Here is a 72,089-nt window from a genome sequence, read left to right on the forward strand (position 1 = left end):
GCTACTGTAAGTCAGCTGTCCATGATAAAGGGAGGACATTTAAATCTGTAAGTTGGAATCTCTTCACCCTTATTACCAAGCAGATAAACCACACTAGGAGTTTTGGTTTACTTTTCAAAATCACCTTCTACCTAGGTTCCGGAGGACCCAGTTGAAGCCAGGGTTCTCCCTGAATCACGTAATAATAAAAGCACCGAGGAGTCACGCACTTCTGCTGTACCTGGGAGACTGCCGGTTCTCTCCATGGCGAAACCTCTGTGCTGTGACGCCTTGAACTGGACTCGAATGCACTTTTTGACGACCAGTTCCTAAGCCAACTAGGCATCTCGTCTTGAAGACTAAAGGGAGCACCGTCCTATTGTCGCTGCGCGTGTCATTAGACCCTCTCACAAAAAAGACAAGCATACAAACGTGAAAGTCGTAACTCATTTATTGAATGAATAGTATATGCAAGGATACCAATAAAAGGAAACTAATACTACAAACTACCATTTTGAAAATAAAGCCAATATAACAGGAACAAAATATACATAACATGAGAGGAATGTTTGATTTTGACCCATAATGCATTCCTTATCTTTACAACGAACCTAAATGCCTGTTAGAACAAAACTGCATACCTTGGTCTAACCTTTAGTGCTTTTCAAAAAAGCAACAACATTCTAGAACACTTTTCTTTTTCTTTGAGATATTTAAGATTCACACATTTGTTCAAGTACATAGATTCTGATTCAACAGTAGATCTACATAGCTTGTTACTCTCTTAATATCTTGAGTAGCGTGTACTCCTGAGCAAGTACTATCTGAAATTCTAAAATTGCTGATCTTTGAAATAAAATCTATTTCAGCTGTGGGTTTTTAATAAATTGAGATGAAAGTAAAATTCACACCCCACCCCGCCCCCGCCCCCCAGGAACAAAGAGCTCTTATTAAAGTATAGAAACTCAAGTCTATCTTTCTACGCTAAAGAACATTTCTTACTAACAGTTCTGGTAAGGCAATAAATGCTCCAGAATAATCTTCAATATACGCTTGCAAAGATTACACTGTTGAATATCAATAACGAAAACAGAACAAAAAAGAAGAGGGGGAATAAAAAGGAAAGAAAGAAAAGACGCTCCGAAATTTCAAGCTAAAATATGCATAAAAGACAGTCATGGCAGTATTTTTGGAAACGATGTACATGTTATATACTTATCAAATAATGTCATGCTTATTAAAACTACAGTTAAGGACTTAAGAGATGAACAGTAAATACACTGCTGAGGTCCATTTTCCTAAATATTCATACCACAATGTAATTACTACCCAGAAGATGATGACGCTACTTGGGAACATAAGTACTGTACAATTTTTACATTGTAAGGCACTTTTTACTCAGCATGTGACGAAAACATGGATGGAGAATCAAAGTATTGGAGGTTTACAACCAAAGGTGATTTTTCATGTGACTTCAGTTTACATTTCAACTTTGAATGAAAGACCGTTTAGCCAATCACACCACAGTGAGAAAAATAGGTAGCCAGCCACTTAATTCTAGCCAACCAAAAGGTAAAGTGCTATTCTGGTTGCTAGTGGCAGAGAAAGGGGTGAAGAATTGACCCAATACAAATTGACACACTTGATTACATAACAAATCCATCGACTAACAACTACAGTATGTGAAGTCTATGATAGGATCATTGGCTGGCCACTATTACCCCGGCACCTTCCATTTTTCCTAAAAACATAATTACAGTAGTTGTCCGAAAATGAAGGTGCCCTACTGTTCCACGGGTAAGTCTATGGCACACAATGTAAAAATGATCAAGACACAGTGATTCGAAGATTTTAAAATAACAGGTTTCAAGCTGTTGTAAGGAAATAAAGTACAGATCCTTTGGAAAAAGTCACATAGCTTGGTAAACAAACATCTAGATCTGTCGTTGCACTTCAAGTCATGGTGAATTTTGAAAATTCATCACATACACACACACACACAAAAAACTCAATGGCATATTTAGAGCAAAAAGAGAAAAACATACAGGGCAACCCCACTAAAGCTAGTTTCCTTCTAAAAATAATAAAAGATGGTTAAAATAAAGCAATCATTGAGTCCCTTGATTGAAGTGAATGTGTGAATAACACACTTGACAAATGTGACCTTAAGGGACTAGCAGTTAAAAAAAATCAGTCATTAAGCACAGTGTAATTTTCCACCTGTTACATTTTAAAAACGCTTCTCCATAAGCTGCAGAATATCATGATGTACAGTCAAGTTAACATATTATTTCTTATTTGCTAATTTGCTTTAATGTGGTAGGTTAACGAAGAATTCAGAAATCAGAGTCCCTACCCTTGGTACTGAGGTGCTATGGTAATATTAGGCAGACCACAACTAAAGTTTTTTGGTTTTGCCATAAAGAAATACATAAATGTGCTTCAGCAGGTAAGTGTGAAAATCCTTTCTAAACAGCTGCGTTCTTAGGCTTCGATAAACAACTCTGATGATCAAGAAAACACCACCGAGCCCTACCAGGAAAAAACAAAACACGTAGGGCACCGAAAGCCTAGTCAACAGATAAGCAAAGCAATGCATGAAACCATGAGAAGTATTAAATAATTTTTAAAAAATAGTGGTCACAAAATGAAAAATAAATACTGTTTTATGCAGACTGTTTTTTTTTTTTTTATTCCAACAGCGGCTGAGACCTCCTCGTGTACTTTGGGCCAATATATGAAGTGTTCCACACCACACGGCACCTGAGAGAAACCAGTTTCAGACATGGCGGCTGAAGTCCTTCGTGAGTGGTAACCCTTTCAATTTTAAAAAGAGGTTTAATTTGCTGCTGCCAAATCTTAGTTTAAACTTGAAAGGATCCAATCATTTTGCTAGAAGCTCTTTGTAGGACATGATAAGAGAAGAGGTTTACTGTCAAGGGAATTTTGGCGTTAAGCACCGGAGCTCACAACTTAACATCGCCAGTCGCCCGAGTGCATGCTGGTCAGTGAGAACAACTTTAACAGGAACGAAATGAAAAGCTTTAGCACACTTCTTGGAAGAGATTTTTACCATGTGCTGTCAAAGCCAAGAGAAAAAGAAGGTTCTCTTCATTTCTAGCCTCCGTGACTTGAGTGTGAAAAAAAAGAAAATCACAAATTCCCATGTGTTGCCACCAGAGGCGTGTTACTATAAAGTGAAATTTGCTTATGCTTTCCCTTGAGTATGAGTCCACTAAACAAACTTAGACACTCTAAACAGTAGAACTTTTGTTCAGTCCAGAAATATAGCTTACTTCATTTCAATGTCTGCTTTAACTGTTGACACTATACACAGGGTTAATAGTGTTTCGATTGCTTCCCAGAAACTGCAAACTACAGCTAGTAATATCAACATGTCAAATTCTGCCATCTAGTGAAGGCTCATAAAACAAACAAGACGTTTTTAGGCAGTTCAATGAAGGATCTAAGAGTTGGGCAGTAAAAAGTGACAAACCCTTTTTGATTTTAGAAAACAGTGAAAAAAGAATAGTAGTTATGGATGTCTTATTCATTCCCAGTTTTCTAACTCTGTCCCATGAACCTGTTTAAAAGATGATAAAAAATTGTAAAATATGATGTTTGAGGGGAACACAATAAATATCAAGTTACTGAGGAGCAAGAACATCTTACTGGTTCGACATTACAGCTATGCTGATTGATAAAGCGGATCGCTTGTTTTTATTGTTACAAAATCAGCTAGTTAAAAAAAAAACTATGCAAGCCTACACAATCCTTTAGCATTCTAGTAACATGCTGAACTAAACATAATAGCATTAAAAAATCATACTGCATATACCATTACTCCAACAACGTTACTTATCAGCGAGTACTGTATCCCGACAACAGATCCGACACACGTAACGTTCATACCTAGTTTCCATTAAGTTGCTGCTGAGTTAGTTGCTGCTGGTCAATTTCTACTTTTCCCCGGCTTTTACTCTCTCGTTCCTCATCTTCTTCGTCTCTCTCATCATTCCCACTATGATTTTTACAGTACAGTCTACAATGAGGAAAGATAAAAATCTCAAAATGTTTTCTCGCTGTTGATGAGAATATATTTATGCCATTAGTAAATGAGGTCGGTGCCCACTTAAAATAGCTATGCTTTTTAAGAATGCTACAATTAGTTACATGTCGTCCATTTCTATCTGAATGATAGGAAAGCACACTATTAGTGAGATCATAAAAAGTTCATCTGAAATAAAACCTGTGGTTTAGGATAAAAGTTGTCGTGTATGCCCAAAGATATATAGACATTTCCTCATTTTACGCATTGAGATTAAAAATAAAGCTTCCAGCCTACTTGAACATATAAACTTGCAGGTATGTAGACGAATAGTCCAATTCTACGTTTCAGATACAGAATTCAAAAGCACATTTTAGGACATAATATAAACTCTATAGATACTGCTGCTTTCTGCTCGTATTACATGAAACACTTTTATTCAAACTCCCCACAATGTCATTTCATCATTAGTGTCCTGGCCCTTCATGAGCCCCCTAACAATTTGGCTCGGTCTCTATTTTCATTCATTCATTTATTTGGCTCGGTCTGTCTTGATCTAGACTGGCTCCTCCCAACTTCTTTGTTCCCCATGACACTGACTTTTGGGGAAAAGTTAGACCAGCTACCTTTTCAACTGTACCATTCTGGATTTGTCTAACTGTGGGACTGTTTCATTTGGTTCTCTCTTACCCCATATTTCCTATAAACTGGAAATAAGGTCTAAGGGTTTGGTTAACTCTAGGTTCAACTTTTCCTTGTGAGTCCAGGATATTTGATAGGGGACCCTGCACACTTCAGGAGGCATGTTAATTTCAGAATGCCCCACTATTAGTGACGTTGTTGGATCATTTGGTTAAAGTGGTGGTGATAGCCAGACTTTTCCATTGTACAAGTAGGTTTTCCCCCTTTAAAATCAGCAAATAACCTCTGAAGTGGTTTGACGTCTGGCTATTCTGACAACCTTTTATGTGGGTATATACACTGTTTATTTGGCATTCATTGTTTTTAATAAAAAAAAGCAATGCGTGTTATTTAGGACAAGGGTGTAGGTAGGCCAATTAATGTATACATACCACTATGTGTTTTATAGTTAACCACCCCACCATAATCAATGGGTGAGCTGACATCAGCTCAGTTTCAGGTCAATTATATATACCATGACAAGATGGAACAATGCTTTAAAAATGTTCAGTGGGTGCCCTCTTGTGGTCAGCAGTAGGTAAGACACTCATATACGAATTCTGACACAAATGACCTAAAACTAGGTTTAACATGAAGAGTTTCTAACGTGTGAGTAGAATAAAAGGTAGGGAGGGGGGTGGGGAGCAACAATAACAACCGACTTCCAACCTAGTTTTGCTTATTTTTTAATTTTTAAAACATTTTCAATGATTTCCAAAGAACTATGGAGAATCTGTATTCTTCAAATGCTACATGTTGGCAATCACTTAAAAATAAACCAACAGGGGCACCTGGGTGGCTCAGTGGGTTAAAGCCTCTGCCTTCGGCTCAGGTCATGATCCCAGGGTCCTGGGATCGAGCCCCACATCGGGCTCTCTGCTCAGCGGGGATCCTGCTTCCTCCTCTCTCTCTGCCTGTCTCTCTACCTACTTGTGATCTCTATCTGTCAAATGAATAAATAAAAAAATCTTTAAAAAAAAAATAAACCAACAGCCTGAGTTCAAATATCAGGAGTGAATTCCTTTATAGTGTACCTATAAAGTGTCTTCCTCCAAAGTATAACCTGAATTAAGCCTTTAAGCCAACTTATAAATTACACGGTAGAGGAACAAGGTGAATGGCATCATGAAAAGACAAAAAAATAAATCTAGAATGTGGGCCTTTCACAGGACGACTTATCAGGGTTCTGCAACAATAGGGGGGAAGGCAGGATGGAGTGGGGATTGCTCTATTTTGAGAGACTTACGAGACATACTCATTAAATGCAGTGTAGGGGCCTTGTATGTATTGAGATTTGAACAAATCGGGTCTGGAAAGGCATTTCCAAGACAACTGGGGAAATGTGAACGTGGACTTGGGAGATGACACTAAGAACTTCCTGCCAGTTTTAAAAGTGTGGTAATGGCATAGTGATACTGATGTATGTAGGGATACACTGACAAGAGGTGTGGGATTCTGCTTCAGCGGAAAGGAAAAACAGTAGATGAGAGCAAGTGTGGCAATAACTCGGGAGCTGCTGAGATGGGGAGTGGCTACAGTATCCTATTACTGTATACTTTTGAAAAATTTCAGTAAGAGCCCTTAGTTGTTAAAACAGATTTTAATCTTTTTATAGCATCAGTTTTCACTCCCATGGGCCCGTTACGCGTCCTTTGCCAATCTAGACACCAAGACCACAGGTGACATCCTGTCAAACAAGATCCCTGTCACATAATTTACTTTTTTATGGTGGGGGACTCACTTTTTAAACATACATATTTTAAAAATTTTAGTAATACAGCAGAGACAATAAAACAGGATAAGCAGAAAAACTATGTATGGAATCTTCCCTCACCTTCTTAAGGAACAAATACATTTAATCTAATGAATAGATTAATGTAATAATTTAATGAATATATTCAGGATCCAGAAGGAGCCAGTAAAGAAGGAAAGCCACATGCAGGAGGGGGAAGCCACTTCATTCGGAAGTATTTCTCCTTGCATTTCCTACTTGTGCGTTCTTCTACCCCCAAACTACTTGCACACGGACTCATTTGAACTCAAGAGTCTCTATGAACAGAAGCTGGAATCCGCACCATAAGCAGATTTTAGAAATAAATTTCAATGTGAAAAAATAAAGAGTAATTCAAATCACTGTGGATGCTGGTGTAAATATTTTCTTTAGAGACGGTCACTGTGACGTGGTTTCTTAATAGCTAAAGATTAAAAACCATCAATGTCTAAAAAAGGAACTGATTACACTGATAGACCCGTACAATGGAATACTATGCAACCATTAAAATGGTGATATAAAACTGTTTAATGTCACAGAAAAATGTCTCAGATATAGCAAGTGGAAGACAGATTACAAAAGCGTATATAAGATCTTTTTATGAATAAATGCGCATACACAATCACATACATGTCTAGAAAATATCCTGGAAGATTTAAAATTCTCTCTGCTGGTAGAACTGAAGTTCACATTAGGCCTTTTCCCCTTATCTTTATTTTCCACTTTTTTTTCCCCCAAAGTGAAAATGGGTAAATATTACAGTATGTAAGTGGGGCTGAAATTTAAATACAAGAATTTTCCACATATCTGATCTTAGATGTTTAGCACAGGCCTGTTTTTAAATCTTAATGCTACTTTAAATAACGGACTGCTTATAAAAATATTCAGCCACTGAACTATATAAATATAAAACTGCTGAACAGTAAGTTGTATAAATTGCTTCTCTCCCATCCCCATGCAGTGGATGAGGTAACAACTGTTAAAGTACATTTGCGAACACAGACACGTATCTTGTGCACGCGTGTTTTCTATGCGCCAGAACAGGGTCTCACACAACTCGGTTGTTTGGAAGCAACCCCAGAACACCTCTCCGTGACTCTCCACGTGGATCTACTTCCGTCTTTCATTGCTGCATAGTATTCCATTAAATGCGCCTACTAAAACTTGAGTCTCTGGATAGACATTGTTTTGGGCTTGATTTTTGCCGTTGTGGGTTAAAAATTCCTTTCCCATTTCACCTTCGGTTAACTCTAGCTGTTATTCCCTTGGCAACTGCGCCGAAACTGGCATGGCGCGTCCGCTTCTTTACTAAGCCGCCCCCCCCTTCCAGCAGGTAGATGGAAGCTGGCTCAGAATTCTATTCTGATGAGCCGGCTCTCTGGCCCTGTGTGGTGTGACCTGAAAATGCCCTATGCCTAGCCGACTGTCCCGTAACAGGTGCTGGCTCAATGGGGTAAGCAGCTTTTAAGGCGGGGGGGGGAGGGGGCGGGAAGGATCCCCTGTGGCCCCACCCAGCGTGAATCCAAACTGACTGGGCCTGCGCTGTACCGCAAGCGCGCCCTCGAGGCCGCAGATGCTGCCCTGCCGGCCAGCGGCACTTCCTGTCTCTATCCCCAAGCTGACTGATGCCATCTGCGCTAATCGCACCAATCCCAGCACAGGTGCGTCAACAGGGTGCCCTAGTGGGTAGTGCGGCTATCCTTCACGGGGCAACGGAACTGCCTGCACATACATCTTTGTGCTGTTTTCTGCTTCCCTGGCAGAAATCCCTACCACGCATACCATGCATACGCAAAATACATTATTTTGTTAAAGGCGGTGGTCTCCAATGCTGAACTGCTCTCCTAAATTGTAAGTTAAATTCACCATCAAATGCAAATGCCAGGTCTCCAGAACCTGGTCGACAGGTGAATCCTACTCATCTTTGCCCATCAGATAGGCAAAAACTAGAAAGATATTGTTTAATTTGCATTTCTTTCATTACTAAGGGTGAGTGGCTTTTCACATGCTTATAACCCACGGCTAGTTCTCCTATAAACTGCCTTTTCACGTTCTTCACCCATTTTATCCCCCCTAAACTGGGCTCTTTTTCTTAAGGATCTGGAGTTCTCTTTAGCCTAATTTTAATGTAGTCAAAAATTCCAAGTTTCCTAACACGTTTAGAAAGGTCATCTGTACTCAAGAGATTCTAGAAAATTTCTCCTACATTTTCTGTTTTACTTCGGGTTAGATTTTTAGCCCATCGAGGAGGTATTCCTGGGGTACAGTCTGAGGTAAGGATTCAAACTGTTTCCTAAATGGAGCCAACTATATAAGCTGTACAGAGATCAGATACTGAATAATCAATCCATCCTGTCTCCACAGATCTAGAACCACCGAAATTACCCAACAAAGACATGGATCTGTTTCCTGTGATCTTTGTCACTGTGCCAGTACCAGTTTTTTAATTACTGGGTGAGTACCTACTTTCCCCTCTCCCCTTGGTAGCACTGAAGCAGATTTGGGGAGCATTGTGCCCACCAGGGGTGCACTTCCCAGCCCCCGCTGGATAGGTGACTGAATTCCAGCTAATGAGATGCTGAGCAGAAGTGTGTGTGGAACCTCCTGGAAGGAGGATTAAAAACCCGTCAGCTGGAGGAACTGCCACTTTGTCCTTCCGCTTTCCTTTGCTCCCACTTCCTCCTACTGCCTACGGAAGGACACCCCAGGGATGAGAGAGCAGGAAGATGGTAATCCGGGTCTCTGATGACACAGAGAAGAGGCTAACACATTGGACTGCACTCCTTGGGACATCTTGCAGGGGAGAAACAAATTTCTATCTTGTTTAAGCCTCTAGTTCTTCCCTGTTCATAAGGTAACTTAATCATTACCAGTAGAAAATAATAACCCACTCACTCTTCTAGATAAAACCATCGACATTTTATATTTCATCAAAATTGTACTCGATGTATAGATTAATTTGAGAAGAATAGGTGTCTTTCAGTGTTGAGGAACTTTTCATCAGGGAACATAATACATTTTACTATCCACTTGGGTCCCGTGTAAAACACTGTGTTTTGTTTGTTTTTTTTAAAGGTTCAACTTTGGTGTGCGAATGTCTGTGGGGAAGGAGTAGAGGGTGACATTTTTCCTTGCTATTTTCTAACTAGTTGTTACTGGAGCTGTTTTTAAAACTTCATCTCATAGTCAGCAACCTTACTGAGCTCTTATTTAGTAAATTGAGTTGGTCCCTTTGGATTTTCTTGGTAGACAATGACATCAATAACAAATATTGACAATTTTATTTTGCTCCTTCATGGTATTTATTAGACATTTTTCTTCCTTCTCTTGTTGCAGCGGCTTAACCCTCCAGAAGAACGCTGAAAAGTAACATTGGTAGTTGGCACCCTTCTCTGGTTCCTGATCTGAATGGAAGTGTATTGGTATAGTGGCTCTCAATTATGGATGAACTTGAGAATAACCTGGAGAGTCATCGAAAAACATGGTTTGGGCCTCAATCCACGGAGTTTAAAATCTCCGGGGCCCAGGCACGAACATTTTTAAAGAGGGCCCTATCCACCCTCAGGTGGTTCGAGGCTCAGCCCTGGTTAAGAACCACTGTCCCTTTAACACTTCGCTGTTGTCTTCTCATAAATGCTCTATTAGGACCCCCCGCTTCCCACGGGGACCCTTGGTACTGCACTTTAAAGTTCAGAAATGGGTCTTGAATGCTATGAAATGCCTTTTCACCATCCACCAGGAAGGTGATAGGATTTTTCTTTCTCTGTTAATGGCAATGGATCACATTAATAGATTTCCTAATTCTGAATAGTCTTCAAATTGTTAGAAGACAGCACTGCATTTGATGTTCTAACATTTTATTAGGACTTTGGTATATTATTTATAACAGTGAGACTGGTCTATAGCTTTCTTATTTGCTTTTGTTTTAAATGCTATCTTTGTCAGGTTTGGTCTCCCAGTTATGCAAAGTTTTAAGGAATGAACCAAGTCTTTCATCTCTGCTATGCGCTCGACCTCTTTAAATAGTATTGGAATTCTCTGTTCCTTAAAGGCTTGATAGAACTCACTTGAAAAACAGCTCTGCCTTTATTATTAAACAGAGTTTGGCAAATTTTATAATACAGCCCTCGCACCTCATCCAGTTACCCAAATGCATGGCGGCTGTCTGTATAAACTACTTTGTATACGGGGCAGTAGGGTGTTTACTCATTGGCCTACTACATCCTGGGAATGTAAGGAAGTGCTTTACAACTCGCAAAGGCAAGTCGGAAAATCCACGGATCCCCACCAACTTCTTGTCATTCAAGCAAACAAATGGAACCATTATAGATGCGCACTGATATGAAAGACCCGGAAAACAGAAGGTAACATGTCATCCCAAATCTCCAAACCTTGTGCCTTCATCACAGGCGTAAGAGTGTCTCTGACCTTCTGTCTTCACAAATGCACCCGCTTCTAAGCTACCACGAACCCTCACCTGGACCCTGAGCAGGAGCCTCCCAACTCACCTTCCCATCTGCACCCTTGCTTCTGTCCCACCTTCGGGTCTTGCGCGTGCTGTTCCTTCTGCCTAGGACACTGTCCCAATGCCCACCCTGACCTTCACCCAAGAAGATCAAGCTCTTCAGCTCAAGCTCTATTTCCTTAAGGACATTCCTAAACACTCTGCAGTACAGACTATGAGTCAGGTCCTCCTTGCTGGCTGCTCTCGTAGTGCTTTGTAATGGATCCTTTCCAGCACTTAAGTAGATTGTAATTGTAGATTTATTTATGTGCTCATTTAATTAATATGTCTCTCCCACTAGACTACAGGCTTCAAGGGAACATAGTCTGTGCCTCTACTGATCACTCTATTTTTTTTAAAAGATTTTATTTATTCATTTGACAGAGACACAAAGAGAGTGAGTGAGAGAGGGAACACAAGCAGGGGGAGCGGGAGGAGAAGCAGGCTCCCTGCTGAGCAGGGAGCCTGATGCGGGGCTCGTGCGGGGCTCGATCCCAGAATGGTGGGATCCTGACCTGAGCCGAAGGCAGACGCTGAACTGTCTGAGCCACCCAGGCGCCCCCACTGATCACTCTTGTATGCCCAGCTCCCAGCACAAAACCTGGCATTTGGTAAGCATGAAGCATACTGGCCGAATGAATGCGAATCCAGGGATGTGTAGTCAGAGGAAGACGCCAATCGTAGTACTTGTTTCTTTATATATAAGAGTCCTAAGTATTCTACGCTTGGCTAAATACCACCTAGGAATCATGACCAAGTAAACTAATGCCATCTATTTAAGGGCAATTACTTACTGACAAGTTTAGGCAAATGGACAATTGTTGTTCTCTTACTTGTAAATTCCTCGTGACATATTTTCAATGTATTTAGCTTTGTCTTGTACTCCACAGTGGTAATGGTAAGTCTTAACACAGGCTTTTATTTCACATCCAATAGTAGCACCGGGCTGACTGCAAAGTGTACATTTCTGTTTAAGGGAAGAGAAAGAATGATCATAAGCAGTATTTCAAAGTTTTTGCAACCTTATTTATTCTATTTTAGCCATATTTCAGCCACACATTCTAGTTTACAAAGAAAACAGCCAGTTTTCTATGGAAAAACAGTACAGTGAACTTACTGTTTAGCAGATCTGTTAAATCATGCCGCAAGTTAAACCATACTTCGATAGACTTTCTGATATTAAGTCACTCCCTGATGCTTCCATTATTTACCTATACTAACCTTCGAAGATCTGACATCCAAACATAAACAAGACACTCCTCAATACCGCCAAACACCAAAGAATTAGATTCTGTTACTTTAGTGGTTGGCTTCTTCTGCTCCCTGGGACCAGTTCCTTTCCTGTGATGACTGAAGAATGAGAAGACAGGAAAGCAATTCCCCACCAAGAGGGATTGCTACCAAGTAGGTAAAAGGGCAGAGGGAGACTGAAGGGGCTGAAATCTTTTCAAGACATCGCGTCTTGGCCTCATTCAGCCAGGCTTGCCTCAAGAATGTTCTGAGATTCAAAGGTGGTTGTTGACAAAAGAGTTTCACAGTCAAGTAAGTTTGAGGAATGCTAGTTTTAAACAGACTGCTTGACTGCAGAACTTCTCACAGCCTTTCTGCAAGAAGGAGGGTACAGTAAATAGTTTCCAAATTACTGAACTCCAGATGCCCTTATATTTTTGGACGGGTGGGGGGGCATCTTGACGGACTACTTTCCTTTGGAGCACACTTGGGAAAGTGCTAGTTTGGTGTTTACATGAACATTCAACTGGGCAGAGGTGAATGAGTTGACCAGGAGGATTGACTGTTACACTAGTCACCTACTTGGACCGCAGCTGTATGACATGACAACACTGCTTGGTATGGTAAGCTGAAGAGATTTTTCCCTTATTTTTTTTAGTATCCTACATTCTGATTTAAAGGAGTTTCATTTTTACAAGAGTAATTGAAGTATCAGAACGGAAACTGGATTTAAGTGGAACAGATCACATCAACGATCTTCACACCTTCAGAAATGCAGCTCCACAAAGAAAGGGGCATCTCTAAGGGATTCAGATAAAGCTCACCAACATGGCAAACCACTAGATGAGACACTGAAGGGGAACTTCACAACAGAGGGGGGAGGGAGTAGACTCACCTCCTGAATCCAAGGATCAGACATTACGACTAGTCTGATGTAATAAAATACAGATGACAGAGTCCTACCTGTAGGTATTCTTACCCCCAAAAATCTTGACACTGAATCTAATCAAGCCTTTACATCTAACTTCCACTTTAAAAGAAAATCTGGTGGATAGAGGGACAAGTTAAATGGCATCATGAATAAGCAGACAGACAGATAAAACATATGGGACATGGGATATTGCCTACAGGACAAATCATTCATTTTCTTCAACAAGACAATGGCATACGACGAAACAAAAACAGACACAACAAAGACAAGGAGAGAGGGAAATGCCCTGGGTTGTCACATCAAGGATACAGAACCACCAAATGCAATGAATGGGTGATCCTCCTCTGGATACTGAGTCACATGAATTGACTTTAAAAAGGTACTTTTGAGACAATTGGGGAGATACAAATACGAACTGGGTATTAAATAACACTGAGAACTCAATGTTAATTCATAAGGTGTAATGACATTGTGGTTAGGTAAGAAAATGTCCAACTTTGAGGAGATACATACTGAAATAATGTAGAGGTGAAATGATAGGAAGTCTCAGCTCTGCTTTAAAACACTTCAAGCAACAAGAATAAAAGGCAGAGATGAAGCAAGTGCCGCAAGTTCTTGATAACTGATGGGTCAAGGTGATGGACAGACGTGTGTTACTAGTCTTTCTAATTTTGAGATGTTTGAAAATTTTCACAATAAAAAAATTTTTAAATTCAGGTCATCTCTAGAGACAGTTGAGGTCTTAAAAGATTTATCATTCCATTGACATTTTATAATATTTATCAACTGTAAAGGAGTAAGTAATCAATAAAGATGCCAATATTTCTTAAAGCTATTTATTAGTAATTCAGTATGTTTAAAAACATGAGACTTAGGCACAGTTTATAAAGAAAACTTTAAAGCTATGGTAAACATTTTAAGAGACATAACTGTGTATGTGAACTTTAACTAAACAGAAGGCTCTGAAAAAAATCTTTTCCTTTTATTTGAAAAAAAAAGAAAGAAAAAAAAAATAAAGAACAACATGGGGAAGTTCCCAATGATCTATTAGGATTATGGAACTGTTCTTTAAGCAAGCTGAAATAATATTAACATTTTAAACTTAGTAAGGTGTGTCACATTCACATCTTCATTTATTTTATTAAAAGACTCTCAGATACCCTGAAATATAAATCTCAGTGTAATTCTCTTAGGTACTGAAGTTACATAGAAAGAGGAGTAAGTTCCAGAAACATCAGCATCCTTTATTGTATTACAAATAAGTCAAATATATACTTGCTTTAACATATGAACTACTTTAGATTAGCTGTTTTAATGACTGGATAAATTTGAGATGTGTTCTAAATTTAAAGCAGAAAGTCAGAAGAGTAACGTTGCATAGCATAAATATAAAACCACAGACCATTCTTTTTCCTCGCTTAATCTCCTGAAGTACAGTTTTAATATCAAAATCTCCAAATTCTGCTCTTGATGTTGTTGTGAGCTGGACTGTGCCAGAAGAAAATAACTAGGAAAGAAAAATGCAGAAACATTTAATGTTCAGAACCCTTGTGAGAAAAAGATTAAACAATGGAATAACAAATGTGTTCTACTACTTCAATATCCTGAGAAAGAGAACTTTTCTTTAAAAATCAAGTATCAACTCCAGTATTTTTAACACATTCAGATGTCTGATTAAAATATAATCCAAAATAAGGACAACAGGTGCAGTCGGTTAAGCGTCCGGCTCTTGGTTTCAGCTCAGGCCATGATCTCTGGATCATGGGATCGAGCCCTGTGTGGGGCTCCGCACTTGGTGGGGAGTCTGCTTCTCTCCCTGTCTCTCTGCCCCTTCGCATGCATGTGTTCTCTCTCCCTCTCTCTCTCTCTCTCTCTCCCTCTAATAAATAAATCTTTAATTTAAAAAAAGGAAAATAAAACAAAACTAATGTTGCCAGTGTGGACCCAAGATTAAATATTTCATTCAACAATGCAGATTTTAACAGTGTTACCCAGTCGTCTCCATCGTTTTATGTTTCCACAGAGTTTTAAAAAATAGTTTAAACTGGCAAATTTCAGCCACAGATGTAGATCAAAATTACCTGGGGATATATTTTTTAGACTAGACAGTTCTGGGATATACTCCAGGGGTGTGTATTTCGGAAAAAGCTCCCCAGGCAAGTCTGATACACATCTCTGGTCAAGAACCCCGGATATTAATAAATACAATTTTAAAAACCTAACCATAAATGGGATGAATAACTGAATCCAATCAAATTCAAAAATGTTTATGTATCCTGTAAGTCAGACCCGGATCTAAGGACGCAAAGATCAAGCACAGTTCCTCTCTTCAAGGAATTAAAAGTCTGTTATGGGAGAGGATCATAAATGACTGCAGGGCAATGTGTGAGGGACAATGACACAGACATGAACTGGGCTACAGGGCAGGCCGACCGTGTATCTTCCATCACAAGTTTATAAAGCGCAAAGTTGTACAGTCACAAAATAGTTAACTGTCATTATCTAGAATATGGGAACTCTAATTAGGACTCCTTTAGATCTTACTAAATCATAAAGGCTATATTTTTAAAACCTAAGAACTATGAGGATATGGAACTACAGGATATACTATTCCTAATTCTATACCACTTACGCTGGAGAGAAAAGTGCCCTATTTGGTTACTAGCTAAATGCCTTTCCAAAAAACCTGGGTTTAAAAGCACATGAAAGAACCATGCTTACCATGCACTTATAATGTGCAGCTGCCTTCTTGGCATTAAATATATGCAGCTTTCCTCTTGCTTCGTTTTCTTCCTCTCCTACATGACAAAATCCACATTTAGGTCTGGTGTCACTAGGGCTGCTTCTATGTGGAGACCGATCTCTCTGCAAATGCAAAAGAAAAAAAAAAGAAAAAACTTAAAAATATATTATCAGCACCTTCAAGCTTCGTTAACAATTCAAATGATGAGCTTTACCTATACACACGGTTTAAACGAAATAATCGTGGTACAACAAAAAGAATCCCACATTTTTCTACTTACGTAGGAACTACTTTCCATTTCATCTGTTCCATGGGAGGATGTGGACCTGGTATCTTCCGACAGCCCTTTAAAATTAGTTTTTCGTGGCCTTCCTTTGCGACTTTTCTTTTTACTTTTAGGTGATGAGGGCTCCAATTCATGTTCGTTAAAACTTTCTTCTAAGTCAGCTGCTCAAAAATGAACAAAAACTTGACACGGACTCATCTTAAAATGAACATTTGTTCATGGGTCCTTAGAATATGCATTTCTCCTTAGAATGAAATCCCCTCCAGAGATGAAGGGAAATGGTCTGTGGTATGCTCGCTATAGCAACCTTAATGTTTCATATAAATGTAACAAAAATTGAATATAAAAACATAGTTTTATTATAATCACTGTCATTATTCCTTTTGAATTTATAATTCTATAAAAATGAGTTTTGGAATCTTGACTGTGCACATAAGTCAGTAAACATTTTCAGACTCTAATAAAGTCAATTCTCAGAACTAGCACTTGTACTGTTTTTTTTTTTTTTTTTACCATAGGTTTCAAAGCGTTTTCCCTCACACTGTTGGTGAAATCAGAACACTTAAAAGAAAATAAACTTACTCTAACTTGGAAAACTAAATGAAAATAAAGCAGGTGTATCTGTGCTGTCCGGTAATAGCAGCCATGAGCAAATGGTGGCTTTTTACAATTTCTGTTGCTTATAATTAAACAAAACCAAACCCGCAGTTTCTCACTCACACTGACCACATTTCAAGTGCTTATTACCAGTCACATGAGGCAAGCTGCGCCTGTACCAGACATCACAGATAGAGAATGTTTCTATCATCACAAAAATAGTTCTACCAGACATCGCAGTTCGAGCATAGCTCCTTGAATTATCATGAAAATCAGATGATCATATTCAACGAGGAGGTCTTGTACAAATGAACTAACTACTGATCAAGTAATTAGACAAATGTTAAGTATAAAAGGCATTTCTAACATAAATGGTTAAAAAAAAGCTGTGTTGCAAGTTAGTTGTATACTTTAAGAGATTAAACAAAATGTATGTAGAAATTTTACAACTACATTTCCCAGCAATTTGAAAATAATTTCTACCATTAACGGAAGGGTGTTTCATTCAGTTATTCACTATAAACATTTATTGAGGCCCTACTGTACCTAAGACAATGTATTTAGTGTAAAAAGGTATAAAAACCAAACATTCACTTGTCTTTTAGAGTCCAACTAAAAGTTTTAGGCACAGTTCTAATGCCTCCATTGTTTTTTTCTTTTAACGTAAGTCTTCAATTCTAGGGACTAATTTCTCAATGAGAAAGCATATCAACTTCGAATCATAGATGCTAATATGTTTCCTAATAAATACTACAATGGTTTTTAATTTTTTATTGTTTTAGAAATAAAAGCATAGTCATTATGACAAGAAAGGGGTAATTTAATTACTGTATCTGAATACATAAAACTCAAGGAACCGAAAGCATCGGACTGTGAAATAGTTAATAAAAATTTATATCAATGCCACTTCACATAACTGCAGTAGGGTTTGAAGGAGGAAAAAAGGGGAAAAGGTAGAAGTGGATAGCATTTTATAGGCAACAAGGCAAATTTATATGGCTAATTCCCTGTGAAGACAGAGAAGTCAAAAATACCTTCTGATCTTAACATTATAGCAAATTTCCTATCAGAACACATCACAGACTTTAAACATTCAAACTGACAGCTTCTAAGAAACAGAATTTCATTAGGACTGTCAGAATTACTTGCAGTTGCCCCAAATTTAAAAATTCTTTAAAATAAAAAATAAGCAAATGTTTCAATCATTCTGATACATGTTATACTGTACATGTGATACACATAATATTCTGTTACAATGAAAACAAATAATCACTAACACGGTAACACTGCATTCTTAAACACCGTTAAAGAAATTACTTAACTGATTCCATTATCAGGCCAACATGACTAGTATTCCAAATGGCTTTCCTTTTTTTTTTTTTTTTTTTTTTTTTGGTCCTAAATGTGGAAAATTTGGGTTTAAATTTTTTGGGGACTTTTTTTTTTTTTTCAAGATTTTATTTATTTATTTGACAGAGAGAGATCACAAGTAGGCAGAGAGGTAGGCAGAGTTGGGGGGGGGTAGCAGGCTCCCTGTGAGCAGAGAGCCTGATGCAGGACTCGATCCCAGAACCCCGAGATCATGACCTGAGCCGAAGGCAGAGGCCCAACCCACTGAGCCACCCAGGCACCGTTTTAGGGGACTTTAACAGCAATAGTAAAAATCGTAAAAGACTGACAAATTTAACTATATTAAATTTTCAAACTTACATAGCAAAGAAAGTGTTAAAATTAAAAGGCAAACAATAAACGAGAAAAACCTGCTGTAATTGTGAAAAAGGATCACTATCCTTACGATATAAGCTCGTAAGAGATTAACACCCCAACTGAAAAAATGGACCAAACATATGATCAAATAATTCACAGAAAATAAGTAGTTAAACATAGTTCTATAGAACATTTGACTTCTCTGGATTCAAAGTGTAAATTAAGTGATATGTCATTTTCACCTATCAAAATAGCAGACTTATAAAAAGTATGAATAAACAAAAAATGAGTTAGAAATAAAAATCCAGAAGAAGCCCCACAGAAATACTGAGCTACACCATGCTTCTGGACGAACAGGATCAACATCAGGATGTCAGCTCTCACTAACCTAATTAATGCAACTCTGATAAAATGGCTGATCCCACCGTTTTCTCAAAGAGTAAATATATAATACACAAGAATTTTTTTTGAAATCTCAAGATATACTATAAAGAAACAGTAGTTAAAATCTTGGCACAGGAAGAGACCTATATCAGCAAGAGAGAAAGCAAGGTTGAAAATAGACCCATAAGCATATGGGAATTCAGAGTATAATGGTAGCATTTCAAATAAGTGGGGAGAAGACACGATGGCATAATTGGCTATCCACTTTTTAAACACCGACACTCCTTTCCTTATACCATATGAGAAAAATCTCATCATAAAATAACCAACTATAAATATAACAGAGAAGAAAATGGAGGAGAGTAATTTTTATAATCTTGGGTCAAGACACCTAAGAAGTCATAAAGGAAAGGACTGAGATCTGACTAAACATTAGAAACCTTCGCATGGGGGCACCTGGGTGGCTCAGTTGGTTGGGTGGCTGTCTCTTACTTCGGGTCAAGTCATGATCTCACGGTCCTGGGATGGGGCCCCGCATGGGGCTCTGCACTCAGCAGGGACTCTGCTTCTGGATTCTCTCCCTTTCCTCTCCCTTTGCCCACCACCCCCCCACTTACGCGCGCTCTCTCGCTCTCTCTCTCAAATAAATAATAGATCTGTAAACAAAACAAAACAAAAACAAACCAAAAAAAAAAAAAACAAAACCAAACCTTTGCATGGCACAAGGCACCATAACAGAAACAGAAAACAAATGATAAACTGGGAAATCATTCCCATTTAGTGATGGAGAATTAATACCCCCATTACAGAAATCACTCACTCACAAATCTATTTCAAAAGGACAAACCCAGAAAGAAAAATGCACAAAGGACAGAAACTGGCAATTCACAGAAAAAATATAAATGACTGAAAAAAACTTGAACAGTAAGGCCAACCTTACTAGTGATAAGAGAAATGGAAATTAAACGAGATAACAGGATTTGCAAAAATTAAAGACTGATAAGGTCCAGCACAGAGGCAGGAAATACACTGTTGGTGGGAACGTAACCCACCTGGGTGTGATAGTCCTTTCCCCAAAGTTAAATGCAAACCCCTTTTTAAAACTTTATCCTATAGAATCACTCCTATAGGTAAGTAAGCATATATGTACAAGGAAGATCAATGCAATGCAGTCTCATTTGTTTTAGTGAAACAAATAGATGTAAATGATTTTATTTGATAGAGAAATCCTTACATAAACTATGGTTCTATTTATTCTATGGGAAAAAGAATGAGGTCAACTGACAGGAAAAAAGACAAAATTGCTTCAATGGAAAAAAAGCAAAAAGAATGCGGTCAATCTGTAACCACCAATAGGGAAGGAGGTCTGTGATAAATCACAGAATTAAAAAAGCAAGAAGCATCATAGTTATGTACATCAACTATGATGCCACCGTATTTATCAGTAAGTGTGCGCAGACACTATCTACACAGGTTTGTATGGAGGTAAACAAGGCTCTGGGGAGATACCCACCAAACTTGCTACCAATTACTCCTCAAGAAAGTGACTTCAGGGCAAGGGGAGGGCTTACTGATCTGCTTTAATTTAGTATTATTGTACTATTTTAATATGAAACAATGGACAATGAACTACTAACATAACTGAAAGAACTTCCATCATCCGATGCGGTGAAAGGAGGGTAAACTCATCCACCACTGATGGGAGTACAAGCTAGCACAACCTTCCAGAAAGTAACACGGCGACAGGCCTCAGGAACCTTAAGAAGACTGAACCCTTCAACCTAGTGACTGGACTTTGGGAAATTTACCCAAAAAAAAAAAATCACTGAAAATGCACATGGAAAAAGGAGCATGAGGCTAGTCACAGCGCCTTTGTTTAAATTTTTCACGGTTACAACAGGTCCACCCCCATTTCAAAAGTGTGAAAATGTTTTAACATTGAATTTTGTTTCCTTCTTCAGTAATAATTATAAAGGAACTCTGCATAAAAATGGTAAAAATCTCCCTTTCCACCTTCTAATTCTGCCTGCTTGGCACTCCCAGTGGCGCCGTGGCTTTCTTGCCACCCCTCCCCTTCTCCCTCCCTCAAGTAACCCCCCTTAACTGCTTTTCTTCTCAACCTCAAGGGTTGAGAGCCTCGTTTTGGATCCTTGATCTGCCAGACTGCGTGTCCTCTTGCCTCAGAGCCACCTCACAGGGCCCAAGAATGAACCGGATGAGTCCGTCCGTGTAAAGAAGTGAGTTCAAGAACAGCGCCTGGCTGGTGAGACCCTCTCCGTATCTGTTAGCTACTGTCTTCCCTGTGTGTGCAAATGCGTTTTTTAAAAGGAGACACGAACAAATGGCATCCTAAGTATCCTATTCTGCATCTTGCCCTTTTCTGTGTTATCTCTAAATTGGAAAGAGCCCAAATCTAAGAGCTCACATTTCAGCTTCTGGAGTTCTGACTGTGCCACATGTGCTCTGCAAATTATACACGCGATCGTGCTGGAGCCTCACCACCTGCCCGCGAGGTTCTATCTGCCACCATCCGGATCCCTCATTTTTACAGATAAGGAAAAGTTCGGAAAGGTTAGATAACTTTAGCCAGGGTCACAAAGCTGGGAAGTGGCAGAGCTGGGACAAATCTATGCCAGTGAGTTCCGACACGCTTCTGAAGTGGTAATATCCACTGTCACAGAAGTACACCATTTCAGGTGCTCCAGAAGTTAGAAAGAGGACGGTTTTAATCTGCTTCTGTCTGCAGAGCAAGGCTCTGGAAGGGTACTTAGGAAATGGCCAGCAGTGGTTGCGTTTAGCAAAGGAATCTGGGAACAGATAGAAGGGTAAGGATGGGGGGAAAGCTCGCAAACAGTGGATACTCTTGGCATATTGTTGACTCTTGTACAACGTGCGTATACCTTTTCAAACAAATGAAAGCAACAAAAAACCAAAACCTTACCCTTATGTTCACAGCTTCAACTCCTACAAATCCAGGCTGGTAAGGGAGGTGACAAAACAAGGCTGTGCTCCTTCCTGGGCCACCAAGCATTCCCATCCACTTGCTGTGAGCACAGCTCCTAAACATCTCTGTCACCTCAGAAAGGCCAGGCTCCTGTCTGTTACCCTTCTGACTGTCACTAGGAGGCACAGCAGTGACCAACTGACCAGGGCCCCAACTCTCCTCCACCTAGTCCTGTCAAGCCCGACCTGTTCCTTTACCAATTCTTCCTAATCAGTATTTTTCCCGTCTTCTAACCTCCTGGTTTTAGCTCCATTGCCTTTCCTCCCCCAAAGTCTCACATCAGGTAGAAAGGACCCCTGGATAGAAAGTCTGAAGACAGCCACCTACCAGGTCTTAAAACTTGGTAAAGTTAGTTAATGCTCACGAGGTGAAGTCTCCCGGTGTATCAAATGGAACTAATGCTCACACTTTCCTGAAAAGGATGCCTTAAGAAAATGTGAAAAATGCTTTGTAAACTAGAAAATTCTATTCAGATGTTAGTTATTCTTGTCCTACCTTGTGTAGCCTGTAAGCTCTTTGTCAAAGGGCTTATTTTCTAAATTGCCCAATGTGCCCACAGCCAGGAGGCGCTCAATAAATGTGTGTTGAAATTATTTTGAAAACAAGAGCAAAATGACGAGCATTAAGGCTGGGGGGCAAGCGTCACCACCTCTGCTTTGCATCTATAGGGCTGCGACCACAGGAGGCCTGGAGGTCACTTGCCGTGCCTTCACCCATGGAAACGTGATGTGCTTTTGCTCGGCTTCAACTCTGCTTTCTGCTTTGTCGGTAAAGTTGGGAGATAAATGATTTTATGCATATTCATATACAGATGCATATATAAACACATAACATACATCAAAAATAGTAATTCTTAATCATGTGTGCTAAAATGAAATAGGTCCGGAATTTCAGTCCCAATTATCCAGAGGAAGTAGGTGATGGGCGCAGGTGAAAGCTAGGTGATGGGGCTTTTTCTCAAACATACTTTTGTGCATGTCTGAAACTTCTGATAATGAGCTTGTAGAGCGTGCTGAGCGAAAGATAAGCGTACAGTGCCTAGCACAGCACTCTGCACGGGGGTAGTCAACAACGCTGGTGAATCGAAGAAAAAATAGGGAGTCAGTTCTAGCAGAGGGCACAATGTGGATACATCACTAAAATTTTCCAAGTTAAATCCCAAATACAGTGTAAATTCTATTACCTTCCAAGGAAGAACGCATGAACGTGGTACTTACTGAGCCCCTGACTATGTCCCCGGCACACTGCTAAGGCCCTTACACACGTTATTTCATTTAATCCTTATGATAGTTCTTCCAGGTAGGGTTTTTTTTTTTTTCCAATTTTACAAATGCAGTATCTAAGGCTCCAAGAGATACTAAATCACTTGCCCAAGACCATGTGACTAATAAGTAGCAGAGCTAAGATTCAAATATAGATCTGATTTCAGAGCCCATATTCAACCAGTATACAAAACTGCCTTTCTAGCACTTCCTAAATCTACTCAATGCTACAAAGCCTAAAAGGTTTTTTTTTTTTTTAAAGATTTTATTTATTTGACAGATCACAAGTAGGCAGAGAGGCAGGCAGAGAAAGAGGGGGAAGCAGGCTCCCCGCAGAGCAGAGAGCCCGATGCGGGGCTCGATCCCAGGAACTTGGGATCATGACCTGAGCCGAAGGCAGAGGCTTTAACCCACTGAGCCACCCAGGCGCCCCAAAGCCTAAAAGGTTTTTAAAGACATTGGTATCATAGTAAAACCTCCCTAAACTTCCATTTGATACAAGTAATGAAGACTGGAAGGTGCAGCACATTCCAGAGAAAACAAACGAAAAGAAAATACTAAGAGAATATTCAAGCAGGCAAAGGCTTCAAATCTACATGGATAACAACACACAATATACTTCTAATGTAACTATGATGACTCTAGTTCTTGAAAAACAAATTGAGTTAAATGATTTGACAATCTAAACAGTTCCAAACTGGAGGCACCTGGGTGGCTCAGTAGGTTGGGCCTCTGCCTTCAGCTCAGGTCATGATCCCAGGGTCCTGGGGTCAAGCCTTGCATTAGGCTCTCTGCTCGGCAAGGAGCCTGCTTCCCCCCACCCTACCTCTGCCTGCCTCTCTGCCTGCTTGTGATCTCTCTGTCAAATAAATAAAATCTGTAAAAAAATTTGTAAAAGCAATAAATAAAATCTGTAAAAAAAAAAATTTCCAAACTGTCCGTTAAAGATGAGCTCTTCCAAGGTTAGGCACAAAAGAGTCCCTTACATTGTCTTATGGCCACTGCAAGTAATTACGGCACTTATCACTACGCTATTTTTTTATTTGAGATTTTTATTATTTATTTATTTGACAGAGATCACAAGTAGGCAGAGAGGCAGGGAGAGAGAGAGGGGGAAGCAGGCTCCCCGCTGAGCAGAGAGCCTGATGCCGGGCTAGATCCCAGGATCCTGGGATCATGACCCGAGCCGAAGGCAGAGGCTTTAACCCACTGAGCCACCCAGGCGCCCCACCACTAAGCTATTTTTAAGTAATTTCAGACTTATAAAAATTGACAGAAACAATTCCTTTATACCCTTCACCCAAATGTTAACAACTTACCACATCGGCTTTATCATTCATATACTATTTTCTGAGGGTTTAAGATGCAAGCATGATGCCCCTTTACCTCTAAGTACTTCCATGTGTCACCACTGTATTTTAATCAGCTCGTCACATATCTGTCACTAAATGATGTCCCCCCAAAAAACCCCAAACCCTGTTTTATTAATTCATCTTGGGCTACTAACATCCAGTAGGAGAGCAATCACAGGCGACAGAAAGGTCACCCCAAAATAAGTGATGCATTACATACCATGCTTTGTTTCAAGCCAAAGGAAAGAGATCACAGACATCTCTTGAGTGTCCATCCTGAGCACAACATTCTGTACTGGGTAGTTCAACAAAAATAATAAGCCACAAGTTTGGCTACCTATGATGTCAAGAACCCAAACTGAGCTGAGATTCTGTTTGTGATCACGACTTTAACAATCTACACATTCTTGCTGCAAGGAGCTAGCTCAGCCTCTACTCTGCTTCCTATCTCACCACAGATGACTTTGCTCCATGTAAATTATTAAACAGAAAAGCTTTAACCCCTTAATGAAAAGGGTTTTAGAAGAACCACAAGAGGTAATCACAGTTCCTTGGAGGTACTCAAACGTTTACTGATGCCAAGCTGTCATGTTTAACTACTTCTACAATTCAGAAACTAGCAGCAGTTACAAGCTAGAACTACATGCTATTGCTAATGTTTGACATTTTTAAAATACTGCTTTAGAATTTAATTCTGGCTTTTCCTATCCAATTTTAATGTATAAATTCCTATTCTTTTAAAGATTTTTTTACTTATTTGACAGAAAGAGAACATGTTGGGGGAAGGGGCAGAAGGAGAAGCAGACTCCCCTCTGAGCAGGGTGCCTGATGTGGGGATGTGGGGAGGGATGTGGGGCTCAATCCCAGGACCCTGGGATCATGACCTGAGTGGAAGGAAGATGCCCAACAAACTGAGCCACCCAGTTGCCCCAATGTATAAATTCCTATTAAGACTAGGAGGGTACTACACAGTTTTTTAAGTACTCAACGACCACGTGTGGCTAGTGGCTACCATATTGGACAGTGCAAATAGAGAACACGTCCATTGCCACCGTAAGTTCTACTAGACAGCCTTGCTGAACCATTAGTTCTGTATCCCCTTGTAAAAAGCTCTGCGCCTGACATGGGCCCTGCGCCTGACATCCACGTCATTCACTAAACCACTGCTTCTCAAACTTTAACGTGCACATGAACCACCTGGGATCTCGTCAAAGTGGCGATGCCTATTTTGTAGGTCAGGGGTGGGGCTTGAGATTAGGCGTTTCTAACCAACTCCCAGATGATGCCAATTTTGCTGGTACACTGACTATGCTACCTTCCTCCCTTCCATTCTACCAATCATTCTACCCCTGCATCAGATTTTCTGTAGTGCACAGCCTACAGCTCTTTTCTCCTTCCTAGCCCCTGCTGCATCCGGGGTGACTTCAACAACCTATGGGGACAATCCTAGCAAGTTCCTTGACCTTCAGTGGTGTTCTCCATCAACTACCCAATTCTGATAATCACATCCAGACACCTTCACAATCACCTAAAAATGGTTCTAACCTCTGAAATCACTATAAATCACACACACTTTGGGACCACAAAATGATTGCTTTCCCGAGTACTTTCATTCTCATTGACCTTCAACCTTATCAGGAAACCCAATCTATTAACTCCTTCCTATTTCCTTTTTTCCTGCCTTTACTTCCCTCAGATTTTTGCCTTGCAGATATCCTAAACTCCCTTTTACCATTACTTCTTTGTTGAACCCACTTGGCAAAATCCCAGTTCTGATCTAACCAACTAATCCCTCTCTCTGTACCACACAAAGGATCCTGAAGTGTTGAAGGAAGTCACACAACCTGAGGGTATCACTATGTCAATTAATGGTTAACAACCTTAACTGAGCCCTCTATCCACTCTGGAAACCTTACATTTCTCTAGGCAAACTTCCTCTCCCAGTCTTCACAACTATTCTTTCAAACTTTTTCCTCCCGCCTTTAATTTCCAACCCTCAGGCCTCACCCTACATTCTCCCTCACAGAGAAAACAGACCAGTTAGGAACCATCCCCCCTCTTCCCTCTCTCCTATTACAATGGAAATGTTCTCTTATCACAGGACAATCCTTCTGTTCAAGCACTGAGTCTCCCTCCTTCCCAGACCTTCAATCTCTTCTCGCCTATCACAGCCTCTCTCATAAGCATTTACATATCAACTAATCCGCTACCCTCCAAAAAAAAAAGGCCAACTAAGTGAAAGAAGCTAACCTGAAAAGGCTACGTAGGGTATGACTCCCACTATATGACATTCTGGAAAAGGCAAAACTGTGGAGACAGTAAAGAGAGTCTCAAATTTAGTATTTCAAAACACAGTTCATATTACATCAAACTCATATGAACAGACTGAATTACAGAGGATTTATCATTTTAAGTATTAGCAAACTAGATTACTGAGCTGACGGCAAATGACGGAGAGACACTGCCACAGGTATCAATTCCTCTCTGCTGCACAAACTACCATCCTGAAACACAATCCTAGAAACCCCAACCATAAATTATAATCATAAAGTAGATTTCCTATTAGAGCTCCTGTTTTCCTACTAGAACAATGGTTTCCTAGTAGAACAATGAAATACCTGGAAATTCTGTTTCTAACAAAGCCCTCAAGATCAAGTAAATTAAAGCTACATAAAAGTGATAAAAGCCAAAAGTCAATAAATACAAACTCTGAAATGTCTTTAAATTGTAAAATTATGCTTCAAGTTCTACAATGTGAATGTGAACACATTGTGCTTACATCAATATGGCATGAGGTCCCAGAGTGCTACGAAAGTATACACTGAACCCCAAATTCAAAACAATTGTATCATGAATTTGAATTGTAGGAACCTGCCAGTTACATTAAAAAACAGTCATCTTGAAAAGTATTAATTTAGATCTTTCTCGTTAAGTTTCTGAAAGCAAAAAGGTGGTCAAAATTCTTTTACTTTACGCAGCCTGCAGTGACTTTTCCCTACCACTAGATGGTACTATCAGCTTCAGAAAGCTAGAGAATAGAAGGGAAGCCGGCTCCACTAAACATGGTTGCCTCACTCAACTCTCCTGCCCCAGAGCAGCCTATACTTGGGTTCCTCAGAGCCTTAACTCTTAACCCTTGCTTTACCATACACATCTGGTCACCACAGTCTTAAAGAGAATCAAACACATTGTTAAAATCTAAAGTAATGAAAGGTGGGCAAGCTTCCTCTTAACCTTTGAACAAGGTCTTCTACTGAATTCTAGAACTGAACCAGGAAAAAAAAACCCAAAGCAAACAGTGTAAAGGTTTCTCAGTAGTACTTTATCACCTCTAAAATGTTCTGTTCTTACTATTTATCCAATCTGTTTACCTTAAAGACAAGTTTTTTTTACGTCTACACTACACTAAGTACTGGAACTAATCTAGAGTCCCAAAATGGAGGATATAGCCACGATCTAAGATACCAAAGAGGGTGACAAACTCTTAATAGGCTAATACAGATAATTAGGTAAACCCTAATGCGGGAAACCACTTCCTAAATCGACAGGTTCAAACCATTCTAATTCTAAGCAACATGTTCTCAGAGGCTACCAAAAACCAAGTATCTCTAATTTAACTGGAAGGATAGAACAATCTCAGATTAAAACTAAGCCTTTCTATATAGCTAGTGAAAGTATCAAAACCGTATGTTTGCAAAGGCATGAACCAAGTCAAGAGTTCAATTTGAGAACTTTCCATCCCTTTCAAAGACCAAGGACAACTTGGCTAACTATAAACACCCCAATGTTGTTTTATATAAATTTAAGGAGAAATAAACTATAAAGTAATTTTAAAAGTTAACATACTTTAAGATTGATCGCTTCTTATGAACATATTTTCAAAAAAAGTACAATGTGTACAATTGTACAGAAGTACAAAAAGTACAAAAAAGTAAATGTTAAAAATTTAACAGGAAGGCTGGTAATCACAAAATGTACCAGTAACTCTAGCTCATCTGACAGTAGTTAAGGATCCCAATTATTACCTTTACAATCTACTAACACTTACATGAACACAGAAATCCAAAATCACTAGCATCCTTTTTTTTCCTAAAGAGAAAATATATCTCAACGTACTCCTTACCAGAACTTCAGGGGTAAATATTTTCTCAAAAATCCAGATCTCTTTCACTATGCACATTGTTTATCCTAACACTTTTCTTAATTCTTTGAAATATATTCACTATTGAGATACACCTTATGGTAAAAATTAGTATAGTTAGAATTCACTCAAATCTCTTCCTGATGTTGAAAAGTGGCTGCACAACGTACCTTCAGCATTATGTGCAGTTTTCTTGTGTTTCCGGCAATAAACCCTATAAACAAACAAACAAACAAACGAGGAAGTCAAAAATTACCAAGCCGACAAACTAAACTCTTTTTCAGATTAAAAAAATGAGCAGTCCACTTCACCCCATTCACAAGCTGAATTCCAAAAATCTTATTAAACGTCTTATGCCATGGGTCTAACCATTCAATTCCTTACCAGAAACACCCTTTACAATGATGATGAAATGCTTTGAAATGGGAAAAACTTTTACAAAAGCCTAAAGAAAGTATGACTGCTAAAAAAAAAAAAAAACTGAAAGAGAAGTTAAATAATTACATGTAAATTCCTTGTGAAGGTTTCTCCCGTATTTGAGCTTTATCATGCAGCGCACAGTGGTAGTGGTACGTCCTGTGACATGTTTTCACATCACAACCAATTGTGGCTCCAGGACAATGGCACAAAGAGCACATCTACAGCAAAACAATAAAATAATGATTATTAGTGTGCGATTCTGCTAAGGCCATGATGGCAGGTTAGAGGCATATCAATCTCTGTCAAGGAAAACAAACTGGTTATTAAAAAGTTTTGTAACTAATAATGCGATTTTTCTTGTTTTCTTGCCTAGAAATAATCTGAATAAAATTCTACTAGGGGTACTTTCTCCCCCAAGATTGAATGCTGACAAAATGAATGGAATATTATTAATGTCTACTGTTTCACTGTAGTCAAGAGAAAATTTGAAATGTTGCGAATCAGGACTGTAAGCTGTATGTCACTTAGACCTTTTCACAATCCAGATTTTCCTGGAAATGGGTAACTGTGGAAAATGTCTCATACCAGAAAAAAATTTTTCCTTCACATTTCTCCTTAATGAAAATCTTTGGGGGGGGGAACCCTCACATATTATTGGGGAACTTGGTAAAATCAATTTCAAGCGAGCGAAGGATAAAAAATTAAGTAGATATTTAAATATCTCAAGCTCTAAAAATATTTTGTGATGTCAAATTGATTGTGAAAATACACTCATCTATTTTAATTTAATCTATGTTACTTACCTCTTGTGTTATGAATTCAGGCAGATAGAAGAACAGACTCTTTAAACATATTTTAATGTAATTTACCTTTTGACATTATTAGATAATTCCTATTGTTTAACTAGCTCATGCTCTCAATTTACGAAAAAGCTCTTTAAAAAAAAGCACATAATAATGACTGTTAGTGGTTTTGATTAACGTATCATCGTACACGGTACTGAGTGGACTTTTAATGAGCTATTCTCCTGAGCTATAAATGCCATGCCAAAATAAATTCACTGTAAGGCAAATCTTAAAAACTGTTTCTTGGTTGCTAGATACCTCATTCGGAACTGTTCTCATTCCTCTATTAATTTTAATATAAAGAACACTTACCACCCTAACTTGTGGATTACTTGGCCCCTAAGCAATTTGGGTATACTGGGAAGCTAATATAAATTCCAATAAAATTCCTTACACTTCTCTAAGCAAGTCAAACACTCAACCTCTCATTCAAACTGTCATTTAAGAAATACTCCTGTCTGAGTCAGAAACATTCTCAATACAGGTACATTCCAGAAAACATGAGGGCTAGTGCCCATTATTAACATTAGAGAAACACTCCCATTTCCTTAAATACAGAAACTTCAGAGTATTACTGTAAAAAGAAATACTGTGCCAAATTATCAAGCAGGAAAAGATGTTAAACACTTTTGGGGAGCTTATAAAGTTTTGAGAAGGTGCAGCATTTGTACTACAGCTTAATTATGAAGTTTTATCATTTTAGCAAATTATATTTTTCATCAAAAAACACACATTACAGACATTTTGGAAAACACGAGGGCAAAAGAAAATTAAAACAAACAAACAAACAAACAAACAACAACAAACTCCTGCTTACCAGAGATGCACTTATGGTATGTTACAATGTTTACATGCAACTATGTGTCTATGTAATTCTGTACATACTATTTTACAACCTCTTTTTTTTATCTAACCAGGTTGAACATTACTCCACCTCATTAAGAACTCTACTGTAAATAGTTCATCTTGAAATTTCATCAAAAATGGGTTTGCACAGGTACATTTTGAAGAAACGATTTTGAATTCAATTAGCGAGCAAAAATGAAAGGAGGGGAGGGACTGTTAAAAATACTGTACTTGGCTCGACGCTGGCAAAAATACAGTGACACAGGCACTCTCATATCCTGCTGGGAATCACTACACTCTGCATAGCAGCTTTTGCCATATTTATCAAAAAGCTTTTAAAAAGTTCTTATTTCCTGATCCACTAACTTTACTTCTATTAATCTTGTCTAAAAAAATTAGATTCAAATGATTTATATACGTATCATCTTCACTGCAGAATTATTTGCAATAGTCCAAAATGTAAAACCACTCACGGAAAACAACTGAAAAATCTTTGAATTATAGCACACCCATAGGTAGAAGTCTATAGACATGCTCCAAAGAAAACTTAAGGGCATGGGGAAATGTTTATGTATGAAGAATAAAGCAAGCTACAAAACTCTGTTAATTATGATCACAGTTGGGTTTATAATAAATTCTTTGGGGGCACCTGGGTGCTCATTTGTTAGGCGTCTGCCTTTGGCTCAGGTCATGATCCCAGGGTCCTGGGATTGAGCCCCGCATCAGGCTCCCTGCTCAGCGCAAGCCTGCTTCCCCCTCTCCCACTCTCCCTGCTAGTGTTCCCTCTCTCGCTGGGTCTCTCTCTATCAAATAAATAAATAAAAATCTTTTAAAAAAATTTTTAAAAACCCACAAATTCTTTGAAAATGGGAGGAAGCAAATATAGCAAAATGCTGAGGGACTGTCACTAGGTGGCTGGTTTTCTTTACAATTTCCTGTATTTTCTGATGTTTTTTCCTACAATGGGCAAAAATACTTTCACATGTAAAAAATTATTCTTGGGAGAATACACTAGCCAATGCTTTTAATACCCATCTGTCAGTTTGTTGAGAATAAGAAGGAAACCAAATGTCCAAAATATATCAAAATTTGTCTTTGCTGGTTCTCAGTTTAAATCTGCCCAAAGTGCTGGTTCTCAGTTTAAATCTGCCCAAAGTATCACGAGTTAACTACAGTAATTTAGGACAGATACAATTTCTAAGTGAGAAGAAGCTCATTCTCACTTTTGTCAGTTCCTCAAGGAAGAAAGGAAGATGTTCCATTAAAAATGGTTTCCAAGAGTGGAAAATTCTCTTTAAGGTTAGCAGTAGGAATTTTTCTCAATTAGAATTTACTGGATCTATTTTAAGCAGCATTCATATAAAAGCTGAAACACCCACTTGTATATGAAATTCTGGCAAGATGCTAACCAAATAGCAAAAAGTACCCATAAGAAAACAAAATATACAATTTAAACATCGTTGTGTGCCTATGAACACAAAATGGAGACACAACTGTTACCTTGAAGTGTACTACGCTATACATCCTAACCCCTAAATAATTCTTCTATCTCTAAACTCCTGTGGGACTTAAGATATAGTATTCATTTTTGGCTCTTACCATTTTACTTCCTTGTGTGGCTAATTATATTTGTAAATGTATAGATTTTATCCATCAATTGTTTCTAGACTGAGTTTTCTGGAACACTGCCACTGTGCTTTGCAAAGTAGTGCTCGGTAAATGTGTTGACTTTAAGCTTCCTGTTACTGAAGATTTTAGTATCTCCCAGCATATTTTTTCCCATATATGTTTCTAATACCTACAGATTTCACATAATAATCTTTAAACATGCCTACAAATTTAAACAGTCTGATCTAGAGTTTGGAAAGGTACAACTGAGAAGAAGAGTCCAGTAGAAGGGGCATAGAAGGCACAGAAGTGAGACTATTTGGGAGGCACAGATTAGCCCTGTAAGATACAAGGTTGAGAATCAAAAGAGAGAAAAAGAAAAATTAAAGAAGTCGGGAAACCAGATAGGTGTCTGGTACACCTAAAAAAAAATTATGGGAGATAAAACAAAGATGACTTCTCTTGAAAAAAGTAGAGTCACAGGAACATGGGGTCCCCAAAACGGCAAGGCAGCAGTGTGTTGGACCCAGGCAATGTCATCCCATATTTCTCTCTCTCTTTTTTAAAAGATTTTATTTATTTATTTGACAGAGAGAGAGAGAGATCACAAGTAGGCAGAGAGGCAGGCAGATAGAGGGGGGAAGCAGGCTCCCCGCTGAGCAGAGAGCCCCATGTGGGGCTCGATCCCAGGACCCTGGGATCATGACCTGAGCCGAAGGCAGAGGCTTTAACCCACTGAGCCACCCAGGTGCCCCTATATAAAACATTTGCCCTCAAATTTGTCATGGTCCCTACTGGGCTCCTAGCAGAAGGACTGTGAGCTGCCATTTAATATCAAATTTACACTACCCATGACTCTTGCAAATGTGGGAAAATGAAAGTTAACCTGACAGGAACATGGTGAACTAACTGTGGACCTCTTCCCCCTGCAAAAATGTCTGTCCCACACAGCAAATACTCAGTTGAGGGCTGATTTCCTGCCCCCAACAGAAGTATAAATGTCAACTGTCAGCTTATCCTGTTCATACCCTGATTTCAAGCTCTTTAAGTAGAGGTGAAAATTTGTTGATAATGATTTTTCTTTTATTTTTCCTCCTCTCTTCAGTTTGCTACCTAGTAGACCTAGTAAGCCTCAAAACTCGATCACCTCTTCTGAAATGGGGAGCCTGGGGGGCGGGGAGGCCCCATCCTACTGCAGATGTTTGCACGTCATCTTTACAGTATGGCCAGAAGCTATACTAACTTTAAATTTTTTTTGCTAAAAGTTATATATATATTCAGCATATATGGCACAATATTTTAAAAATTAGTGAAATGCAAGTTAGTACCCTTTAACCAACATGTCTGCACCCTCCCTGCCTGTGGTAAGCACTATTCTAAAACCTGTGAGGTTATCCGACGCTAACGTCAAGCTGTACCCAACAAGCTGAGTCTCAAGGGGCTGACCCACAGATTAAAGAGGAACTAAGTCACACCCGAGAGCCGACAACGGGAACCGAAAGGACGATGACTTAGCTGAAGTCCTGCGGGAGCCAGAGACCGGCATGTACCTGCTCCTCAGTCAGCTGAGCCAGGCCAGGGCTGAGATTCAGTCTGTAACGGAAGAAGTCCTACGGAATAAAAGGAGAAATACTGCTTTCTCCGTAGCTATGGGTAAACCGCAGGGAAAACTCAACCAAGGGCACAGAGAGACACAAAGTGAAACTAAAATGAGATTCCCAACTTCTAGGATAGGCAGAAAGGGGTGGCTTTTGGGGGGAAAAGCTAGAGTCTGATGGCTAGCCAGAGTCACGGGGAAGCGAGGGACAAAGGGCTTGCTAAGACAGCTGTGCCCAGCTTAACTGCTGCGTACAGACCATGTGTATCAGGGACTGATCACCACCGTATAGATATAAATCCTCATGGCCAAGCAGTTACTACTCTTGACATCTGCTCCCCAAAAAGGGCTATAAACCTACAAGAACGCAGAAGAGGTTCCAAAATGAGACCTGTAGGCAAAGAAAACATCCCAAGAGCACTTGGGTTGGGAACAGGCTACCTAGGCTATCTGCATAGGAGACATGAGACAAAAATAAAGTGAGGGCAGTTCACCTTACACCGGTGTCTGTTGTTTTCAGTAACAGATAATTACTACCTCCAGTAAAAACGTGGGACAAGGCAGTTGGGGTAAGTTTTCCGAGCTGCCTAAAAAATGCTCCTAAACTCCAGGTTCACTGCTTTAAGTAAAGCAATGGAATCCCTCACCTATCCAGTATGGTTAGAAAGCTCAGTGACCTCTGAATTATCTGGTTAAGTGACAGCTGTCTGATTTACCGGTTATAAATTCCTAAAAAGAAAGGCGTCTGGGTGGCTCAGTCAGTTGAGCGACCAACCCTTGATTTTGGCTCAGGTCATGGTCTCAGGGTCATGGGATCAAGCCCCTCACCAGGCTCCACACTCAAAGCAGAGTCCGCTTGAGATTCTCTCCCTCTGCCCCTCCTCCTGCTCTCCCTCACTCTCTGTCTCTCTCTAAAAATGGATAAATAAATCTTTAAAAAAATTCCTATGGGGTGCCTGGGTGGCTCAGGCCTTTGGCTCAGGTCCTGATCTCGGGGTCCTGGGATCGAGCCCCATGTTGGGCTCCCTGATCCCAGGGGAGTCTGCTTCTCCCTCTCCTCCCTCTGTGCTCTCTCTCAAATAAATAAATAAGATGTTTTTTAAAAAAAATTCCTAAAAAGAATAGCACTGCGTGGTGGGGAGGAACATAAACTCAGGACTGTTTCTGGTTTATGCTAGAGCTACAACTGAAAAAAATAGTCCAGTGTTTTCAAGAGGGTCTTATAAAAACACAAACTTCACATTATCAATAGTAATAAACTCTGCATAATAATTAGGTCTAAATGGAAAGCTGGAAAGCAAAAAGGACATCTGAAAGCCATCAGTCATCAGAAAAAAAACACACCTGATAGGGTAGGACCTTAAATCCCAAGTGCTTCTAAAAAACAGTGCTACTGAAAAGTACTTGTTTTTACTAGAGTAACAGACTAAATCTAAGCCGTTACTGAACAAATCAGTTCAGAAATCTTTTCAGAACCGGAGGGCCATGAACTAAGTAAGCCTGTCGAGTTCTTCCTCAACCTAGTCCCCTGACCTTGCTGTGAATATCACATACTCCATACGCATACTTTATGAGTCATCACTGATGAGAAATTTAAATTCTCTTGCTGTAGCTTTTGAAGGGTATTTTTTTGTTTCCACCTGAAAACATTCAGACCGAGTTTTTCTGGGCACAGATCAATAGGTTCAGGCTGTTCTCAGGGGTAGGTCTTTCAGGCTGAGGCTACTCTGGACTCTGAACATGCTGCCTGCTGTCCTTAATCAGGGAAGAACGTCAAATACATGGTCAAGTAACGTCAAATACAAGGTCAAGTAAGTACCAAGACATCTCCCCAAACCAGACAAAAATTATTTTACATTACTGGTTTGGGTTCTCCTCCATTAGCACAAATAAATGAGAACTAGTTATGTAATGACATAAATTTCCAGTATTTCCAGTTACAAAGAAGTATTTAATGAAGGCAGAGGGGAAAAAAATTAACTTATTCAGTAATAGTCAAAGACTTGATTTTCTCCGTCATTGGACTTGAAGTTTCTCTTTCGCCTGATATTCATTCTCCTTAACCGTCTCCAAAGTAAAGCAAAATTCATTTTAATATAAATGACAGGTAAAATATTTGCACACATTAAAATTAATCTGCATGCCATAATCTGAGCTTTATAAAAAAATACACACTTAGATGAATACGCTCATGATGGATTTACACTTAGTTGCACAGATGACAAGAAGGCCAGGAAATCTGCAGGAAGAATTTACCTGTTTTTCCACAAAAATACTCTCAGGCAGGGGTCCTGCAAGTCCAATCCAGCTCACCAGCCATTTCTGTAAATAATGTTTTATTGGAACACAGACATGCTCATTTCTTTGAGTATTGCCTGTGACTGAAACTGAGATAATATAGCTGGCAAATTCTTAAATATTTATAATCTGGCCCTGGACACAAAGTTTGCCGGTCCCTCTCCTGAGGCAATGGTCCATAACCAAAAGTGTTCATCAGAAATCATTTGCAGGGGTGGGAGGCAGAGCGCCTGGGTGGCTTAGTTGGTGAAGTGTCTGCCTTTGGCTCAGGTCATGATCCCGGGGTCCTGGGATCTCTCACTCTCACATTCTCTCTCTCTCTCAAATAAATAAAATCTTTTTAAAAATTCGTTGGGAACCTTTCTCAAAAAATACACACCTGCAATCCCCTGCGCAGCCCACTCAGATTTCACAGCTGGTTCAGGACCACTGCTTGAAGAGTTAGTAGCACCACTGACCGATCACCTGGCATCTTCCGCTTCTCTGTATGCAGTAAACAGTCGGAGCATTCTATGCACTGTGGGCACTCCATTTTGCCCTTACTGAATGCTAAATGAGCTATTCACTCTACTTTAAATAGCACTGGCATTTAATACTTACCTAATACTTTTGCCCACTTCCTCCTCCTTGAAACTCTTCCCCCTCTTGACTTCTACGGCATCACTTTCCCACTGGAACACATTTCAAGTGTCACTTTCTATGAAGCTTTTTGACTTCTCAAGTAGAGTTACTGGTGGTCCTTTATCCCAGCTCTCCCGTGGCATTCTCTACATACTCCTAAGGCTAAACTGTATGTATTCATAGTGGCACCTACTGAAGTGTCTCACCTTATGCTTGGTACAAAGTAGGCACTAAATTAAATAACTGACAAATGGACAGAGAGATGAATTTTAGACTCTAGGGCAAGGGCGTGACAAATTCCATGCCTAAGGAAACAACAAAAATAATACCACACTGGGTCAGGGAATGTTGAAGAAACATGCAAACCCTCCTGGGTGAGGCATACACAGCTCTCCACCGTCCTGAACAAATAACCAGCAGCATGTTTCCCACTAGATCTCTCCCCTTCCTTTTCAAACCACTAGAGATGCAAACCACACCAGAGCATTGATTAACCAGAAAAGAGGCATTTTATGTTCTATCATTACTTCCCTGGCCAATCTACACCTAGCCCGTTATTAAGGTTTCCCAATGTTATCCAACTGGAGCTCTTCTCTCCTCAAATCCAGCAATCAGTGAGCGCCCGTCTATTCATCAGAATGCTACTGAGCCCAACTGAGACACCAAGGTCTGTGCCAAGTGTCTTCCATGCGTTAGCCCCACTTACTCCTATGCTAAGCCGGAAGAAGTCTCTATCCTCCCAGAGACCAGAATATAGTGGGGAAGAAAGGCTTGCACACATGCAACAAACACAATGCATGTTATGTTAAACTCTACGACAGGGCGCCTGGGTGGCTCAGTGGGTTAAGCCTCTGCCTTCGGCTCAGGTCATGATCTCAGGGTCCTGGGATTGAGGCCCGCATCGGGCTCTCTGCTTGGTGGGGAGCCTGCTTCCCCCTTTCTCTCTGCCTGCTTCTCTGCCTACTTGTGATCTCTGTCTCCCTCTGTCAAATAAATAAAAATAAAATATTTAAAAAAAAAAAACCTCTATGACAGAGGTGAAGTTTGAGCTGAACTCAAAAACAGAACTGAGAGGCAGCTAAGAAACAGCTAGGATGAATAATGTCAGTATGTGCACCGCAGTAGGGACACACAGAGGATGTTTGGAAAACCAAGAGGAGAGAGAATGAGATCAAGAATGGAAAAGGTAAGTTATGACTTCTGAAGGGCAGCCTCTGGGTATGATTTTGTATACATGAAGGCATCAGTGAAAGTTCGAAGTCAGGGAAGTAGAGATCCAGTAGTTAGCAGCAGTATGTTGGAAGGATGGGAAAAGGAAGACTAGGTACAGGGTAGCACTGCAAAAGAAAAGATAGCAGATGTGCGCCTGGGTGGCTCAGTGGGTTAAGCCTCTGCCTTCAGCTCAGGTCATGATCTCAGGGTCCTGGGATCGATTCCTGCATCAGGCTCTCTGCTCAGCGGGGAGCCTACTTCCTCCTCTCTCCCTACTTGTGATCTCTGTCAAATAAATAAATAAAATCTTTAAAAAAAAAAAGAAAAAGAAAAGAAAAGATAGCAGAGACACCCCAGAAGGAGAACCAGTGTGACAGATACGTAAGAAGGAAGAGTTGAAGGTAAAGGATTCCGAAAAAGACTCAGGGTTCAGGGCAGGGCAGATGATGAATAATGGTTCAGACAGGCTGAGTTTTAAGACGCTGCTGCGGGACATCTATATACAGCAGACAAACATGCTTCCATGATTATTTCATTCTCCACAGTGACTACTGTACATCCCTTTTCTCCTGAAAACTGCTTTGCCCATCCCCATCCCCTCCTACCCAAGGTGAAATTCCTGCCTACGGTTTAAAGAACCTGCCATTATCCCACCTTACTCAACTCGATTCCATTACTGCAGGTCTCAGTGACCCATCCTGGTATTAACCTATTTTCTGGACTCATCCCCGTCCCCTTTTTTTAAACTTCACCATCTCTAGGAGGCAGTCTTACCTAAATAGGCAAGCCTCCTCCCACACAGAATAAAAAGTTGTATCTATGAATTGTCCTATATGCAGATTCATGGCATACCCAATATTTAAATCATAAACTCTCAAAATTAGATACCCATTTCTATAGGGCACCCAGCACTCCACTGGAACCATATCAAATTGGTCTTCCCATTTTTAGAGGCCACAAAAAATATCTTGAGGATAGCGAACAATCAGAATATTCTTACCTAGTACCTATATAAGATTTCTGTCCTAAAAACAATGTATTAATACATATGAAAAGGTATCTGATTATATCCTAAATCCAGTAGTATTTCCATATTTGTTTAAAAAAACTACTAAGCTCTAATATTTACATTTGTTTAAAATCTGATTTGGGGTTGGGTGGCTTAAAAGGCAGTCTAGTATAACCTGAGGCGATCAAGATTCTAGCTGTGCAGTCCACTGGCTCTGAAGTCAAATGGCAGCTCTGCCATTTACTAGTAATAGGACCTTAGTCAGCTTACGTCGCCGGCCTCAGCTTCCTCATCCCTAAAGGGAGAATTAAAACTTCCCATTTCACATTATGATGGTAAGGATTATAAAGAATCCTGTATTTAAAGTACTCTGCCACCATATTAAGTGTTCAGTAAATGTTAGCTATTTCTACTATTGGGGGAAAAAAAACAGGAAAAATGTTCAGAGGATTTCTTTAGACCTATAAAATTTAGTCCAAAAAGGGGAAAGTTTAGGAGTGACCTGAGTATACTCATCAAGTATATGAAAGATTTTCCAGTTTTATTAAAGAAAAAACCCAAATCTTTCCTTTAATGGAAGGAGAGAGACCTAGAATTAATGGCTTACATTAAGCGAGATAATTAAATTATAAAGGAGGACGAATTTCTCAATTCTGAAGAGTGTCATATAACTATGGTCATGATTCAAGCTGCTTGGGTAGAAGCACCACCTCTGGATATATTTAAGAATAGCAGAGATGAAAATCTTATGTTGGATGGCTTGGAGGCAGCCTTGCATAGGGGGTGGGGAAGGTGAACCAAACGGCCTCTGAACTCCTGTTCTCAGAGTGATACATCTGAGAGTTACCACTTCCAATAGTAACTATTATCCAGCGTAGATACTGCTAATGGTTTCACCACCTAGCTTCATCCAGAAAGAGTATGTTCTTCAAATATACTCCTCCCAAGTATCTCCTTAAAGAAAATGAAAACGGTGATGATGATTCATATAATTTTACTTGGAAATTCACATTTCTTGGCTAGATGGCTGGAGAATTAAGAGTAGATGGTACAGATGTGGCGTCTCCATATGGCTGCAAAAGAAACTGGAAACCACTCTGGAAAAATACGTATCTGTCTTAACTGCAAAAACAAAGACTCAAATGATAAAATCCTTAGTACCCTGGCAAATTCTTCCTGGTCCACCTTGGAGCCCAAAGGTAATGCAAAAGAGATGAATTTCCTCACACAGAATAACTTTCCTCCCCTGATCTTTGCAACTGACACGAAAACCTCCGAAAACTGCCTGTGGCAGTAAGAAGAAAGAAACCATATACCTGTACCTCCTGTTCTGTGACCTCTCACTCTCTCAAGACTCTGACCCATCTGGTTACCTCAACACTTTCACCACAAGCCCCAGTCTCTTTTCTCTTTACTTTTCTTTGGGGCGAGTGGGCACCTATCTTAAGCCAACAGCAGGTATAGCCTGGAACCTGACTTGAAAGCACCCGGGGACCAGCACTCCTGTTTATTTTCGACAGGTATTCATGACCTACTTTTCACCTAGAAGTCAAAGTTAAATATATGAATGCTGCTCTAGCCCTAGCCCCTATGTAACTGATTTAAATTCTGACAGCTGGGAGAAGGGAAAGAAGCAAAACTATGTAGTAGGCTCAAGAGTTCTTTCCTTTTGACCCTATTCCTTACTACTAGATGCCCATAGCCTCAAAACAGCTTTTTAAAACACCTTTCCTAGGGTAACTCTTTCTGTCTTTTATAGAACTGGTTAGCCATGGGACATCGCTGTTTAATAAGTGGTGATACAGCATTATCTTTTTACCACTGGCAAAAAGACAAATAAGTTAACGACCTAGCTAAAGTTACATAATGTGTCAGTGGTAGAGTTATTTAAAAAAAAAAAAAAAGGCCTCATGATTTTCCCAGCCCAGCGTGCTTTTCATTAGCCTACAATGACATCAGCAGGATATTATTATCTATAAACAATAACTACAGTGGTAGCTAGCATTTATCAAGTCCTAACCACGTGCTAGGCACCATGCTAAGTCCTGCCCAGCCTCTCTTTTAATTCTCACAATAGCCCTGTGAGACAAGTCCTGTCACTATCTCCTTTTAGCAGGGGAGGAAAAACATGGCACAGAGAAGTAGATGACTTGCCCGGGGTCTTCCAGCTAGTCAGTGACAGAGCTAGGAGTCACATCCAAGTCTGTTACTTACTATAGCTTGTGGTCTGCACCTCCAATCTTCTTCCACTCCCTAGATCAAGGGACAAATTTAATTCTTTATAACTCACTACACTTGGGAAAAAATTAATTCCCCCCACCATACCATTAAAAATTAATCAAAACAATTTATATTAGTGAAGCTTGTACAAAGTTCTGATGCTGTCTTCACAAACACGTCCAAATAAATGAAACGCCCGCTGGATTTACCAACACTGCCAGATGTACACCGCTGCTTCATGTAAAACCAGGCACTGCGTTCGTTAATAATAAGTAACATCAGAGACCAAAACTGCTCCCGTTCGGACCAGAGCAGCCATGCCAAGTGACAAAAATGCTAACGACTCAGGATGCAGACGCATTTCCAGGCATATGCATAATGCCAGGGAATAAATGATGGGGTGATGAGGTTTACAGTACAACCACTTTCAGGTAAGTAGTATTCTTTCTTTACCTCTGAATTTGTTTTTAAGGACTAGAAAATAAAAACATACTGCTCTGGTTCTCAAAAATCAGCAAGCCATAAAAACATGGAAGAATTCTGAAACCACCAAATAAAAATCACACTAAAAAAAATGAAGCATTCAAAAAAAAAAATGAAGCATTTTATTGTTACTACAGTTTTGGGGGGGGGGAGAAATACTTTCAGTTAAGGTCTCACTACCACAAAAACTGGCCTCTGAATTCCCATTTGTGCCAATACTGATTCTAGAGTTTTAGACTATTTATCCTAAAGCAAGTCTCAAATCCTTGAACTTCTTCATATTGCTTCTTTTTTTCCCTACTACTACCAGACTGACAACTTCAAAAAAATAGGTTATTCCTGGTCATCGACATGACAGTTCCTAGCTCTGCTCCTCAAATTCTTTGTGAAACATGAGATCATCCAGTGCTGAAGAACACGGCTTTGTGTTCTGCCAAGCCCACCTTTAAAATAATGCAGCACTTAACAGTGAAGCTACTGAAGGCACATTTGCAGACATAATTTCAACAAAGGTTTCAAAGGGAAAAATCATAACCAAATGAAGAGACATTGTTTCGACGTAAACCATAATGGATCATAAACGCCAACTGAGATGAGGTTACTTTTCCAACAGAGCAACATAGTATCCTGCCCACCTGGTTGCTGGTAGAAGACGATTATAGGACCATTCAGTGTAACAGAGCTTCAGACAAAGAGTGAAATCCATCAAAAGTGATACTAAGTTATAAATGCGGGGTTATATAGCTGAACCACAGTCAAATACAGCAAGTGCTAACATATTCCTGCTGAAAGGGTAGGGTCATCCTCATTTATGATGACCACAATGACTTTATGATGGAAGATGAAAAAACATCGGATTCATGAAAATTTTGAATGAAGACTTCAACACATGATATATTCAAATTAAGCAAACTGCTTGTTTTTTTTTGAGTCAACACAGCCTCCAAGAACATTTTGACTCTTTTTGAAAAGGGAAAAAAAATTTGAATAATATAAATATTGATTCACTCCTTTTTTGTTGAGTGGTAAACAAGTTAAGCCGAACCTTGGAATTTCTGGTTCAGGGGGTGAAAAAAAAAGACTGCAATTTAAAATCATAATGTTAATAAAGCAATACACTGTAAACTAAGCAATTTCCTCTTTAATGAGCTTACAATAAGTTTTATTCTCAAGAGGCAGAAATACCAACTTACCAGCTTTGTGCCTCTTTTAATTTCCTTTTGGACATCTTCAATAGAAAATCCACCAAGACTTTCGTTATCAGAGTGTGATGATACCAAAGCAGATGAAAAGAGCTACAAATTACATTTAAAAAAAATTAAGGTTCACATTTAAAGAAATTGCAGTGAAACAGTGAATAAGATGTTAACTTTACAAGGAAATTTTCTAGTAAAAATGGCATAGCATTCGTGAGAAACCATCTCTTTAAAAATTTAACTGAGTTTTTTCGTATTCGGAAATATTCATTGTCAGGATTCTCATGGTTTCAGGTGTCTCGGTTGCCAGCCTATACTTACCATGCACTTATGGTGTGCTGCCACCTTCTGGTTTTCAGATATTAGTAACTGTCCACATTCCTTGTCTCTATTTGACTTACAAAAGCCACATTTGCGCTGTCTTGTAGGCCCCTTTTTCTGTTCAACTGAGCTTGACATGATTTTTAAATTGCTTTTAGAATGCCACTTTAAGCCTCAAGAAATGCTACAGAGAATAAGAAGGGCAACAAAATGGTTAATTTCACTTTAATACCCATTTGCACAGTCATGTAAGTTGTTTAATATTTAACCTAAGTTTTAACATATGCATTTTTAAATGGCTATTTCGTATAGACAAATTAATATTAAAACCTACAACGTTTCTGTAATGAAAAAAAAAATGAACGTATGCATAAAAACAAGGTAATGAAATAATTCAGGAAAATCAAACTGCTTCCAAATTAGGGGATATGTGAAATAATTAAAAAGATTTCTGTGTGGATCGATAAAAAAATGTACAGTGTGTGATACTAAAACAACCATCTGCTGACATAATTAATATAAAATATTTTTAAAATATAGCTAGATGCCTCTTCAAGGAGACAAAGAATTATGTATCTAAGAGCAGAGCAGAAACTTCTAAGAGAAGGACACAATATCCAGAGTGAACAGAATTCTAAAATTGCACAATTCCTTAAAGTTCACATAGTGATAAACCAACAAAAGACAAATGAATGCACTTAACCGTGACTCTGGAACACTCACTTTAAAAAATCTGAATTATTTTTAAGTAAAAAAAAAAAATCATGTATACATCCTTAACAAGTTTTGCTATTGTAGTCCTTTTTAGAGTAAAGAAAAAAATTAAGCTTATAACAATCTATTCCAAAAAATATACTTTAGAAATCAATTATTTATTTTTAACAAACTATATTATCTGACTCTGGGGCTTACTCCACAAGCTTACTTATCAAATTAAAGCTACAAACTGACCGTGGTGTTCTAAATGTAGTAACTTCCACATTAAATCAGCAATATTGTCTAAAAGGAAGGAAAATTTTTCTGAATGACCCTTAAATTTAGTCAAGTTATAATTATAGGTAGCAGAGTCAAACCCCCCCAAAAAAGGGGGGGTGGGGGAGAAAAGCTCTGACATAGACGGTGTCAGATTTAGATCATCAATCTCAACAGGGATTCTTAAGAATCTAAACAAGTGTAAAATCAGTGATGAGACTTGTGTGGTTTTCCCAAATCGACCAACCGAAGCAGTTCAGGATCCAGGCTGCTACCACACACAACACAATCAATAACATCTCCAATTTTTGTCTTAAAATCTCCCGAAATTCTTCCCATTTTTCTGTATACTCAAATGCTTTCATGATACTATGTTGAGAACTGGACTCACTAATGCTGCTACCTTGTAGCTCTCTGAGAGGCACTTACTCCCCATCACGAACAGTAGCTGCTGGATGCCAGCAAGGTGGAAGCTGTAAGCCAGGATTTTACATTATAAAAATGCAGACACGGGATTACAATTTAAGGTGAAGCCACAAAGAAACAGGTCTTTTTTTTTTTTTTAATCAATTTATACCTAGGCCTTGGCAGTCTCCGCATTGATGGGTTTAACAAACTCTTAATGCTATCGACAATTTTAAATACCTCAGTCTTCCAAATGGCATCGGATACTTTACAACAGTACTGTATTCATAGCACTGGCTATAAACCATGAAACTGATTGAAAACAGGCAGCAAATACTTTTAGGATTAAAGAAAAAAAGACATGAACAGAGAAACAAAAGAAACAAAAGGGGAAGTGTGTTTGCATTTGTACAGGCAAATATGTGTTCAGTTGCTTTATCAAGAGTATAGCTGCCAAATCTTTAGAATTAACCATGCGAAACACCAAAATTCACAAATAGCACTAAAATTTGCTATGTGAGTTCTAAATTAGCTTTCTTTACTACTATGCAATGAAGAGTAGGCACTCTGAAACCACTGTAATGCATTCAGCATTTCTCCTGGTTCATCCTTGGCCAGTTCAAAGGATGGCACATTATGAATCTAATATGTACAGACATCTTTAATGTGTAATTTCTGTTCAATCCTAGCATACGGTATAAAACCAGTTTAAGGTTTTTTAAAAAGTCCTGGAGTAGAAAAGCACTTTTTATTCTTGAAATTAATCCTGCAAATGGTGTCCCTCAGATTCGATCTGTATTGAATTCTGCCTCTTTGAATTTATAAACAGGTATATTTCTCCTCCTAATTTTGAGAATTTTTCTTTCCCAGATATCAAAGACCCAAAAATCTAAGAGAGAAAAAAGGTATGCTTTATTTTACATTCAAAAATATGCTAGTGTCTTAATCAGTATAAATTGGTAAAGTTAACAGAAACACAAAAAAAAGTGCATCAAACCAATTAAAAACTTTCCCCAATGTACAATGACTAAATGGAGTTTTCCACTAAAATTCAAATAATGCATCTGTGCATATCTTGCTAATTTTTTACAGCCTCCTAGTGAAACATGAAGTGGGGAACATCATGGAAACAATGACTCCTAACAAAAATGTCTTTATCATAAAAATACAGATTTTTATCTAATGCTGCCTCATTTGTGGTCTCTAGTTAGGGAGAATAAGGGCATTCCAAGGACCAATATTAAGAGATTCATAATGATCCACACAGCAATATGGCCTTTTAATTTCAGTCTAAAACGTTTTTCAGCGCATGCAGAGATCCAACTTTGATGCTTTCACCCAACAATGAAACCTTTTCCTTAAAAGAAACAGAGTATCACGGACAGCGTTATAAAGCAAAAATAAAAAAGCAAAGGTATCGGCATGAAAAACATTTAAATATCTGGCAAAATATAAAAGCTCGATTAGTTAGGCTGAAGCCATCAATGCGTTCCTGATTTTACAAGATGCTGTAAAGAACCAAGGTAGAAATAACCTGAAACATCAAGGAGAGCATTGAAGAACCAAGTCGAGAGCTCATTCAATGTCTCGTATCTGAAAGACCATTTTCACAGAAAAACAAAACAAAAACTGCAGTTCCGGAAGATCAAACAATTCCGCACGCAATCAAGCTGAAATACACAGTTCAGAATACATAAACGTGATCCTCAAAGAAGCAGTATTTCTGTCAGGAAAGTTAGAGCGGAGAGAAATAAACGAATAAGAGATGAACCGGAAGGGCACCTGAATTTGGTTGCACGATATTATTACATGCTTTCGCACTGCTTTTTGCGGTTATTCAAAAGGAAACTGAAGGAATTTTCCAGTTGTTTCAAACCCAAGGGTAAGAAAGAATTTGAACTGTATGAATAAGACCTGATATTACGCGGTAAGCCGATGAAAAGAAAAGGGTTTTCAAAAATAAAGGATTTTTCAACTTCCACGCAGGATATCGAAACGAACAAATTTCAAAAGAATGCCGTGCTGTTCGTCCATATAATAAAGGATGGTACACATAATGTACCGGGTCCTCTCCCCGTTATTTATTCCTCAATACACACTAGACTCCACGACCTCCCTCTAATCAAGCGCTAGATGAACTCGCAAAACTATCTTCCTCTAAAACACTTTAGCAGGTCCTTGCGGTCGGCAAGTCAGGGTCCCCTAATCGTCCTTTTCCAATCCTCCCGAATCCAGGCAAATATCCCACCACTTTCTTTAACCCTCCTTCCCCAGGAGTTCGCCCTCAAACAGTCTCCGTTTCAGATCTCAGTTTCGCCCCTAATTCCCCCCACCCCAGAGTTTTTTCTCATTCCGTAAAGCTAACCCTCTTGCCATCCTAACCATTCTTCCTCTTAAGCTTCCCAAACTGGGAGTCTCCCTCCTTCCCAAATATGTCCTAAGCGATGGCAAAGACTAAAAATTCCCAGTATTTTTTCCTCCCTAAATGCTGCGCCCCCTCCCCCGAAGTCTAGGCTTAAGCCTAACCTCTCCCTTAGCTCCCCCAAAGCACTTTTCTCAGCAGCCTCTTCGCCAAGCGCCTTCAACGAGCGGCGCTTCGGGGGTCCTTGACAATAAAGCGAGACCACCAAGAGTCCCCCTTAACAACGGGCAGGGGCGGCGGCCTGGCCACCGCCATCCTCCTTGTCTTCTCCCGCCGGGCAGAGAATGGGGGGCCCCAAGCTACCGGGGGGACTCACCGGCGGGGCCCGGAGGCGAACGGCAGCGGAGAAGCGCCAATGAGGGGAAAGAGAAAGAAGTCGGTGTCGGTTCTCCGGCAGCGCCTGGGAGCGGGGCTCTGTCGCCGGAGGTTGTTTCCTTTCATTCGAGGAGAGACGGGCTCGCCGAGCGCCCTTACGTCGCCCCCCTCGCACGCAACGACTCAACATAGCGTTAATACGTCCCGAGCGCGCCGCGGGCCCCGATTGGCTGCACGGCCGGGCAACTGAAGCCGCAGAACCACGGCGCATGTGCGGAGGCCACCCCCCAGGACAGATCGGGGCGGCAAGCTCCGCCTCCTGCTCGCGCGCGTACCTTCTATTCTCCGGTCCGCCGCTCAGCCAAGTGTTTGGGGGCTGGAGCCGAGGAGATAGAGAAAGAGGTTCAAAGATATCGCTGTGGGTCGGACGGGGAAGGTGCAGGGTTGGGACTAGAAACCACTGGACAGGGGCCCTGGGTAGCCAGTTTTCAACAGTGATTGAAGTGGGTAGGCCTGATCCTTGCACTTGTTCACCGAGGCCTTTTCACATCCATTATTTCATTGTACTCTCGTGGCATCCCTTTGAGGTCCTCCGTTCTCTCATCTTACTGCCAGGAGAGACTGAGAAGCTCGTAGTGGAGTCAGTCGGCCCGGATTTCAGTCGTCGGGCAGATCATTTTCATCTCTGTACCTGAATAATATTTTTTTTGTCTCTAAGATGGGGATTAAAAATAGGATCTCACGGGTTTATTGTGAAGAAGAAATGAGATAATGCAAGTTAAGCGTGTATGAGCGTCCCTCGCATATAACAGGCCCTCTATAAATGCGGAGATTATCATAATCAGAGAAAGATAAGTGATTTCCTTTGTAACTCAACATAGGTAAACGCTACAGCTCACCGAGCGCTTTCCTTTTTGATGTATGGAGCCTGACTGCTTGGGTTTGAATCCCAGCTCCCCCACTTCTAGTTCTGTGACCTTGAGCACGTTGCATTACCTCTCTGTCCCTCAGTTTCAGCACGTCCAAAATGGAGATCACAATGGTAACCGTCTCATAGAGCTGTAAGAGAAATGAGTTAATACATGTAAATCATGTAGAATAACACTTGGGGCACATAGTATGCCCTTTGCGAGGGTCAGCTTTTGTTATTTTCTTTTACACTCACAGACTAAACGCCAGTGGTTTAAAAAAAAAAAAAAAAGCCCTAACAAACCGGTGAAAATTTAAAGATGTCTTTTATGTAGCGATTTTTCCTGTAAAAGGGGGGAGGGGGGCGTGGTGGATTTCCATTGTTGCGATCCAATGTTGTTACTATGCTGTTTCATCATTCTTTTTATTTTTCCCTGCAATGTCAACGTTAAATTGTAATCCTAAAGAAAACAGTAACCATGTTCATGTAACATTGTATCCCATACAAACAGGTATCAAATAAGGTTGGACAAAGGAGTTTTTTAGCTGCACGGGACCCTTAGCCCTTTTACTCAGGCCCTCTACAGTGAAAGGGAGAGGCTGGCAATTTACATAAGATCCAGAATGTGTGTTCCAAACACTAACAGTATTTGTAAACAGGTCCCCCAGCATTATTTTCACCAGCTTTACACACCTACTGGTGTCAGAATGAGACTGATGATTGTGAAAGTGACAAAATGTAGTGCCTGTGCAGTATGTCCTCTTTTTAGATCCCTCCCCCAGAATCCTGGCATTTTGCTATCATTCTTTCATTAATGCACTCATTTCAAAGATTTTACTGAATACATATCTGCGAAACTACTAAGTTTCTTTTTTAAAAAATTTTATTTATTTATTTGACAGATAGAAATCACAAGTAGGCAGAGAGGCAGGCAGAGAGAGGAGGAAGCAGACTCCCCGCGGAGCAGAGAGCCCGATGCGGGGCTCGATCCCAGGACCCTGAGATCATGACCTGAGCCAAAGGCAGAGGCTTTAACCCACGGAGCCACCCAGGCGCCCAGAAGCTACTAAGTTTCAAACACAAAAGAGACACAGATCAACTCAATCCCTAACCTCAAGTTCATGGTCTAAAAAGGGAGACAAAGAAGCAAACAAATAGGTTATGGTGAAATAAATGCTATAGAAAGGTGTGTGCCTGGTACAGCCATCCTCCACCTACCACATACAAAGCGCTATGCGAAGGTACAACACAACAGTGAATTAGACACAGCCTTTGCCCTCAACTATTTACCATCTAACAAGGAAAAAAACAAATGGCTATGATAGGAGATGGACTGCAGCACGTGCCTTAAGAGGTGGAAAGAAAGTGCAGGAAATGTTCCAGAGAGGAAGAGCTCAGCAACCCTAGTGAGTTTCAGGCCCCAGGTCTGCTAGCCAGTTCTAGCATGACTAGATAGATGCAGCCTGTCATTTCAAGGGCTACAGAAAAGAGTCAGATTGCGATAGCACGCTATTAACAATGCCTGAGGATATAGAAGAGGATCTCTTCATCTCTTATGGATCCACCAGCACGCTCCCACTGACACTCTTCCAGTCCCTCTTCAGGGCTCTAGATCCCACTTTCTGGACCTCATTCTCAGCAAAGGCCTTAACTTCCTGACATACTTAGAGTTGGGCCATCTGAGCTAAGTGACTTTGCCTTGAACACCCACCCTTCATCGCTTCCTTCAAAACTCAGAAAGAATTGTCCTTCCAGCTTTTTAAAGCTAAGGCTGTGGTTTTAATCACATCTCTTCCATGCTCTAGACGAACTGCTTCTTTCCTTATTCGCTTCTCTCGTTTGCCCTCAAACACTTAAGATTCTGCTACCTTCACTCCCAGACTGTGTTCTCAGCCTCCGATTCCTTCCCAATCACACGTTCGGTGGGCACACATATTCTGTGTAAGCCAGGTACTATGGCAGACACTGGAGATTTGAAAAGAAATAAGAAATAGCTCCTGCCTTCAAGGAATTCTCAGTCTAATGAGGATGAAAACCTGGTATTTCTAACGAGGAAGAAAAACCGAATTTCAGTACAAGAGACAAAATGTTCTAATGGAATTACATACTACGAAGATTGACGGGCTCTGTCCAGCGGAGCAGGAAATACATCCTTGGGGAGGAAATGTTTTGAGTTGGATCTTGAAGGACAGGTCCAGGCCCAGAAAAATCTGGATTCCATCTTCACAACTTTTCTCCATCTTCATTCCTGACATCTCTGTGACATTTGACACTTTGGGAAGTTTCCTTATTCCTAAACTGTCACCTTCTTTGGCCCTTAATGGAGACTCATGACTCCTGCTCTCTGGCCGTGCTTCCAGTCTGTTCCTGGAAGGTTTCCCTTCTTCTTACCTTACAATGCAGACTTTTCCCTAGTCAGAGTCTTAGACCTGCTGCAGGTCTATTGTGATTCCAGCCCAGCAATTCTCAAAATTTGGAAGTGAGAATTACCTGGGGAGCTTGTGAAAAATGCAGAAATTTTTGGCACCAGCCCCCCACCCCAGCCCTGGGATGCTGTAGTGGGTTCAGGAAGATGCCTTCTTAATCTTCCCAGATATTCTGATGCAGATCTGTTGAGGATCACACATTAAGAAGCTGCCTTCCATTCTTTTTTGTAGAATTAAAATGGTATCTAGACTTCACCTTGTAAACAACTCCATCTGCTCTGCTTGGATTGGTCCTGCCTTTTAGCTCAATCACTAAGTCCAGTACAAGCAAATTCATCCTTTCCAGCAACTAAAAATTAATTTCTTTTCCCATCTTCAGTGTTTCTGTGTAAGATACCTCTAATATTTCTACTCCTGCCTAAAACAAAGGCTAAATTCAATTACATGCCTGTGACCTCCGTTCTAGCTATGATCAACACCAGGGGATCATTCATTTATTCATCAAGTTCATATTGGTCACCTACAACATGTTAGATGAAAATGGATGTAGTCCGTTTTGGTGTAGTGGCGGACAGACCTTAATCAAGTAATACAAACAAATGTAAAATTACAACTGCATCTTGTGCAAAAAGAATTCAATGTCCCCTATACGGAAAAGAAGTCTGTTTGCATTTTGTATATTGGATACATTTTGCATTTCTTATTTTTTTATTTTTAAAGTAGACAGCTTCTGCCTTTTAAATATTTCTGTGTAGGGGCACCTGGCTGGCTCAGTTGGTGGAGCGTGCGACTCTCAATCCCAAGCATATAAATTCGAGCCCCACTTTGGGCATAGAGATTACTTAAAATAAAATCTTAAAGAAAAAAAGAAATGTTCTTGTGGTGGGGGGAGTGCTTTTTATTTGTGTGAGATGCTGTTTAAGAGTCAGAAGACCTGTGTTTGAGTTGTTGGCCAGCCACTAACTAGCAGAGTGACCTTGGCTATTCTTTTTCTTTTTTAAAAGATTTTATTTATTTATTTGACAGAGATCACAAGTAGGCAGAGAGGCAGGCAGAGAGAGAGAGAGAGAGAGGAGGAAGCAGGCTCCCTGCTGAGCAGAGAGCCCGATGTGGGGCTCTATCCCAGGACTCTGGGATCATGACCTGAGCTGAAGGCAGAGGCTTTAACCCACTGAGACACCCAGGCGCCCCAGACCTTGGCTATTCTTTTGACTTCTCGGAGACTTAGTTTACACATCAGTCAGATGAGACTGGTATTACTTGCAAAGCTGTCATGGAGAACAAGGACAGATAATGATGTACATGAATATTCTTGCCCCAATATTCTTGTTTGTTTATTTAACTTCCACTGAGTGTATTGGCGAGGTTTTAGAACACCCTTTACGTAGTCCAGGCTATGGAGCTACTCAGGTACCTAACTGAGGAGCTAGGAGCCTCGGCCGGCTCTGATGTTTCTCCTCATTAAGCAGTTTGACGTTGGGTACGGTACAGAATCTGCCCAGGAAACCAGTGACCTGTGGCAGAGGGAAATGCTTTAGAGGCACGTGGACATCCCTAAGACATCGTTTATTGGATGTTAAACAAACACAGAAGCTGAACATAATGTATCGATGGCAATATTGGGGAAGTAATTAAGCTTTATAGTGCTGATGCTTGCAAAATAATGAGTTAACTGACTTCCGCGGACAGTGTACCAGGCACTCTGCTAAGTGCTTTATGCACGTTATCTTATTCAATCCTTACAACAGCCGTGAGGGGCAGGGAATATTATTAGGCCCATTTTACAGAGGAAGAGACTGTTGAGCAATTAAGTAACTTGCCCTAGGAAGAAGAACCATGTGTCAAGCCTACATCTGTTTTGACTCCAGAAGCCAAACTCTTAATCACTAGGTAGCACTTCTTTATTGGGTTATGTGTTTTTTATCAGTCTCCATTGAGGCAGGGGCTTCGTTGTGCCACATTCGCTGCTCCATCCCCAGCCTGGAGAACTCTGTGCCTAGAGTAGATATGCAATAAATATTTAATGAGGGAAAAACCATGGAGAACGGGGAACGGAAAAGAGGAGAAACGGAGAATGGGGAGGGGAATATCATGAAGAATGGAGACAAGTACATTTGGAATGGAATGAAAACATCTCAGAAATTGGTGAATAATGCAGCAGCCTAAGCCCTACAGTGATTCTGGCACGGACGTGAAATGGGGTCCAGCAACTTTATTTTTAACAAGCTCCCCTGGTAAGACCACAGTACGCGCAAAAGTTTGAGAACCACTAACCTACAGCCTTCAAACAGGAAACGAAAATAAACACTTACCTCCTGGGCATTTTGTCAGTTACATCTGCAGGCCTGAGAGACTTCCTTCTGATCAATATCATTCTTCGGCATGTATCTTAGTGAAGACAGGTGCCACTGGGTCCTGGTGATCTTGAGCATCTTTGTTCCTTTTGGTCCTACTTTGGCTGTTGGTTAAATAACAAAACCAGAAAGGTCTACACTAATCTCAAATAGTACGATAATCAGTCCAAAATCTCAAAGAATTACACATGACTAAGATTTGAAGGAGCTAATACAGTGAGATGTAACTATACTGGGAGGTAAAAACCTGAATGGCCTGGGCATGAATCCTGACTTCAGATTAACTTCTTAGTGCCTTGATTTCCTCATCTGTAAGCTGAGAATGATGGAAGTAACTTTCTCAAGGATTTTTTTTTTTTTTTTGAGGATTGCATGAGATAATCCACATACTGCACTTAGCACGTTTTCTGGCCCACAGAGCACAATAAATAATAACTACAAGAGCTATTTTTATAGGAGGTGATATGGAGTGTTTTTTATCTTCTATCACTTATGAGGAGCTAATAATGATCTCCAGTTTTTCTGAGAAGTGGAATAGAGAGACAAAAAGCCCTTGTTTCTTTTTTATTATTTCAATAAGCTTGTCTTTCTTTCTTTCTTTTTTGAAGTCTAGTTGACACACAATGTTCCATTAGACTCAGGTGTATGACATAGTGATTTGACAAGCGTATATGTTATGCTGTGCTCACCACAAATGTAGCTGCCATCTGTCCCCAAACAGTGCTATTATGATACCACTGACTATATTCCCTACGCTGTGCCTTCCATCCCTATGACTTATACATTTCATAACTAGAAGCCTGTACCTCCCACCCCCCTTGACCCACGTTGCCCCATCCCCACCTCCGTTCCCCCAGCAATCACCAGTTTGTTCTCTGTATTTATGGATCTGTTTTTGCTTTGTCTATTTGATCTGTTCTTTAGATTCCACATATAAGTGAACTCATAAGATATTTGTCCTTCTCTGTCTTATTTCACTCAGCATAATACCATCTAGATCCATCCTCTGTTTCTTTTTTCTTTTTTTAAAAGTTTTTTTTATTTATTTGTTTGTTTGTTTGTTTGTTTTCATCCTCTGTTTCTTTACTCGTACTGTCCTTGCCTCCCCAAACTCCTTTACAACTCCTTTTGGACTAGCCAGGACGTAGCAGCCTTCAGGAAGCCGTTTAGGTGTCAGCCCTTAGCTTTTCAGAAGCTTTACTCACCCTTTGATTGGGTAAAACTCACCTCCAGGGCTTCCATAGCACCCTGGCCAGACCTCTAGCTCATCACTTGAAATTACACATACTTCTGACTCTCCCACGAAGACAGAGAGCTCTTTGGGACCTAGCACAGTGCCCATCCAATAAACATCTGCTGAACTTTCTCAAAGGAACATGTCATGGAGCCAATGGTGACTGCTGTCTGAGACCCTCGTCTTCTACTCTGGGCCTTGGCTCCCGTGCCTCTGTTGCACAGAGAGTCACGCAATGCAATTCAGCAGCTCATCATATACTGTCTATCATATATTATTCTCTAATTGCTTCATATGTTAATGTACCACTTCTTTCCTCTTCCCTCAAGCATGGAGAAGAAAAGATGACCAATGGAAAGCAGACGAGACAGCTGTAAGCCACACCCAGTTGTCAATCAACTCTGCTTATTGAATGCCCCGGGACGCTGTGAATCCTACTCTTCATCACCAGAGGCAAATGCAGATGGAAAGGGAACGTAATTTATCATAACGGCCTAGAACAGTACCTTCCCATAGTAGGCACTCAGTTAATATTTGTTGTCTAAATGAATCCTTTTTAGTGAAAGAGAGTAACATACTTGGTTAGGCGAGAAATCAGGAAGCCTGGCTTCTAATCAGATCTCTATCACTTCATTTTGAACTTGAAAAGCCAGTTCGTCTTTCTGGGACACGCTTTTACATTCTGAAAAACATGACGGAATCAGACTAGATGACCTTTAAGGTCTCTTCTGATTTTAATATGCAATTCTTCCCACCAACAGCTTGAAATTTCCTCGAGAGTAGGCACAGTTGATATCCCTTACCTTCTCCATAGCACCCAGCACAGTGCTAAGCACACAGGGCTTGATAAATACTTTCAAAGTTAGAACCATAAACCTCCATAGTCACCCTTACCCAGAATTTTAAAAAAAAAAAGGCATAACGAATGGACACCAAGCATTGTCATGAAACATACAACATCTGTAAAAATAGGACTTAAAGGAAATGTAGGAGAAAACCTAGAAATCTCTTCTATTTGTTGCATTTCAAAATCTTTAAAACCTGGGTGTCAGTTGCCCATCAAGGAATCTCCTTAATCCTGATGAAAATTTGAATGCAATGGGGATTCGACTGTAGCTTGATCTTGGGCCCTATTCTCACGCTCCCTCGTAATCACCCACACTCATCACTTTATTTACCACCCATGGACATGGTAACACACTCATCCATCTCTCTAGCCAACATCTGTCCGCTGAATTCTAAGACAATATAGCCAACTGCCTATTTGAAATTGCTTCGTCATCTCAAAGGCATCTCAAACTCGATATGTCTGAAAGAGAACTCATAACCTTCTCCCTATAAAGCTGGTACCCGTCCACCGTTGGCTAGCTGACTCACTGCACGGCCCCTCTATTCACCCAGTTCTGCAGGCCAGAGATCAAGGAGTCATCCTTGATACCAACGCCCATTCGGCTCCCTACCCCGCCACTTCTGCTCATCTCCACTCTATCATTAACCATGGCAATTGTGTCTCCTGGTCATCTCTAAAATCAGTCCACTTTTCCTTATCTCCTCCACCTTCTCTACCAGCTCTAATCTGGACCACTCCACTAGCTTACAGACTTGCGTATCTGATTGTTTTCCCCTCCTCCAACGTAGTGTCCACACTCTTGCAAATATCATTAATTCATTTATTCATCAAGATGTTTACTGTAGGGGCGCCTGGGTGGCTCAGTTGGTTGAGCGACTGCCTTCGGTTCAGGTCATGATCCCAGACTTCCAGGATCTAGTCCCGCATCGGGCTCCCAGCTCCTTGGGGAGCCTGCTTCTACCTCTGACCTTCTCTCTCATGCTCTCTCTCACTCATTCTCTCTCAAATAAATAAATAAAATCTTTTAAAAAAAGATGTTTACTGTAGAACTATTTGCCCACAATGTGTTAAGCACAGGGGATAGAGCAGTAAACAAAACACACAAAGCTCCCTATCCATGGAGTTTACATTTTTTTTTTTTTTGGAGTTTTGTTTTTTTTTTTTTTTTTTTTGGAGTTTACATTTTAGTAAGAGAAAGACACACTCATCATACGTAAAATACACAGCGGGAGCAATTCACTTCTGACACAGTGAATGAAGGAGGGTAACAAATCTTCTCCCAAAAACCACTATAATGTTGAACAAAACTATCAGAAACAACACTTTCAGTACTCTGGAGAGTTACCAAAGGTATAACAGAGTGACCAACCATCCTGATTTCCTTGGTACTGTCCCAGTTTCAGCCCTGAGAGTCCTGAATCCTGGGAAACTCCACCCCAGGATGTGAAAAATCCATTTTTGGCAATGGTTGCTCGTGTCTGGGGGGAAGGTATGAAACCCAAACCACGGCTCCAAATATAGGAGTTGAAAGCAACACTCTTTTTAGTGTCAAATAGATATAGCCTAGATTATCTATCCACAGCCACCATCAACCCTGACCATGACTTCCAGTTCCCAATAGCAGATCACAGCCATTGCTGCTCCCTTGAAAGGACGCAACTTAAGTTTGCAACTTTAGAGCATTGCCAGCATGAGTTGTGACATTCTGTCTTGGACTGCCTGTGGATTAGTTCTTGTGATTTGTGTGGAGATAGTGCTACTTTAATTTTTAATGTTATGGATATTGTACATGTATTCTAAGTATTCAGATAAAGAAACTGAAAACAATCACAATGCCAACCCCAGCTTGACCCAGAAAGCATCCAAAGAGAAAGCTAAATGACTATGTTATTTTGATGACAGATGGAAGAATACATACAATTGGATTAGGGAGGTAAACAACCAAAACACAGCTTTCTGAAAAAATGAGCTGAAAAGAACTAGGGACTAGGCATGCCAGAGAAGGGGATGTGAAGGCCCATACAGAGCCTGAATGTCAGAAGTTCTGGATGAGACAGATAGGCCTTACACATCAATCTGAAGTTTTTAGTCTCCCAAAAAGAACACGAAAGCTCAGTCAACGTTGGCGGCCACTGATTTCGCTTGGCATCCCACAGCAACAAACACCCATTATTGCGTCATTCTTTTGATTGCTCTTTGAATAACGTTAGATTTCCTGATTCAGAGGTCACAACGAAAATGTCCTGTATTTGAACAAAAGAGGAAATTTTGCTCCAAGATGTGTTGGTCTGTAACAGTGTGGAGCTGATTCTGTCAGACCTTAGCAAGGATTATGCTTTCTACAGTCTATCAACTGATGGGTGAAATCACAGCAACTAAAAATGTTCCTCCTGGCTTTCAGATACTTTGATTTGAAAAGCAATTTTAAATCATTTTCTTGATTTCTACAAAGATCATAATGAAACTGCAGAAAACATAAAACAAAAGATTGTGGATATCTTGTATAATTTTGCTCATCTATCTACATATTCAGCTGACGGTGCCAGTGTAAATTTTGGAAATCAGAAGGCTTTAGACATCAAAATAAAATGTCACCAGAAAAGGGCAGTCAAATTAAACAGGACTTTCTCAATTTCTTACAAAAACTCTAACTTATTTGGAATCCAGTTTTGATTTTGCAATTTCGAGTTACTGCTGTGCTTTCAAACCATTTTCCCTGAGGAAAAGGGGGTTGACTTATAATGATGACCAAAATATTTCATGGTGTTCCAAACTTACGGACATTTTTGGGGTACCTGGATGGCTCAGTCAAGTAGAGCATTTGACTCTCCATCTTAGGGTCATGAGTTCAAGCCCCACGGTGGGCATGGAGCCTACTTTTAAAAATTATGGTCATTTTTGGGGCACCTGGGTAACTCAGTGGGTTAAGCCTCTGCCTTTGGCTCAGGTCATGATCTCAGGGTCCTGGGATCGAGCCCCACATTGGGCTCTCTGCTCAGCAGGGAGCCTGCTTCCCCCTCTCTCTCTGCCTACTTGTGATCTCTCTCTGTTGAATAAATAAATAAAAATCTTTATAAAAAATTATGGTCATTTTAGACATGAATATCCTTTATGGTGAGTTCACAGATGCAAAGGACCTGTTTGGCAAACAGCTGGTCTACCAAAAGTAACTTGAAGATACAAAGTAAATGTACATATTTGGGGAAGATACAAAGTGACTATACATATTTGGGGAAGATACAAAGTGAATGTACATATTTGGGGAATTGGAAACTAATTCTTACAAATCTGAAAACCTGATGTTTTTACTTTGTGAAAACGTATGTATTCCATGTTCAACAGTTTTGTTCAAAGGATCTTTCAGCTCTTACATTTAAGTCTTTAATCAATTTTGAATTAATTTTTTTTTAGATTTTTTTATTTATTTGACAGACAGAGATCACAAGTAGGCAGAGAGGCAGGCAGGAGGGGCGGGGAAGCAGGCTCCCTGCTGAGCAGAGAGCCTGATGCAGGGCTCGATCCCAGGACCCTGGGATCATGACCCGAGCAGAAGGCAGAGGCTTTAACCCCCTGAGCCACCCAGGTGCCCCTGAATTAATTTTTGTATATGGTGGGAGGTAGGAGTCCAAACTATTCTTTTGCATGTAGATAGCCAGTTGCCCCAGCACCATGTGTTGAAAACAGCATCCTTTCCCCCACTGAATTGTCTCGGCAACCTTGTTGCAAATCAATTGACCACAAATATGAGTGTTTAGTTCTGATACTCTTCCATTGTTCTGTATGTCTATCCTTATGCCAGCACCACATTCTCTTGATCATTACAGCTTTGGAGTAAGTCTTGAAATTAGGAAACATGAATCCTCCAACTCTGATCCTCTTTTTCAAGGTTGTTTTGGCTATTCTGGGTCCTCTGAATTTACGTATGAATTTTAGGACCAGCTTATAAAATTCTTCAACAAAGCCAGCTGGAGTTTTGATAGAGGACTGTCAAATCCTTGCTGAATTTGTACACTGATATGAGGAGTATTAACCATCTTAAAAATACTAAGTCTTCTGATGTGTGAATATGGGATTATTTTTAATCTTTTAGATTTTTAATTTCTTTCAACAATATTTGGTAGTTTTTGGTGTACAAGTCAGCACTTCTATTGTTAAGTTTATTCCAAAGTCTTTTATTCTTGATGTTATTATAAGTGGAATCATTTTCTTTTTTAAAAAAATATTTTATTTATTTATTTGACAGAGAGAGCGAGCACAAGTAGGGGGAGCAGCAGACAGAGAGAGAGGGAGTAGCAGGCTCCTGGCTGAGCAGGGAGCCTGATGAAGGGCTTGATCCCAGGACCCTGGGATCATGGCCTGAGCTGAAGGCAGACGCTTAACCGACTGAGCCACCCAGGTGCCCATGGAATCATTTTCTTAATTTCATTTTTGGTGTGTTCATTGTTAGCGTATAGAAAGACAGATGATTTTTGTACATTGATCCTGTGTCCACAACCTTGCTGAACTCATTTATTAGTGCTAGTGTATTTTTAGCATATTCCTTAAGATTTGATATATACAAGATCATGTTATCTGCAAATAGAGACAGTTTTATTTACTTCCTCATTTTCAGTCTAGAGGCCTTTTATTTTTTCTCACCAAAGCCTTGGTTAGAACTGTCCATAGAGGGGCACCTGGGTGGCTCAGTGGGTTAAAGCCTCTGCCTTCTGCTCGGGTCATGATCCCAGGGTCCTGGGATCGAGCCCCGCATTGGGCTCTCTGCTCAGCGGGGAGCCTGCTTCCTCCTCTCTCTATCTCTACCTGCCTCTCTGCCTACTTGTGATCTCTATCTGTTCAAATAAATAAATAAAATCTTTAAAAGAAAAAAAAAAGAACCGTCCATACAATGTTGAATAAAAGTGATATGGTTTGAGGGTGAAAACTTGCAATTAGTAACTAAATAAGTCCTAGAGATCTAATGCTCAGTATAGTCAATGCAGACGGCAATATTGTATTATAATCATCACATTTACTAATGAAACCAGATGTTAATTATTCCCGGCATAAAATAGAAATGATTACGTGAGGTGACAGACATGCCAATTATGGCTACAATGGCAACCATATTACAGTATATGAATGTATCCAATCAACATGCTATACATCTTAAATTTATACAATGTTACATGTCAAGTATGTTTCAATTTTTAAAAATGTTCCATAGTAGTGACAAGAGCAGACATCCATGTTTCATTCCCGATCTTTGGGGGAGAGCTTTCGATCTTTCACCATTAAGTATGACATTAGTTGTAGGTTTTTCACAGGTGTCCTTCATCAGTTTGAGAAAGATCCCTTCAATTCTTAGTTTGTTGAGTGTTTTTGTCATTCAGGGATAATGAATTTTATCAAGTACTTTTTCTGCATGTATTGAGCTCATTAGGCAAGCTTTGTTTTTTATTCTACTGATATGGTCTATTACATTAATTGAATTCTGGATGTTGAAACAACCTTGTAACCTTGGGATGAATCCCACGTGGTCATGGTATATAATCCTTTCTATATGTTACTGGATTTGGTTTGCCAGTATTTTGTTGAGGATTTTTGTTTTTAGTAGTTTTTTTTTTTTTAAGATTTTTTTCATCCATTTGAGAGAGAAAGAGAGAGAGAGTGCAGGGGGAAGGGCAGTGGGAGACGGAGAGAAATCCTCAAGCTGACTCCTTGCTGAGTGGGAGCCTGACACAAGGCTTGATTCCAGAACCCTGAGATCATGACCTGAGTCAAAACCAAGAGTCAGACATTCAACTGATTTAGTCACCCAGGCACCCCTTGTTTCTAGTTTTATAAGAGTTATTGGTCTTTAGTTTTCTTCACTTGCTATGTTTTTGTCTGATTTTGGTGTCAGAGTAGTACTGGCCTCATAACATGAGTTAGGAAGAGTTCCCTCTTCTATTTTCTGGAACAGTTTGTGAAAATTGTTATTTCTTTTAAAAATATTTTTGTAGAACTCACCAGTGAAGCCTCTTGATCCCAAGCCTTTCTTTGTGAGGAGTTTTTAAATTACTGATTCAAACTCTTCTTAATACAAGTCTGTTCAGGTTTTTCTATTTCCTCTTGTGTGAGTTATAGTAGCTTGGCTTTTTTAATTAATTAATTAATTAATTTACATTTTTTAAAGTAGGACTCCATGCCCAAAGTGGGGCTCGAACTCACAACCCTGGAGATCAAGAGTTGTGCATTCCTTGCACTGAGCCGACCAGGCACCCTGGTTATGGTAGTTTGTGTCTTTCTAATAATTTTTTCTATTTTATGTAAGTCATCTAACTTGTTAGCACATAGTCATTCATAGTATACACTTAGAATCCTTTTTATTTCTGCAAGTTTGGTAGTGATGTTCTCTCATTTCTGTTTTCAGGAAATTGAGTCTTTGCTCTTTTTTCTTGGTCAGTCAAGCTAAATACTTTCCAGTTTTGTGAGGGTTTTTTGTTTGTTTGTTTGTTTTTGTTTTTTTCATCTTTTCAAAGAGATAAATTTTGGTTTAAATAAAAATAAAATTGAATTAAATTTAAATTTTGGTTTTTCCCTATTCCTTTTCTATTCTCTGATTCATTGATTTTCACTCTAATCTTTATTATTTCCTTTTAGTTCCTTTGGGTTTAGTTTGTCCTGCTTTTCTAGTTTCTAAAGGTGAAAGGTTAGGTTATTGGTTTTAATCTTTCTTCTTTCTTAATGTAAGTGTTTATAGCTGTCAATATCCCTCTACTTCAGCTGTGTCCCATAAATTTTGGTATGTTGTGTTGACATGTTCATTCATATTCATGTCAATGTCTACTGTAATTTGTCTTCTGATATTCTCTTTGGTCCATTGCTTAAGAAGGTGTTGTTTAGGGACACCTGGGTGGCTCAGTGGAGAAACGTGCAGTTCTTGATCTTGGGGTCATGAGTTTGAGCCCCACAATGGGTGTAGAGATTACTTAAATAAATAAACTTTAAATAAATATATATATATATATTTTAAAGATGTTATTTATTAATTTATTTGACAGAGAGATTGAGAGAGCACAGGCAGCGGGAGTGGCAGAGGAAGAGGGAGAAGCAGGGAGCCCAACGTGGGGCTTGATCCCAAGACTGGGATCATGACCTGAGCTGAAGGAAGATGCTTAACCCACTGAGCTGCCCAGGCAACCAACAAATAAATAAATAAATAAATATATATATATATATATATATATATATATATATCTTTTTAAAAGAATGTGTTGTGGGGCACCCAGGTGGCTCGTCGGTTGGGCATCTGCCTTCGGCTCAGGTCATGATCCTAGGGTCCTGTGGTCAAGCCCCACATTGGGTTCCCTGCTCAGGAGAGAACAAGTTTCTCCCTCTCCCTCTGCCACTCCCCCTGCCTGTGCTCTCACTCTCTCCCTCTCTGTCAAATAAATAGATAAAATCTTTTTATTTATTTATTTATTTTTTTTTAAGATTTTATTTATTTGTCAGAGAGAGAGAGAGGGAGAGAGAGCAAGCACAGGCAGACAGAATGGCAGACAGAGGCAGAGGGAGAAGCAGGCTCCCTGCCGAGCAAGGAGCCCGATGTGGGACTCGATCCCAGGACACTGGGATCATGACCTGAGCCGAAGGCAGCTGCTTAACCAACTGAGCCACCCAGGCGTCCCGATAAAATCTTTTTAAAAGTTAAAATAAAATAGAAAGAATGTGTTGTTTAATTACCACACATTTGTGGATTTCGTAATTTTTTTTCTGTTATTTATTTCTAATTTCACTTTATGGTGGTCAGAGAACATACTTTGTATGGTTTCAATCGCTTTAAGTGCACTGAGGTTTGTTTTGTTGCCTCATAGATGGTCTAGCCTAGAGAATGTTCCACGTGCACTTGACAAGAATGTGTATTCTGCTTTTGTTCTGTGCAAGTGCTTTATATATACGTACCTGTTAGCTCTAGTTGGTTTATAGTGCTATTCAAGACTTCCATTTCCTTTTGATCTTCTGTCTAGTTCTTTTTATTACCACCATTAGGGTATTGAAGTCTTCAACTGTAATTGTTGAATTGCCTAATTTCTCCCTTCACTTATGTCAGTTTTTGCTTCATGCAGTTTGGGGCTCTGCTGTAAGTGTATGCATGTTAATACTTGGTATATGCTCTTGGTGTATTGACTTTTTATCAATATATAATGTCCTTCTTAGTGTCTAGTAGTCATTTTTGTCTTGGTGTCCCTTTTGTCTGATATTAGTGGAGTCACTCCGGCTTTCTTATGGTTGCTAATTGCATGATATGGATTTTTCCAATCTTTGACTTTCAACCTGTTTGTATCTTAGAATCTAAAGTGTCACTATTCTCAACGACAACATGGAGCTGGGTCTTGTCTTCTCTTGTCCTGACAGTCTCTGCCTCTTGATTAGATTTTTGGTCCACTGACTTTATTTTTTTTTTAAGTAAACTCTACTCCCAATGTGGGATTCAAACTCATGACCCCGAGATCAAGAGTTGCATGCTCTAACAACTGAGCCAGCCAGGCGCCCCTAATCCATTTGCTTTAAATTTATTATTGGTATAGTCAGATTTACATTGCTATTTCCTTCTTGTTTTCTATAAAATCTCATGTCTTTTATCATCCTCTGTTCCTCCTTTACTACTTTCTTTCACATTTAATGACTGTTTTCTAGTATAATGATTTAATGCTTCTATAATGATTTTTTATTCTGTTTTTTTTAGGGGTTTTCTTTGTGGTTGCTCTAGACCTTCTCATATAGCTTGAACTTATCAGGGTCCACTTCACATGTATGCTTACCTAGTTTCAGCAACATGTAGAAGTACTCCTATACAGCTCGATTCCCTCTTTCCCACTCTGTGCTATTATTGTTACACACGTTACATTTACTACGTTACAATTCCAAACATACGGTGTTACAGTTATTGCTGCATATAATTTTATGTCTAGTAAATAAGCTGAGAAAAGAAGAGGCCAAGTATACATTTATAGTTTGTTGTCTTTGCCTTCTCATTTACCATTTGTTCCTTCATTTGTTCCTGTAGATTTGAGTAACCATTTGGTACCATTTCCTTACTCCAATACAATTTGACTCCCCCCCCACCACCTGTTTTGTACTCTTGTTGTCAAATATATTACATTTTTAAAAAGATTTTATTTATTTATTTGACAGGAAGAGATAGTGAGAGTAGGAACACAAGCACGGGGGAAGTGGGAGAGGGAGAAGCAGGTTTCCTGCTGAGCAGGGAGCAGATGTAGGGCTTGATCCCAGGACCCTGGGATCATGACCTGAGCCAAAGGCAGACACTTAACGACTGAGCCACCCAGGTGCCCCAATATTTTACATTTTTATAGGTTATAGGCACAAGATACAATTAACATATATTGCTTAATGCACTTGCTTTTTAAATTAACAGGAGAAAGGAGACGAAATACAGATTTGTACTGCCTTTTATAGTTACATAGAATTTACATAGAATTTATAATTACCTTTATTGGTGCTTTTTGTTTTTCTTGTAGATTTGAGTTATCATCTGGGGTCACTTGCTTTCACCCCCAAAGAACTCTCTTTAGTTTTTCTTATAAAGTGGGCCTGCTAGGGGCACCCCGCTGGCTCAGTCAGAACAGCATGTGACTCTTTATCTCAGGGTTGTGAGTTTGAGCCCCAGGCTGGGGGTAGAGATTACTTTAAAAAAAAAAAAAAAAAAAAAAAAAAAACCTTAAAAAAATCATTTAAAAAAAGGAGTGTCTGGCTGGCTCAGTTGGTTGAGTGTGTGACTCTTGATCTCAGGGTTGTGAGTTTGAGCCCCACATTGGGTGTAGAGATTACTTAAAATTGAAATCTTAAAAAATAAAATCTTTAAAAAAATTTTATGAAAATAAAGTGGGCCTGCTAGACTATATCTTGGGTCTTAAAACAGAGATGACATGTTCTCTGACCATATGGAATTACACTAGAAATCAGTTCCGGTAGATCACAGCAACAGTGAAAATTTCTAAGCTCTTAGAAATTCAGCAACTGATTTCTGTATAATCCATGGGTCAAAGCAAAAACCTGAAGGTAAATTAGGAAATATTTGGAATGAGTTGAGTAATAATACAATATATCAAAATCTGTGGAATGTAGCTGAAATGGTGCTAAAAGGAAAATGCCTGTTTAAGCATTTTGCCCATTTTTCTAGAATTGTCTGCCTTTTTCTTAATCATTTATAGGAATTCCTTATATATCTTGAATGAAAGCAAGCCCTTTGTCAGTTATAGAATATCTAAATATCATTTCCTACTCTGTGCCTTGCTTTTTACTGTTTTAATAGTGTCTCTCCATAAGCAGAATTTCTTAAATGGATGTAGACCTGTTTATCAACCTGGTCTTTTATGGTATATGGTTTGTGCTTTTGGTCTTTTTAAAGAAATCGTTGCTTTTGCGAAGGTCATAAACATATTCTCCTTTGCTTCCTTGTGGGCCTTTTGTTGATCTACCATTCTCATTTCGACCCACAATACATTTTGGCTCTTTTTGACTCTTTGTATCTCTGTATAAATATTATAATCAATGTGTCAATTTCTTAATGGAAAAAAACAACCTACCAGGATTTTGATTGCTACTGCATTGAGTTCACAGATCAATTTGGAGAGAATTGATATCTTTATCATATTGAGTCTAGTAATCCATAGCGATGGTATAGCCTTCTATTTTTATGTCTTTGAATTTTCTCAGTATTTTGTAGTTTCCAGTATAAAGCTCTTGGGCATCTTTTGTTAGATTTTGTTCCTAATTAATGGATATTATTTGAGACCATTGGAAATGGTATATTTAAAAACTTCATTTCCTATTTATTTGATGCTGGTTTATAAAAGTACACTTGATTTTTTTTTCATATATACCCATCCAGCAGCTTGTTAAATCTGCTTATTCTAATAGATTTTCTGTAGGTTCTTTTGAATTTTTTTTTTTTGGCAAAAACATTGTTGTGTAAAAAAGAAGGTTTTATTTCTTCCTTTTCTGCCGTATGCTCTTTATTGCTTTTTCCTGTATTATTGTACCGGATTCCAACTCTGATATTGAACAGGAGTGATGATAACAGAATTCTTTGCCCCATTCTTTTTTTTTTTTTTTTACAGATTTTATTTATTTATTTGACAGAGAGAGAGAGATCACAAGTAAGCAGAGAGGCAGGCAGAGGGGGAGGGGGAAGCAGGCTCCCTGCTGAGCAGAGAGCCCTATGTGGGGTTGATCCCAGGACCCTGCGGTCATGACCTGAGCTGAAGACAGAGGCTTAACCCACTGAGGTACCCAGGTGCCCTTCTTTGCCCCGTTCTTGATCTCAGGGGTAAATTTTTCGGTAACTCATCATTAACCAAGATGTTTGCTATAAATATTTAATTTTTCATAGGGGTCCTTCATAAGATCAAGAAAGTTCCTTTCTTTTCTTTTAAAATTTTTTTAAAGATTTTATTTATTTATTTGACAGGCAGAGATCACAAGTAGGCAGAGAGGCAGGCAGAGAGAGTGGAGGAAGCAGGCTCCCTGCTGAGCAGAGAGCCCTATGCGGGGCTCAATCTCAGGACCCTGGGATCCTGACCTGAGCCGAAGGCAGAGGCTTAACCCACTGAGCCACCCAAGCGTCCGTCTTTTAAATTTTTTTTTAAATTTTTTTATTAACATATAATGTATTATTAGCCCCAGGGGTACAGGTCTGTGAATCACCAGGTTTAGACACCTCACAGCACTCACCATAGCACATACCCTCCCCAATGTCCATAACCCAACCACCCTCCCCCTACCACCCCCCCACCCCGCCGCCCGCAACCCTCAGTTTGTTTTGTGAGATTAAGAGTCTCTTATGGTTTGTCTCCCTCCTGATCCCATCTTGTTTCATTTATTCCAAGAAAGTTCCTTTCTATTACTAATTTGCTACAGATCTTTTTTTCTAATCATGAATGAATATTATACATATATATTTTTTTTTTCAGACAAAAAAGCAGAACCTTTACTTCCAGCCCACTCCCTGGACCTCTGTCAGAGGCACTGTAGGTAGAAGGCAGAGTAAGCCCTTCTCAAGCATTCCAGAACCCAGCAGGGACCCCACGGCTGTCACTCTTCGTGGCACACTGGAGAGAATGGGAAGCCAGACACGCAGGCTCATTTCTGTGCATTAACAGAGGCTTGTCGGAGAAGGCACAGACATCCTAGACATTCGAATCTAGAGAACGGCTTTCTCTGGGGAGGTCCTCAAGCCTTTCTTTAGAGTCAGGGGCCACAGCTGGAGCAAGGTGTAGGGCCCAGACCAGCGAGTGCCCCTGGGGGCTGGTAGCCGCGCTCACTGGAGTCCCGGGGGGGTCATGGCCGAGCAGCAGCCGCACTGCAGGCACACGGCGAGGCACCATAAAGGGATCCAGGCCAGGGGCATGTGAGACTGGCACGCAGGTGTCCTCAGGCTGCAGGAAGCACGGCTTGGTGAGGCGGGTCTGCTACCTGCCACAGGATGGTCTCAGCCCAGCTGACGGCCTCCCTGCAGTCCCCACAACCCGAGAACACCACAGCCCCAGTAGGCTGCGGATTTTGCTGCCCTCTTGGACCTGCATCTCCTGGCTATCAGGAGGTGGCCGGGGCGCCGGGGAAGGAAGCCGGCTTTCTGGTAGTGCTCCATTCTGTCTGCGGCCACGTCTGACTGTCTCTGCCCGCTGCTGGGATGCCTCAGATGCGCTCTGGGCAGGGCACCCCAAGCCATTCCCGAACCCTGGCTCTTTGCCACATGGCCCTCCCTGCTCCTCATCCCAGACTTTCTAGGAACAGGACCCTACCCCCTCCTCCCTCCCAGCTTCTCAGGATAGGTATCATGCTTGCCTCACCTTGGGAAGGGTGAGGCATAAAGCCCCGGTTTTTTCTGGACAGAGCTGCAACCCTGCCCCCACCCGGTAGTCCCAGAGACACGACCAGATTCCTCAAACACGGGGCTTTTGGGGATAGATCCAAGCACCCTCATCCCAGGATCCCTAGGATTGGGACCAAGTTTCCCTCATCTTGAGCTCCTTGGGTCAGTACAAGTACCCTTGGCCCAGATTCCTAAGAATGAGACTGAGCACTCCTCACCCCAAATTCTCGAGGGCAGGGACCAGGCCCCCTCCCTTCAGCACCTCCTGCACTCCAAGCTCCCTGAGACCGAGCCAAGAGCTCTCATCCAAATGCTCCTCAAAAACAGAACTGACCCCCTCTCCTACACTCCAGGATCCCTAAGACAGACCCCAAGATTCCCACTGTCGATCTCCCCAACCCAGGTCACTCAGAAACTCAGGAAGAGACGCTTGACACAGAGGGCTGCTTGGGCTTCCTCTTGGGGTCGGGTCCCTGACACAGTCAGCCTTGGTGGTCTCCATCGCCATAGTGTGCCCCCGAAGTCCAGCTGGCCACGGGCACCTCCTGCCCCTTGCTGGGTTCAGGCTCTCACTACCGCAGTCATCACCCCTCCAGCTTGATCTAGAGCCAAGGTGGTTCTTCTGAATGTTATACGAATGTTATATTTTTAAACATTTTTCTGCATCTACCAATATGATGATGATGATAAGATTTTTAAATTTTTTTTCTATTTATGTGGTGACTCCATTTATTCACTTCAGAATATTAGCCTTTACCTTCCTAGAAAGAAGTCATTTGTTTCGGGCATATCACTCTCTGTATATAGTTCGTGATTCATTTGCTAATACTATATAATTAAGAATTTCACATTTATGCTCGCAAGAGAGGTTTTTCAGCAATTTTCCTTCCTTAGAATCCCTATTAGGTTTTGTAACAAGATTATTTTGGCCTCATAAAAAGAATTTAGAGATGTTTCACTCTTTTTCTATTCTCTGGAAGTGTTTGTGAAGATGAGCTTTTTCCTTTTTTCTTTTCTTAGATGTCTAGAGGCATTCACCGGTTTGGCCATCTGGGTCTTGGGCTTTTCTTTGGGAAGATGCTTAACCAGATGCTTCAGTTACTATAATAGATAACAGATTTTATTTTATTTTTATTGTTCTGTCACTTTGGTAAGTTGTGTTTCTTGAGCAACTTACTGTTTCGTACAAGTCGTCAAGCTTGTGCACTTAAAATGTTATTCATTGTGTTCTGATATTATTTTTTTGTTCCCGTTGCTTACCTTCCAAGCAGTTGAGAATTTCGGAGTCACCTGCGTGTTACAGATGTGCAGCTTTTATTGTGGTGAGAGAACATACGGTGAATGCTTTGAATCATTTGAAATTTGTTGAGGCTTGCTTTGTGACTCCATATATGGTCAATCTTGGTAAGTGTTACATTTATGTTTGGGAAGAACACATATTCTGTTATTGTTGGGTAGTGTTTTTTATATATAATGTATATACATACACTATGTATATATATAAAATATATGGCTAGATACCTAGATGTATTGAATTTGCTAATTGTGTTATTTAGATCTTCTGCCTCACTAATTTTTTGTTTCCTTATTCTATCAGCTATCGAAAGAGGTGTGTTCAAACTTCTTACTGTGGTTGTGGATTTGTCCATTTTAGTTCCCTCAAGTTTTGCTTTATACTGGTTATGGGTACATATAACTCTACAATTTGCTGTTTTTTCCTAGTCGATTGATTCCTTTATTATTAGTAGTACAGCTATATCAGCTTTCTTGGGCTTAGTGTTTGCAGGATACATCTTTTAACCACTCTTCTACTTTTTCTTTTCTTTTTTTTGGTAAGATTTTATTTTTAAGTCATCTCCACACCCAACCTGGGACTTGAATCCACAACCCCGAGATCAAGAGTCACCCGCTCCACTGACTGAGCCAGCCAAACACCCCCACCATTCTTTTACTTTCAACTAATATTTTTAAAGATTTCTTTATTTGTTTGAGGGGCTGGGGAGAAGGCGTAGAAGGAGAGGGAGAGAATCCTCAGACTCCACGCTGAGTAGGGCTCGATCCCAGGACTCTGAGATCATGATCTGAGCCCAAATCAAGTTGTCTCTTTGACCAACTGGGCCACCCAGAGGCCCTGTGTAGTTGGGTTTTGTTTTTATCCAGTTGGACAATTTTGACCTTCTGGCTGGTATATTTAGTCCATTCACTTTTAAAAGACAGCTTTATTGAGAGATGTAATTCACATACCACGCAAGTCACCTGTTTAAAGTGTATGTTTCAGTGGCCTTTAGTATCCTCACAGAGTTGTGCTGTCCTCACCACAATTTTAGAACATTTTCATCACCAGCTCATTCGCTTTAAATAAAATTAGAGGGGTGCCTGGGTGGCTCAGTTGATTGGACATCTGCTTTCAGCTCAGATTATGATCCTGGGGTCCTGAGATCGAGTCCCACATAGGGGCTTCCTGCTCCGTGAAGAGCCTGCTTCTCCCTCTACCTCTACCTCCCCCCCTCTGCTTGTGCTCTCTCTCTCTCTCTCTCTCTGTCAAATAAGTAAATAAAATCCTTAAAAAAAAGAAATTAGAAATATATTTGGGGTTTTAATGGCCACCTTTCCCCCCCTATTTGATTTACTTGTTTCATGTTCCTTTCTTCTTTCTTCTTGGTTTTCCTTTAGATTTACCTTTGATGACGTTATTCAAATTTTCTACAAGCTTGGTTGACTGTATATTCTTCTGTTATTCTTTGAGCGGTTACCTTAGAAATTACACATGCATCCTTGACTTGCTGCAGTTTAAAACATATTATTTCTTTTCCATTTTCCCAGTAATGTTATCATCTTAAAGCTCTTTAACTCCATTTATGCTCTCATTTTGCATTATTGTATCCATGCTTAAAAAAAAAAGGAAGCTGGGGCACTAAGCTGGCTCGGTTGGCAGGTAGAGAATGCAGCTCTTGATTTCGGGGTCGTGAGTTCAAGCCCTACGTTGGGTGTAGAGCATACTTTAAAAAAAAAAGAAGAAGGAGGAAGCTGATACACATAATTGCAAATTCCAGAGACAGGACTAGTTTTAGTATGACTGATTCCAGGAGCTTAAATCCAAAATAAACCTCTTTCTTTATCCCCTCTGTTTCCTTGGGTTCTGGATTCATTTTAGATGGGCCATCCCACTGTAATATTAAGCCTTGCAATACTCACAATACTTTCGACCAAAGTTTCAGGGCTGGTACATGCTGGTTTTTATGAGTCCATCTTTGGTCACATACCCCTCACTTAACTAATCATCATGGTATTTTATTGGCTAGATCTGTATCACATCCCCAACTCTGAAGTTAGGTATTAGGATCAACTGCACTCAAACTTCATGATGTCATGCATTTTAATTGTCTCTCTCTCTTTAAATATGTAGAGATATCTACATATCTCTCTGTATATATAAATATCTACAATAGCTCATATCTACAATTCTCTCTCTCTCTCTATATATATATGTATATACATATATATATATTTAAATATTTTATTTTTAAGTAATCTCTACACCCCGTATGGGGCTTGAACTTACAACCCTGAGATCAAGAGTCATATGGTTTACTTACTGAACCAGCCAAGTGCCCCTAAATCTCTCTGTATATATTTTAAATGCTACTAAGCATTGTTATTATTGTTTTCTACAATCAAATTGATCTGTTTTTACCTGCATGCTTAGTCGTCCCTTGTTCTTCATTCCTTCCTACTTTTTTTTTAGTATCTATCTGGGATTATTTTCCTTCTGCCTAAAGAATTCCCTTTAGTGCCAGCTTGCTGACTATAAATTTGCCCAGATTTCATTCGTCTGACATATCTATGGCACCTTCCTTCTTAAGGATATTTTCACTGCTTATGGAGTTCTAATTTTACAGTCGTTTTCTCTCACACGATAATAATGTCATTCCATTATGTTCTGGCTTCTATTGTTTCCACTGAGAAGTCAGGGTTTTTTTTTTTTAATGCAATGCTTTATTTGCAAAATGTATAATTAAAATGACATGGTGTTTACTCTTTTTCAT

General features: G+C 40.0%; 1 protein-coding gene and 1 pseudogene across 2 annotated transcripts; both read right to left on the reverse strand.

Annotated features, from left to right (window-relative positions):
* Window positions 1-412: 412 nt before the first annotated feature.
* LOC111162154 (PHD finger protein 6) lies at window positions 413-47,598 on the reverse strand. 2 transcript variants are annotated; one of them, XM_022526344.1, is made up of 11 exons: window positions 47,412-47,598; window positions 43,297-43,480; window positions 42,973-43,074; window positions 29,125-29,258; window positions 28,791-28,834; window positions 16,168-16,334; window positions 15,866-16,009; window positions 14,547-14,651; window positions 11,817-11,950; window positions 3,892-4,021; window positions 413-3,562 (listed from the first exon to the last, which is right to left on the reverse strand). In XM_022526344.1, the coding sequence occupies exons 2-10, from the start codon at window positions 43,432-43,434 to the stop codon at window positions 3,892-3,894; spliced, it is 1,098 nt and encodes a 365-aa protein (XP_022382052.1). In that variant the 5' UTR covers window positions 43,435-43,480; window positions 47,412-47,598; the 3' UTR covers window positions 413-3,562. The 2 variants fall into 2 exon arrangements, with proteins under 2 accessions (XP_022382052.1, XP_022382053.1); XM_022526345.1 differs by lacking the exons at window positions 413-3,562; window positions 3,892-4,021; window positions 11,817-11,950 and having other exon boundaries at window positions 11,961-14,651; window positions 16,168-16,337; window positions 47,412-47,526.
* A 19,820-nt stretch (window positions 47,599-67,418) lies between these two features.
* On the reverse strand, window positions 67,419-67,818 carry LOC111162125 (annotated as a pseudogene).
* Between the last annotated feature and the right edge of the window lie 4,271 nt (window positions 67,819-72,089).

Source organism: Enhydra lutris, unplaced genomic scaffold, assembly GCF_002288905.1.
Source record: "Enhydra lutris kenyoni isolate GAN:26980312 unplaced genomic scaffold, ASM228890v2 scaffoldscaffold89, whole genome shotgun sequence".
NCBI classification, from domain to species: Eukaryota; Metazoa; Chordata; class Mammalia; order Carnivora; family Mustelidae; genus Enhydra; species Enhydra lutris.

Bases quoted from the DNA above. Each gene is read 5' to 3' on its own strand.
- LOC111162154 (XM_022526344.1), bottom strand. From the start codon at position 43,434: ATGTCAAGCTCAGTTGAACAGAAAAAGGGGCCTACAAGACAGCGCAAA. The intron at 43,075-43,296 runs GTAAGTATAGGC...TGTAATTTGTAG, and splicing joins CAGCACACCATAAGTGCATG to CTCTTTTCATCTGCTTTGGT. The intron at 4,022-11,816 runs GTAAGAGAACAA...TCCTCATTGTAG, and splicing joins ATGTCACGAGGAATTTACAA to ACTGTACTGTAAAAATCATA.